This window comes from Zingiber officinale, chromosome 4B (assembly GCF_018446385.1).
Source record: "Zingiber officinale cultivar Zhangliang chromosome 4B, Zo_v1.1, whole genome shotgun sequence".
NCBI lineage: Eukaryota > Viridiplantae > Streptophyta > Magnoliopsida > Zingiberales > Zingiberaceae > Zingiber > Zingiber officinale.
Genome location: NC_055993.1, coordinates 110982156 through 111054244, shown reverse-complemented (window position 1 = coordinate 111054244; position 72089 = coordinate 110982156). Strand labels below are relative to the sequence as shown.

The following is a 72089-nucleotide window of genomic DNA, read 5'->3' as shown; positions in this document are numbered from 1 at the left end:
TTTCCGTACTCAATTTGAATTGGTAGAACTTACCCTTTTAAATAACGATTTTTTGTTCGATTTTTAACTTGAAGTTGGTGCAACACCACTTGAGTTCCTTGAAATTTTATTCTTCTTCTCAAACTCTGCTAATCCAAGACCAAGTCTTGGTACCTTTCTTCAGTTTTCTATCTGCAGCTCTAAATGGCCCAAAATGAAAGGTAAGGCACCGTTCGTCCCCTACTCTTCTACGGGGATAATTTCCCATGCTGGAAGAAGTGGATGGAGATGTACCTGAAAACTGACTTCAATCAATGGTTCAGCGTCACCAAAGGGTACAAGGTGCTAATTGACAATGTCAGAATTCCAATAGACCCAGTCAATTGGAATCCAAAAATGAAGAAGAAGACCCAGATTGATTTCAAGACCCTCAACACAATCCAGTACGGGTTAACAAAGGAGGAGCTGAACTGCGTCGGTCCACACGAAAACGCCAAGGGGCTATTGGACAAACTCATAGAACTACATAAGGGAACTAATGACGTAAAGGTAACGAAAAGAGATCTATATTTAAATTAATTATTTAATATAAAAATACAAGAATGTGAGACTGCTAGTCAGCTGCACGCGAGGATAAAAGATATCCTCAATGAACTTCACACAATCAACCACCAGATGAAGAATCGGGATCTTATAAGGTACGCTCTAAATGTATTTCCTCAAAATACACTATGAGCATCCATCATGGATACCTATAAGATTTCGAGGAACTTATCTAAGTTAAAGTTAGATACACTTTTTTGTGAATTGAAACTACATGAACAGACTAACGCCAAACTCGAGAAAGGCGTTGCTTTAATTGCAGGAACATCAAAAGAAAAGACCACAACCAAACCGGAACCTGAAGTTGAGTCCGACCAAAACTCAGACTTTGAATAATACCTGGTGAACCTGGTAAGGAAGATGTTCACCAGGAGAAAGATGAATTTCACAAAAAGGGACCTGCAGAAGATCAACTCATCCTCAAACTCTAGCAACAACAAGATGAATGTCACATGCTTTGGATGCAACAGAAAAAGGCACTACAAGAATGGCTACTTGAATCTAAAGAAAAAGAAAGCCCTCAAGCCGACTTGGGACAAATCATCCACGGAGGAATCAGATGGTGACAAACCGAAGCACATCAACTACCTCGCGCTGATGGCTTATAGACAAGAATCGGAAAGCGACTCAGAAGATGAGTCCGAACCCGAATCGAGCCACGAGTCCGCACTCGTTTCTGAAGGTTCTGATGAGGTGCAATTTAATTTAAGCAAAAAGTTTTAATAATAGCACGCTTAAATAAAAATTAACTATGTCTAAAAATAAAATAAACGAATTAAATCTACAAAATAGACTACTTAACGATCAACTGAACTCAAACTCAACAGTTAAGTCAATTCAACCTGAACCCCCGATTCAAGTTGCAAACTTGAGGAGGATAATTCCATATTGAAAGGCAAAATACTTAAACTAAAAGAACTACCAGAGAAATTCACAACTAGATCCAAGTACCTCGACGTGATACTTAGATCACAAAGAGTTGTATACAACAAGTCCGATCTCAGATACAAATCCAGCTCGACTAATAAAACCTTTATATCACTTATAGATCAAAATAAGAAACTAACTAAAGCCTGAGTTCCGAAAATGTGTCTAATGACGTAAGTAGGACTCAATCAATTTTATGTACCTAAAAATGAAATCCACTATCTAAAACCTAATTCAACTAAAACTATAAATTTAAAATTGAACCTAAAAAATAATTTAAAACCAAACTAAAATAAAAAGCTAAATTCCAAAATAAAATTAAATAAATCAAACCTAAATCTAAAAGGTAAATAAAGCCAAATCCAAACAGACAAAATAAATTCAAATCAAATAACTTAAATTACCATCAAGTCTACTATAATTATAAAAGTATCGACATAAACCCAAAACCTAAAAAGATCAATAATTTAGGGGGAGGCTCCAAATTAGTTGACACCTCCAAAATAATAGTTTACCCAGCTAGGTAATTAGGATTAGTCAAAAAATGACAAAAATTTAACTTGATCAATGGTACTGGTGAAGTTTTGGATGACAGTAAGTTAGGGAAATTCTGTCTATGCATATCTAGAAAAATATAGCTTTGACTTGGTACATTTGACTTAGTGGAACTAACTAAAGCTATCCCTTACGAATCCTAAGTAGTTAGACTAAAGTTTTATACTAAATTCAATGAATAGGATTATTTGAAAAATTTCGAAAGTATGGTTACTCTAATGATGTTCAAGTAACTCACCATAGCCCAGAAGTTTATCCGAAGAATGCCTATTTACTGAACCTAAAGCTAAACTTGAATCTAACACAAAGTTAAACTCAACCCTAAAAATTCCATCTAAACTCATCTCGCAAAATTATAGGATCCACTGATTGAAAATATAGATCGGGTGAGATGACTAAAGATTTAATTCAAAATTAAATTAAATTAACTTAAAATAAAATAAATTAAATAGAATAAAATAAAATAAAATTAAAATTAAATTAAATTAAATAGAATTAAATTAAATTAAAAATAACTTAAAATAAAATTAAATTAAAACTAACTTAAAATTAAATTAAAATAAAATAAAATAAAATAAAATTAACTTAAAATTAAATTAAATTAAATTAAAATAAATTAAATTAAATTTAAATTTAAATTAAATAAAAAATAAATTAAATTAAATTAAAATAAAATAAAATTAAAATTTAAATTAAACTTAAAATTTAAATTAAACTTAAAAATCAATTGAAAAATTAAATAGGCTTAAAATTTAATTTAAAACTTAAAATAAATTACAGTTAATAAATTGAATTGATAATAACATCCTATTTTTATAAGAAACTAAGTGGATATTAGATAGTGATTATTCCATACATATGACTGGGGATCACACCAAATTTATTCAACTCACGTACAAAAGCTTATGAACGATTACATTTGGAAACAACGACAAACTTATGGTAATTGGAATAGGTAATATCTAACTCAAAACTGACTTTATTATTTAAAAAGTATTACTAAGGTTAGGTTCTTATCTTCTGAATGTCGAATTAAGCACATAGATAACCCTAGCATAAACCTAAAAGGGTTTAGGAAGAACAATATCTATGCAATTAATCTAACCATCTCTTCACTTAAGTGTCACCTGACATAAAAAGAAGAAACCTGGTTATGACATAGAAGAATATCGCACACAAACTTTAGAAACTTAACAAAATTAAATGGATTAGTTAGAGGCTTACCAAAATTGCCCAATTTAGATTCAACAATCTGTAATGCTTATCAACAAGAAAAGCAAATCAAATCAACTAATCAAATTTAAACTAATTCAATACTAGAATTATTGCACTTGGACCTGTTTGACTCTCATGGAATCAAATCCATAAATGAGAGTCTTTATTGCCTAGTAATAATAGATGATAACTCGAGATTTACCTGGGTAAAATTCTTAAAAAATAAATATGAAACATTTGAAGTATTCAATAATTTTTGCAAACAAACTAAAAACGAAAAAGCCAAAAAAATCAAAGGAATCAGAAGTGATAATGGAGGTGAGTTTAAGAATCATAACTTTAATCTATTTTACCTTGAAAATGATTATTATCACGAATTTTCATGTCCTAAAACACTCCAACAAAATGTAGTAGAAAGAAAGAATAGAGCCCTACTTGAAGCCTCCAGGATAATGCTAAATGAGTATAAACTTCCAAAATATTTTTAGGCAGAGGCTGTTAGCATAGTCTACTATGTACAAAACAGAACTACAATAAATAAAACTTATAATAAGACCTCATTTGAATTTTATTATAATAAACAACCTAATATTAAATATTTTAAAGTATTCGGTGCTCAGTTTATATATTAAATACAAGAGAACACTTAGAAAAATTACCTCAAAAGTAGAAAATAGAATTTTTGTAGGTTATTCATTAAACAGTAGGGGGTATAGAGTATATAACAAGAATACACTAAGAATCGAAGAGACAACAAATGTAAAATTTGAATAATCTAATCTGAACCTAGAACAAACTCATATTCAATCAATTGACTTTATTAGAGGTAGCACTAATCTAGGGGGAGCAAGTGACGAGGAAGAACATCAACCTTAAGAACAACAAACTAGAACCATAAGGGTTAACCCAAACTATCCACTTGACTAAGTAATTGATGACCTAGACCTAAGAGTTCAAACTAGATCTGCCTTTAGAAACGTAAGTCAAATAGCTTTAATCTCAAACATCGAACCCAAAACAATAGAAAAATCATTAAGTGATTCAGATTGAATCTTAGCCATATAAGAGAAACTAGCCCAATTTTAAAGAAATGAAATATGAGACTTAGTTCCATTACCAGAAAATAAAAGGATAATCGAAACCAAATGGGTCTTTAGAAACAAATTAAATGAAAAAGGGGAAGTTGTTAGAAACAATGCCAGATTAGTAGCAAAAGGATTTAGCCAAATTGAGGGACTTGACTACGATGAAACCTATGCACCAATTGCTAGACTCGAATCAATTAGAATGTTACTGAGTTATGCAGCCCATAAGGGATTTAAATTATATCAAATGAATGTTAAGTCAGTCTTTCTAAATGGACTGATTAAGTAAGAGGTGCAAGTAGGTCAACCCCCCGGGTTTGAAGACTTAGAATACCCTGATCATGTGTTTAAATTAAAGAGAGTCTTGTATGGCCTAAAATAGGCCCCCAGAGCTTGGTATGAAAGATTGACCACATAATCTCAAAAAATTCAAACAAGGTCAAATAGACCCAACCCTTTTTGTCAAAGTAATTAGTCAAAATCTATTTATAGCTCAAGTCTATGTAGATGATATAATATTAGATCAACTAACTCAAAATTATTACAAGAATTCATAACGCTAATGGAACAGGAGTTGGAAATGAGTCTAGTAGGATAACTAACATTTTTCCTAGTTCTACAAATCAAATAAATAAATGAAGGTAACTATGTTTATCAACAAAAGTATATACTTGAATTACTTAAGAAATTTAGAATGGAAAACTCCAAAGACATTAAAACTTCAATGGCTACCAACCCTAGATAGTGACCCAAGTGGAAAACCTATATATCTCAAATATTATAGAAGTGTCATAGGAAGCCTACTGTATCTAACTATAAGTCGACCAAATATCTCATTTGTAGTTAGTATGTGTGCTAGGTACCAGACTTGTTCCAAGAAATCACACTTGGCCAGTGTTAAATTTTTTTTTAGATATTTAAAAGATACGTCTAACGTAGGAATATGGTCCCCTCGGGTAGGAAATTTTGAACTCTTAGGATACTCTGACTCCGATTATGTTGGTTGTAAACTCGATCGGAAAAGTACAAGTAGTGGTTGTCAACTACTTGGATCATCACTTGTCAGCTAGTTTAGTAGAAAGCAGCATTGTGTTGCTTTATCTACTACTAAGGCAGAGTATATTGCAATAGGAGAATACGTTGCACAACTATTATGGATGATACATACCCTAAAATACTACAATCAAAATTTTAAACACACAAAAGTGTTAATTGATAATATTAGTTCAATCAACTTAACAAAAAATCCAATGCATCATTCAAGAACTAAACACATTGAAATAAAACACCACTTTATCAGGGATTATGTCACTAAAGGAGATATTGAACTCAATTATATTGAGTCTAAGTCCAACTTAGTCAACATCTTCACCAAATCACTCCTTGAAAGTGAATTTAGCAACTCACGACGACAATTAGGAATGCATTTCATAGAATAGGACTGCTATTTTTTTTTATTTTCTTTAAAATAGTTTAAAAATTCTAAGGAAAAATCTTTTATTTTCTTAAAATTCCCATTTCCTTAAACTTTCAAATTTGATTTTAGCCTTAGTCTAAATAAGATCCATAAAAGCATGTTTAAATAGATTTATGACTTGAGCATCTCACAACACACTAGCCTTACCTTGATTATGTATTCACTAATTTAGAACGGTGTGAGATGTATAGGCAGATTGTCTGGACTTAAGATGCTTATATTTGTGCATCCACACAAGTCTGGGACATATCTTAGTTAACTATTAACTGGGCACATATACTTAATTTGACTAACCAAGTGAACACTGCTATATTCTGATAGTTAGTTATTAACTACTGGTTAGACATGGAAGGACACTTTCTAAGTGTTTAGATTATTTTTAATATTAGATTCAGGGGGAAGATATTTAAAACTAATTTTTAAAATAATTTTAAAATACAAAGTGTTTTTTGAAAACTACTTTAAATATACTTTGAAAAATGTTTTCGAAAACACATTCAAACTTTTTAAAAACTCTTTTTGAAAAATATTTTGACTACGAAAGTAGGTTGAGAAATACAATACAACTTATCTTAAGAAATTATGAAAATATTTTTAAATTCTTGTTTAAGATACTTTGAAATTCCTTATGCAAAAATTCTTCAAAACTTATTTCAAAATTATTTTTTAATACAGAAGTACTTTTTAAAACCACTATAATGCTATTTTTGAAAATTACCTTGAAAGATTCTTTAAAACTATTTGAACTTTAACCTTTACAGTTAGTTTTATAAAAGTTATCTTTCAAAACCTAGTATAAAAATTCTGATATTTTTTTACAAGTGTTTTGATGAAAGTTTTTTTTAAGGTTTATAAAACGCTTTTAACTCCTTTCCCAATAATCTTGAAAGTTTTTTTTTGTTGAAAAATTTTATTATTCTCACTGATTACTTTACTTATCACACATTTTTTTTTTCTGTTATCTACTTTCTTTTTTTTATGAATGTCAAAAGGGGAGGGTTAGAGATTAAGTTAGAAAATAAATGAAAATTAGAATAACTTAACTCAAAAATGATAAAGAGAAACGAAACTAACTCTCTTTTTTTTTTGTGTTGCTTCTCTTAAAATAAGTTTGTATGTATTTATTGTATATTTTTCTTAAGTTAACTCTGGTTGTCATTGCATCAAAAAGGAGGAGATTATTGGTGCAGTTGGTACTAACGGTCTAACTCAGGTTTTGATGAATGACAAATGAGTTAAGTTGTAACGACCCGGCCCTTTGGCCTCTTGGGCGGCCCTTGCGGCGGCCCAACTGGCGGTCCTTATGTCGTCATCCCATTTGACGACCTCTCATGTCGTCGACCGACGACCCTTTGGTGGATTTTTGCCTTTTCCAGGATTCGAACTCTAGACCTCCAGGCTTAAGTACTAGAGTTTATGAATCTGTAGCCAAGTGAGGCCTCACTTGGCTACCAGATTCATAAACTCTAGTACTTAAGCCTGGAGGTCTAGAGTTCGAAGAATGAAGCCAGGTGAAAAGTCCTAGTGAGTAATGGCCCGGGCAACGACATGAGAGGTCGCCAAACGGGCCGACGACATAAGGGTCGCCATTGAGTCGCCGCCGCCAAGAGGCCAAACGTCGTCAATAAAAGGCGCCTTTATTGTAACGACCGACCCTTTGGCCTCTTGGGCGCCCACTCGCGGCCCCTTATGTCGTCGGCCATTTGGCGATCTCTAATCTCGGCCGCGTCGTTACTCACTAGGTCTTTCCACCAGCTGGATTTTGCCTCCCAGACTCCTGACCTCAGCTTAGTACTAGGTTTATGATCTGCAGCCGCAAGCGCCTCACTGGCACCGTGATTCATAAACTCTAGTACTAAAACCTGAGGTCTAAAGTTCAAATCCGGAAAACCAACGCCAGTGGTGGAAAGTCCTAGTGAGTAACGGTCGGCCGTCGACGACCCAGGGTCGCCAAATGGGCCGCCAAACGAGCCGCCAAATGGGTCGGGTCGTTCAATAAAAGGCGCTTTATTAGAACGACCCGCCCTTGGCGGCTTGTGGCGGCCATCGGCGACCTCAATGTGCCGATCGACGACTCTTTTGGCCGTGCCGTTACTCACTAGGACTTTCCACCCCTGGCAGTGGATTTTTTGCCTCCCCCAGGATTCGAACTCTAAACCACCAGGCTTAAGTATTAGAGTTTATGAATCCTGGTAACCAAGTGAGATGACAGGGGTGGAAAGTCCTAGTGAGTAACGGCACGGCCAAAAGAGTCGTCGATCGACAACATTAGAGGTCGCCAAATGGGCCGACGACATAAGGGCCGCCAGTTGGGCCGCCACAAGGGCCGCCCAAGAGGCCAAAGGGCCGGGTCGTTACATAAGTTAGGTCTTTTGTGATCTAATTGCGTTACCAAGTGTGCAGGAATTGACAAGTCCAAAAGATCGGGCATCATGCTGAAATCTAGCTATGTCCGCAGGACTGGATAACTGGTTGGAAGTCCAGATAGGTTAACGGACCGACCGGATATCTAGCAGGAAGTTTGGTTGGGTCCGCGGGACTGGACAATAGGCAGAAGCCCAGTTGGGTCTGCGGACCGGACAACTGGCATGAAGACCTAGTGGGTCAGAAGACTAGTCAACAGGTTGCAAGATGGTAAGTAAAGGTAAGTCATTTGAGGAGAGTGACTTTGTGAGGATGTGTCCCGGTTGAGGGACAGTAGGCGTCGATCCAGGTTAGATGAGATTTTGACTAGTTCCTGGTTCTGGGAGGATAGGAGCTAATTACTACTTCTTATTTTTACTATGCTAACTTGTTTTGAAGGTTGATGTTTTAGTTTTGGACTAACACAACTTGCAGGGTAAAAGCACCAAAAAACCTTCAGATGAACAGTACCCGAGGTGCCTTTAAATAGTGGAAGGCGCTTACACACTGTTCATGGAAGACGCCCTCAATCCATTGAAGGCGCCTTCCAAGGGATAAAATTTGGACATCATCGCAGATAAGATACAATAACTTCGGGATCATATTTGACCCATTGGAGGCGCCCTCAAGGCCTCAACGCCTATGGAAGGCGTCTTCCATGACCTTTATAAGCCAGACTCGACTAAGATTCACACAACAACTAATATACGAGCTATTACGCATCAATTTGAGGTTCTGACTGCTCCGACTTCCTACTACAACTCTGCTGCGAAGTTGCTGCACCCAACAATTGCTCCGAGGATTTCCGATCATGACCAACAGACTGACACCGACACAAGAGTGCTCTCACATCGATCCCTACGTGTTGGTAACAAATTTTTTGTACTTAATTACTGAAAAAGGGAAGTGTAACGTGTTACATTTCGCCTAGATTCTTTGTATTCAATTCTCTCTTCTGGAAGTGCTGGAAGAGGTATTTTAGTGGATTACCCATCGATAGTCTGCGGGACTTGAGTCTTGAAGTAGGAGTTGTCGAAGGCTCCGAATCAAGTAAAATTGATCGTGTTTTTTTTGGTTTTTTTTACTTAATTTCTGCTGTGTACTTATCTTTTAAAATCCAAAAAGAACGAGGTTTTCAAAACCACGTGATTCACCCCCTCTCACGTATGACTCGATCTAACAGTTACAACTGAGCTACTACAATTTCGTAACTATACAACATGAATCTTAGATAATCGGAGGCTCCAAAGAATTTTAATCTTCTTTATTTTGATTTTTTTTTTCATATTATAATAGTTATAATTGTTATAGTTATAGTAGCTATAATTTCATAATCACTGTACCAATTTTTAACTTATAGTTGTAATTATCTATAAAATTGTAACTACTACCACGTCTCTCATCGGTTCTAGATTTAAACGGAAGATAGATTTAGACGGAATACTAATAACAATAATCTTACTATTTTATTAAAAATCTCCCTCCTTTATTAACTAACTTTGATGAAGCCTAAAATGAATTTACGTTACTATCCTTTTTTCTATTGACACTAAAAATAATTCCAAGATTTATTAGTAATTCGACAAGAGAAACAATTAGTGATCTAGAGTTCGAGACTCAGCTACGATATATTATTATGAATTTTTCTCATTATTAATTTTCTCTGGTTATTTTATATAAAAAAATATAATTTTCTTTAGTCCCACATCTTAGAATTGACAACACTATGATTAAAGAAGATTCTATAAATATTTTAGGCCGACGATGTTAAAAAATATATATTTTTTAGTTTCTTTTAGTAAGATAAGTATAATATTAAATTAAAATAATTTTTTACAAAGAGAAGCTTGTTATAGTAGTTTATAGTAATTTATATATTATTATATTACATATGCAAGACGTGCACGAGCAGTAAAAATAATAAAAGTGGGACGTTCACGATTTGGAAAATAAAAGCGCTGTTTAACTTTTGCCCTAATATATTTGTAAAAATAGAGACTATAAGCGCTCTTTTAGATAATGGCCACTAAAATGTTATAAATCCGATTTTAGGTCAAAGAGCTCTGCAAGTCTGCAACCACTACGGCGCTACCGCAGCAACTAGTGGTCAACTGCCGAGAGGGTTAGTAGAAACCGCGATCAAAGAGATGGCCGGCGACGAGACCGCACCGGTGGCGATAGGGCGGATGAAGCTGGGGTCGCAGGGGCTGGAAGTCTCCAGCCAGGGCCTCGGCTGCATGGGCATGTCGGCCTTCTACGGCCCGCCCAAGCCCGACGCCGACATGATCGCCCTCATCCACCACTCGGTCAACTCCGGTGTCACCTTCCTTGACACCTCTGACATCTACGGCCCTCACACCAACGAGGTCCTCATCGGCAAGGTAGCTACCTCCTGCAACGCCGCCGTGATTAGAGTTCCTGTTCAATTGGTTTTACCTAATTTGATGTTTTTTGGTTGATGCAGGCTCTGCTAGATGGGTTGAGGGAGAAAGTGGAGCTTGCCACGAAATTTGGGATCAGCATGGCGGACGGGAAGAGGGAGATCCGCGGGGATCCGGCGTACGTGAGGGCTGCTTGTGAAGGTAGCTTGGGGAGGCTGGGGATCGATTGCATCGATCTATATTATCAACACCGTATTGACACTCGGATTCCCATTGAGATCACGGTGAGGTGTTCACTTGTGCTTAATTTCATTGTTGGACCTCTCACGCATGTATGTTTGGTATAATTCTGCAGAATTACTCAAGTGCTTATTTTTCGTTGATTGATTCCTTAAAAATACATTCAAAGGGAGAATTGTGGTAACCTCCAGTGGAAAGGATTTTGCTATCTTTCTTTTTATGTAAAATGGAAAGACTCTTTAATGTTTCCATCTCCAAACTTGCTTTCCTATCAAGAACGAAAGGGTGAAAAGATTCTACAAATGCACTCCTCTTCCATTTGCACGCTCATCCTAATCCTGTGCTTGCCTATCCGACATTATAGCATTCCTGCCAACTCTTGGGCCTTGCTTGTTTTATTTGCTTAACAACTATATGCAATATGACAGGTTATCATTTGTCCCTAAAGTAAACCATGTCCTAATTCTAAAAAATAGGGAAATAAGATCAATGAATAAAAAAAACTATACTGATGCTGAAAATTATTCAAGTAAAAAAAGTGAACCTTATACATTTAATCAAATTAATCTTGCTTGCACTGCCTCACTTTGTTTTATTCTGTGAATGTTCTTACTATAGGGTTTCTATTTTGACGGTTTTATCAGCTCTCAAGCTTGCTACTTGTGCCCAGTAATTTGCACATAATTCTGTCTTTTCTTAACTAGATTGGAGAACTTAAGAAACTAGTCGAAGAGGGGAAAATAAAGTACATTGGGTTGTCTGAGGCATCTGCTTCAACAATTAGGCGGGCACATGCTGTTCACCCAATCACTGCAGTTCAGCTTGAATGGTCTTTGTGGTCAAGAGATGTTGAAGAGGATATAATCCCTACTTGCAGGTGAAGCTGTCGGATTAACTGATCTATTTGATGAGCACCTTACTCTGCTTTTCTTGCATACATTTTGAATTATTTATTCCACTTTTCAGAGAACTTGGAATAGGAATTGTTGCATATAGTCCGCTAGGAAGGGGTTTCTTTTCTTCTGGACCAAAGCTAGCTGAAAGTCTTTCTGAAGGGGATTTCCGCAAGGTGATCATTTGTTTGATAAGAGATTCATGTGTTTTTCAAGAAATAATGAAGTGATTCTTCTATGTTGTTAGTCGTGAATAATCTAGTGGATATAAAGGGAAACTAAAGTATTAAACAGGTATTAATAAAGTACCATTCATTTCAACCACTAAAACTAATCATCAAACTTGTTCAAGCTAGATTATTTTGTAATCATATGTCGATGAAATGGATTCACAACAACACTACATTTTGCATGATCATAGGTTTGACTAGTCCCACTTAGGGTAATGTAATCTATTGATATTGTTGATAGAAATGACAACATGTAAAGTACGTACAAAATTTGCACTGTCTTACTTATATCCATCCAAGACACTTGATACCTGTTCCTATCCCATATGGGTTGGGTACCTGAGGATACCACTGAAGTTCATGGGATGAAAATCATGCCAAGTGGCATGCACGAACAGAAATAATAATTTATCATAAATAGTCCGGTTCATCATGTGGGTTTTTTATATGGTTTCTGATGGGTTATATATATATATATATATATATATATATATATAATATCATAAATTAAATTGTTTTATTCACTTGACCTCGTTTTTAACCTACCATATTGCTGAATGATAAATTGTGTCTTCAGCTTCTCCCTAGATTGCAGCCTGAGAATCTTGCCCAAAATGCGATAATTTTTGAACGCGTAAATGAAATGGCTAAGAGAAAGAATTGCACCCCTGCACAACTTGCATTGGCTTGGGTCCATCACCAAGGATCAGATGTTTGCCCAATACCCGGTACTACCAAGATAGAAAACTTCAATCAAAATGTTGGAGCACTGGCAATAAAACTCACACCTGAAGAGATGGCTGAACTTGAATCATATGCTTCAGTAGATGTTAAAGGGGATCGATATCCTACTGCAATGGCTACATGGAGAATGTCTGACACTCCTCCTTTATCTTCCTGGAAAACTGAATGAAGCTTTTGTTATATCGTTGGGAAAATGGCATAATAAGTTGTTGTATGGAAACTGAAACCTTTCGAGGATTCTGATGGAATACATATCATTTGCATATTCCCTGGAGTTTCCACGTTAATATCGGATGACTTGATGTTTTTGTTGGTAAATTTTTCATAATTTTTTAAATGTATTTATATATCGAAAACATTCTTGTTTCTCTGCTTCTGGTCCTGAAGCAGTGACATACTCGTTTTACAGGGTCAGAACCTTATTTAACGTGTACATCATAGTTTCAAACACTTCTTCTAAATAATTATATCCTTATTTATAATTTTGATATATATAATATATAAGGTGTTTTGATGAAGATTGCTAGACTGAGAATCAGAATCCATGGAGGAAATAGGTCTCAAGCGCAAGCAGGGTCTTCTCCGGTAGGTCAATCCTGACGTCCCTTGATACGGGACGTTTCAAACAGATCTATGTATGATGTGACAGTCAAAGTCAATGTGAGATGACGGTCTAAGTCAAGGGGGCAATCAAAGTGTCACTCTCAAAAAAGTCTGGCTCCTTGCCCAACGCTAAGGCTCCCAATTCAAAGACGACCGACTTTAGAGACAGCTCAGACTAGGGGACCCCACATTTTTACTCTAATACTAACGCTTAATGTATATCTGACCGTCCATTATCCACTGGCATTTAAGAAAAGACTCGCTTGCCACAAAGACATCCGAGAATATATTCATCAGGGTCTTAGTGATCTAGCTTTTCACTCTCAAAGTACGAATTAATATACAACCGGTCAAGCATATGTGCCTTCATTTATTCATTCCCTTGCCCTCCTGCATATAGGCGGCTGGGTATAAAGTTGACCAACATCTTTAGCTCCAGAGAACAAATAGACAAGGTAAATCCCAGGAGAACTCCAACCAGATTTTTAAAGCTTTGGATATCACTTCAGGGACAGGTTTCCAAGTACAAGGAGGATCGACTAAAAGTATCGATCGAGCTTCTTGGGGCTCGGTTCTCCACTTTCGAGAAATAAATATCCCCGCATATAGCTAGTCAGTCATAAGAACCATCCGAACCTAGGGGGCATGACTTCCCATTATTTCATAATCAGACCTCCAACATCACACGACATATATCTGAGTAGCCTTAAGGGTTGAACGTCCTACCATACTTAGTACTTTGCCTGTACAATATATAGTCGATCGGTTAAATGTCCGACCAGAATATATTCAAGAGACAACATTGTTAGAGAATCACAACAACCTGTCAAAGAATATTCTGTAAATATTCCGTGATAGTTTTGATGTGGTCAACCAAGTTAAGTTAGGTTCTATGTATTTGATCCTTGTGTTCAAGTGTGTAGGAGCTTAAGAACACAAAAAGTCGAGCGGAAAACGCAGCTAGCAAGAAGGGTGGCACGGGAAGGGAGCCAACGAGCTCGGTGCATCCGAGGGGCGAGGTGTTATGGAAAAGTACACTGATGGACAAGAAGAACGTGCACGACATTCGAGGGATGAGAAGGCGGGAAAGAAGCTTGCTCGAGGAGAAGGTCGGAGTTGGGTTCGGGTGAACTCAACTCCGGTTAGCCAGAACATCACCTACGTGAAGAGATCAGCTAAAGAGCTGATCTGTCTCATGGAAGGTGCCTTTCATGGCTTGGAAGACACATTCGATGAACAGAGTCAAAGGCGTCTTCCAGCCTATAGAAGGTGTCTTCCAGTGACCGTCAGTCGAAGATAAAGTTTGATCTTTGGCAATAAAATATCTCTGATTGAAGGCGCCTTGGACCCTATTGAAGGGCCCTTCAAGGCCCTTCCAGCTTCAGATAGAGTTTTTCATGGGCCCTGGAGTTAGGAAATATTCAACAACTCTTGTATTCATTTTCTAACATATTTTTAAACATTCAAAGAGTTTAAGAGGCTTCTCCGCCTTCAACGAAAGAGATTTTATAATGCTTTCATTTGTCTTGGATTAAGAACTGTCTAAGTTGTAACCTAGTAATTCTCTCGTCTCTTTTATTTTTTAGTTGTTCAATTAACTTATTATAATTGTGCTACTAATCTGAGTTAAAAAATAGGGAAAGTTTTTTTTTTAATTTTTCAGAGCAATTCACCCTCCCCCTACCGGCCTAACTGCGCCAATAAGTGGTATCAGAGCCCAACCACTTTAGAATGACTAATCGTCGACTGAAGTACAAAAACGATGGTCGGACCCAGCATCTACTTACCTAAGTTCGAAGGAGCTGAAAAAGAGGAATATTAGTAGACCAAAAAAGAACAAGCTGACTTCGTAGCGACCGGACGAGCGTACTTCCACCCAGGAAGTCAGTCGAATAGGAGCTTTTGAATCAGTAAAAGATTTTTGGAAGAAGTTCCTAGAGTTACACGAAAGAATGTCAAGCAAAGCTCGCAAGACAGGACCTACTTCGAAACCAAATCAGCAACCTCTAGAGGGAAGAAGGCGAATCGGGTGCTCATCTACACGAAAGAATCAAGGAGCTAATCACCGGATTAACGAACCTCGGAGAAACAATAACTAATCAGAACTCGCAAAGGTATGCTTAAATGTGTCCCTAAGAACACCAGAATAAATATCTATAGTAGCCTCCTACTATATCTCCAAAGACCTCAAAGTAAGTACACTAGAAATTTTTTTTTTTACTTTTGAATTATACGAATCTCGATGTGCAGGACAAAGAAATGTTGGACACAAACAATCTGTAGCCGGAGATTTTATGGGGTATTAGCTGAATTTAAATACACCGAATTTAAATTCACTTATCTGTTAAAATGACCTGAGCTGATAATTTCAGGCTGCCAGCAGGGGCTGGTTTTCTGATCACGGAGTGGCTGAGTGAGCAGAGTGTCAAAGCAGCAAAGTCCGAGCGGACTGAAGGACGACCGGGCCGGGCAACAAGGCAGGCCGATCGGGCGAGTAGTGAGACCGACCGGGCGTACAGAGGGAGGACGACCGAGCGAGCGAAGATGCTGACTGGGCGAACGAAGGGGCCGACTGAGCAGCGAGGTCGGGTAGGCAGAATGGCCGGTTGAGCGAACAGCGAGACAGGTCGAACGGGCGAAGAGGCTAACCGAGGCCTGCGAATGACGCAGTTTCCTTGAAACAGATTCGCCCACCTCCGGCTGTGCTTCGAGGCTTACTCGGGTCATTTGTTTCCCAGGATACAACAGCTAAACCACAATCTCCACCTAGCACTGGTGGTTGTGGCGAACTGAGAAATACCCGAATGCTATCACCAGGGTTCTGTCGAGTGGAAGAAAAAAACGACAGGGAAGAAGAAGATGGATGGAAAGATTATTTAATCTTTCTTTTCCTTATGTCTTTTTATCTCGTGCTCAAGACCTTTTATAGGATGTCTTGTGTGAGGTTACTTTTCCATTTGCTAAAGAAACGTCATATGCATTATATTAATATGCGTTTCTTATTTAAGCGTTAATGAAAAAGAATAATCCAAGCGGCAAAATGTCGATTATTTTATTTAGGCGTGCATAGGTCGTGCTCGCACACTAGCAAATTTGGTTCAGTGCAATCCGGACCCTGGATTTACACCCTCCCTACGCAGCCACACACAAGAGCAAGCTTCTACTCATTTATTTGTTCACAACACACATTCTTGTGAAACAATATAAACCAACCATCAAGCCTTGAAACTTCCAATGTGGGACTAAAATCTTCTTCACAATGGCGCTTCTTTCTTCTTCCCTCTCTTCTCCATTCACTCATTTTCAACAATCCCCCACATGAATGGAGATAGAGTAAGTGATAACATCCAGCAGTTGAGTCAAGTATAGGATAGGTAGGTTTTACCCTTTGAACCCTCCCTTGTGAAGATTTGGTTGCTTACTGGCTGATAGTAGACACGATGTCCTTGAACTATACTGTCGTTTGTGTAAGCAGTGACAAATCTCACCCAAGACTCTCCCTGATACAACTCAGTTCTTATGAGTGTGTTCATTCTTGGCCATGAACACGCATGGTTCTGTGAGAAGCTCTAAGAATTGTGCCTCCAATTCTCTTCGAAGCGGTTTCACTTCTTTCTCACATAGGTAATCCCTCAAGAGTTGTCATCTACTCTTCTTGATCATTAAAAGTTCATTGGCTTACCCTGGTCTAGTCACTGTTTCATTGGGCTACCCCCCACAGTGTGTCTAGTCAGTGTAGATTAGTTATCCCTTTGAACCTAGTTTTTGGGATCTCCAATCAACATAGGTTGGGTGTCCTCTGCACTGATCGCTGACAACGGCATCAAGCCCATTCCTCGTGATGAGCTTGCAACTAACTCTCGATTTAACACTTTGGTTAGCGGATCTGCTAGGTTAACCTTTGACTTCACATAGTCAACAGTGATAACTCCCGTTGAGAGTAGTTGTCTAATGGCATTATGTCTACGACATATATGCCTAGACTTACCATTGTACAGATGACTCTATGCCCGGCCAATTGTTGATTGACTATCGCAATGTATGCAAATTGCCGGCACAGGTTTCGACTATCTCGGAATATCTTCTAAGAATTGTCGTAGTCATTCAGCCTCTTCACCACGTTTGTTAAGAGCTACAAACTCAGATTCCATCGTGGATCTGGTTATTACGGTTTGCTTAAAAGATTTTCAGGAAATGGCTGCATCTGTTAGAGTGAAGACATATCCACTCGTAGACTTAGAGTCTTTTATATCAGATATCCAACTTGCATCGCTGTATCCTTCGATCATAGCGGGATATCTCGAATAATGCAGTCCATATTTACGAGTATACCTCAAGTACCTCAATACTCTTTTTATCCCTTTCCAGTGCTCAACACCGAGATTACTCGTGTATCTACTCAGTTTGCTTACTGCGTAGGCTAAGTCTGGTCGTGTACAACTCATTAAGTATATCAGACTTCCATTCACTCGAGAATATTCTAGCTGAGAGATACTTTTATCTCATTTTTTTGATAGATGTTGGCTCGTCTCTATCGGTGTTCGTGCCAATGCAGTATCACCTTTGGTGAATTTCTCAAGAATTTTGTCCACGTAATGGGATTGACTAAGAACAAGTCCTTCTGTTGTTCTAAGAATTTTGATCCCTAGAATCACATCAGCTAGGCCCATGTATTTCATGTCGAATCTTGAGTTCAACATCCCTTTTGTGGATTTGATTATCTTATCATTACTCTCAATGATAAGTAAGTCGTCTACATAGAGGCACAAAATGACATAGTCACTCTCTGTGGCTTTTATGTAGACACATTTGTCACATTCATTGATCTTGAATCCACATTCGTTCATGGCATTATCAAATTTCTCATGCCACTGCTTTGGTGCTTGTTTCAAGCCATATAATGACTTCACCAATTTACAAACCTTGTTTTCTTGTCCTGGCATAGAAAACCCCTCAGGTTGGTCTATGTAGATTTTCTCTTCTAAATCCCCGTTTAGAATGACTGTCTTTATATCCATTTGATGTATTTCGAGATTTCATAGAGCGGTGATAGCCAACAATACTCTAATGGAAGTTATTCTCGACACCGGAGAATACGTATCAAAGTAATCAAGGTCTTATCGTTGTCGGTATCCTTTGATTACCAATCTGGCCTTGTACTTATCGATTGTGCCATCTGATTTCATTTTCTTCTTGAAGATCCACTTGCAGCCTAGTGGTTTACTTCCCGGAGGAAAATCCACAAGTTCCCAAGTGTGATTTTATAAGATAGATTATATCTCAGATGCAATTGTCTCTCTCCAGTGAGGTCCATCAGACGAGCTTACTGCGTTTGAGTAACTCTGAGGCTCACTTTCCAGCATGAAAGTGATAAAATCTGATCCGTAGGATTTTTCTACCCGAGCTCTTTTACTCCGTCTAAGCTCAACCTCAACTGGTTCATTATCTTCTTCGTCTTGTGTTTCATATGCTCAATTTGAGGAGCTAGCATTCTCTCAGGTTTTATATGCAAACACATGCTCGAAGAACGAGATATTTCTCGATTCGATTATCGAGTTCTTGTGTACCTCCGGTATATGTGACTCATACACATAAAATCAATACGCACTGCTGTTATGTGCATATCCAATAAATATGCAATCAACAGTTTTTGGTCCTATCTTAATTCTTTTCGGATCAGGTACCAAAACTTTGGCAAGACACCCCCACATTCGTAAATATTTGTAGGATGATTGTCTTCCATTCCACAACTCATAAGGGCTATTATCTATTTTCTTTTGAGGCACCTTATTTAAAAGGTAATTAGCTGTTAACACAGCTCCCCCCCCACATGAACTCTGGCAGTCTAGAGTTCAATAGAAGAGCATTCATCATCTCCTTTAGAGTTCGATTTTTCCGCTCAGCAACTCCATTTTGCTGAGGAGTATAAGGAGCGGTTGTTTCATGTCTGATCCCATGTTCAGCACATAACTCAGCGAACGGTGACATATATTCACCGCCTCGGTCACTTCGAACCACCTTAATCTTTCTATTAAGCTGGTTTTCAACCTCATTCTTATAGAGAGCAAATTTCTCTATAGCTTCATCCTTACTTTTGAGGAGATACACATAACAATATTTTGTATTATCATCTACAAAAGTGATAAAGTATTTATTACCACCACGTGTTGGCGTACCTTTTAGGTCGCACACATCAGTGTGGATTAGGTCAAGTGGTTCGTTACTTCTTTCAACATGTTGAAAGGATGACCTTGTCATTTTCGCTTCAACACAAATCTCACACTTGTGTTTCGGGTCAAGGTGGAATGTAGGTATGCTTTGCATGTTTATTAATCTACGCAACACATCGTAGTTAATATGTCCTAGTCTACCATGCCACAAACATGAACACTCAAGCATATAAGTGGAAGAGTTTTCATTTTTATTTATCTTAGGCTTAATCGTCATTACATTGAGCTTAAACAACCCATCAGATACATAGCCTCTCCCTACAAACACTCCATTTTTGGACAATACAACTCTGTCCGACTAAAAAATAATGCGAAAGCCGTGCTTGCTTAACAGTGATCCGGACACTAGATTCTTCTGAATCTTTAGAACATACAGCACATTGTTCAGAGTGAGGTCCTTGCCCGAGGTCATTTTCAGCACCACCTTTCCTTGGCCCATGATGTCCGAGGTTGCTGAGTTCCCCATGAACAGCTTGTCTCCAATGACTTCTTTAAAGTCGTGGAGCAGCTCCTTATTGCAGCAGACATGTCTGGTGGCTCCAGTATCGATCCACCATTATCGAGGGTTTGAACCGATCAAGTTTAGCTCGGAGACCACAGTGCAGAGGTCGTTCATTTCTGGTCCCTCGTTCAGGTTGGCCTCCTGATTCTTTGTTGGCTTCCTGTACTCCGAAGATTTATGACCTACTTTATCACAGTTGAAGCACTTCTCAGAGAACTTCTTCTTGTTGATGCCTCCTCTAGGTCCTAGCTTGGAAGACTTGGGATTCTTCCATTTCAAGCTTTGTCCATGCTCGACCACATTGGCTTTCATAGTAGCCTGAGAGAACAACTTCCTCTCTGAACTCTTGTTGTCTTCTTCGATGTGAAGTCTGACTATGAGTTCCTCCACATTCATCTCCTTCCGCTTGTGCTTTAGGTAGTTCTTGAACTCCTTCCAGCCGAGAGACAACTTCTCAATGATAGCTGCTACCTGGAAGGTTTCACTCAGAACCATCCCTTCCGAGTGGATCTCGTGCAAGATCACCTAAAGCTCCTGGACTTAGCTGATCACCGTCTTGGAGTCAACCATCTTGTAGTCCAGGAATCGATCAACGATGAACTTCTTGGCCCCTGCATCCTCCGTCTGGTATTTCTTATCCAGGGACTCCCACAGCTCCTTAGTCGTTCTCTTCATGCTATACACAGCGTACAGCGAGTCGACAAGGCAGTTGAGGATGTAGTTTCGGCAAAGGAACTCAGAATGAGTCCATGCCTCCACTGCACTAATGGTCTGAGCATCAGCATCCTCAGCATGCTTGGGAGGGTCCTTGGTCAATAACCGAGCCAAATTGAGCGTGGTCAGGTAGAAGAGCATCTTCTGCTACCACCTCTTGAAGTTCAGTCCACTGAACTTATCTGGCTTTTCCCCATGATTGATTGGTATAGTTCCAATCGGGGCGGAGGGGGCCTTTATTTGTTGAGTCTGTTGCACCTCAACATTATGTTCTGTGGTCATCTCAACAGAAACGAGTCTGTTTCAAGATTGTTGGATACAAACAATCTGTAGCCGGAGATTTTACGGGGTATTAGCTGAATTTAAATATACCGAATTTAAATTCACTTATCTATTAAAATGACCTGAGCTGATAATCTCAGGCTGCCGGCAGGGGCTGATTTTCTGACCACGGAGTGGCTGAGTGAGCAGAGTGTCAAAGCAGCAAAGTCCGAGCGGACTGAAGGTCGACCGAGCCGGGCAACAAGACAGGCCGATCGGGCGAGAAGTGAGACTGACCGGGCGTACAGAGGGAGGACGACCGAGCGAGCGAAGATGCTGACTGGGCGAACGAAGGGGCCGACCGAGTAGCGAGGTCGGGTAGGCAGAATGGTCGGTCGAGCGAATAGTGAGACAGGACGAACGGGCGAAGAGGCTGACCGAGGCCTGCGAATGACGCAGTTTTCTTGAAACAGATTCAGCCACCTGCGGCTGTGCTTCGAGGCTTACTCAGATCGTTTGTTTCCCAGGATACAACGGCGAAACCGCAATCTCCACCTAGAACTGATGGTTGCGGCGAACTGAGAAATACCCGAATGTTATCACCAAGGTTCTGTCGAGTGGAAGAAAGAAACGACAGAGAAGAAGAAGAGGGAAAAGAAGATGGATGGAAAGATTATTTAATCTTTCTTTTCCTTATGTCTTTTCCTCTCATGCTCAAGGCCTTTTATAGGATGACTTGCGTGAGGTTACTTTTCCATTTGTTAAAGAAACGGCATATACATTATATTAATATGCGTTTCTTATTTAAGCGTTAATGAAAAATAATAATCCAAGCGGCAAAATGTCGGTTAATTTATTTGGGCGTGCATAGGTCGTGCTCGCACACTAGCAAACTTGGTTCAGTGCAATTCGAGTCCTAGATTTGCACCCTCCCTATGCAGCCACACACAAGAGCAAGCTTCTACTCATTTATTTGTTCACAACACACATTCTTGTGAAACAATATAAACCAACTATCAAGCCTTGAAACTTCCAATGTGGGTCTAAAATCTTCTTTACAATGGCGCTTCTTTCTTCTTCCCTCTCTTCTCCATTCACTCATTTTCAACAAGAAAGGGGTCAAATCGGAACCTAGCACTATACGCCCAAAAGAGTAGACCAGATTCAGACTCATCGATTGACGAAGACGAAACAACCTTCATGATAAGAAAATTCTCTAAGTATTTTAAATCTAACAAATTTAACAAGTCGTAGGCCAAGAAATTTATTCTAGGAAAATGGAAAGTAAGATGTTATAACTGTCAAGAAGAAGGGCACATCAAGGATAATTGTCCTAAACTGAAAAAGGAGAAAACCAAAGGGTCAAGCAAACCAAAGCACAAAAATCTAAAGGCAATGTGGGGCGATTCATCATCGGAGTTCGAACTAGAGGAGTATGTTGGACTAGCACTCATAACGAGTCACTAAGAGAAGAACATCGATAAAGGAGAAGCTACATCCGAGGAAAGCAACAACGAAAAGGGAGCATCCAACTTTGCACATGATATAGTAAATGAGGAATGCCTTCTACCTCATGATCAAGTTTATTCTAGAATAACATTAATGTCTAACTCCTTATATAAGCTAAAATTTAAAAATAATAAATTTAAAAAAAATGTTGATTTGAAAAGAAAATTAGTTAATGGATGTCCACTAAAATTATTTGATAAAATCAAATTTAAAAATGATAAATTAAAAGAACAAATAGAATCTTTGAAAAATGACTATGCATGTTCAACTCCAAAAGATTTACGAAATTCAAATTTGAAAAATTACAGATGACTCAATTGAAATGTCAGAAACAATAGGGGTTAAATTAGAAAATCCTTAGAAATTATGTTCTACTAAAATTCTTGATTAATCTAATAGGAAATAATTTATATTGGATTTTGAAATCATGCTTAGAATAGTTTAAGTTAATCTTATGTATGTTTTAAAATTTAATGTGTTTTATCTTCCATATTATTTAAACAAATTATTTAAATACCTACTCTCCGTATTTCAAGTTCGAAAATTTTACAATGCTATTTAATAATTTAATCTACAAATAGAAAATTTTTAAAAAATTTTTTACTGTTAAGTTATTTTCTATGAATTTATTAACGAAAATGGTATTTTGAAATTTAAAAATATTCTGTAGACTTATTTTTAAAAACTTTTATTTTTTTTGATAAAATGTGATGTTTTCTATCATAATAATAATTTTTAAATTTTTTTTTATTATAATTTGAATTATTACAAATTATTTTCTAAAAAATTAAATTTTAACATTAAAAATTTAGGGAAAATAGAAATTCGGAAACCTTGATTTTTCTACAATCTATTTTTCATATCTAGAAAAATTAGTAGAATTTTCAAAGTTGAGAAATATATTATTTAAAATTTAGCTTCAAAAATTTGGTTGTTCTGATAAGATAAATTAATTCTATTTGATAAATTATTATTTTTTTAATAAAAATTCTACTATGTAGATTATTCGGATTAAATTTGACAAAAAAATTTAGTATTTTTTGAAACCAAAAAGTAATTTTATTTATTTATATCAAAAATAGAAGATTAATTAGTAAAAATATAATATTTTTGATAATTATTTTTAAAAAAATATTAACCAACTAGTAATTTTTGTAAGTTACCCCTATAAAATTATTGCATAATTTTTTAGTTATTTATTTTTTTTATTTGATCAAAGAAAGATAAATAGGTATACGCTTAAGAGTAGTTCGGAATAATATTTTAAAATTTTAGAATTTTTATCCTGTATTGCAACTTTTTGTTATAATTGCATTACTTTATATAATTATGTTAATACATTTTGTTTAGCCTTAACTTTAACTTGAATTGATGTACATCATAAAGGGAAAGATTGTAAGTATCCCGTGGTAGTTTTAATGTGATCAACCAAGTTAAATTAAATCCTGTGTATTTGATCCTTGTGTCTAAGTGTGTAGAAGATTAGGAATACAAGAAGTCGAACGGAATACACAACTAGCGAGAAAGATGGCACGGGAAGGGAGCCGACTGACTCGGTACATCTGAGGGACGATGTGCTGCGGAAGAGTACTCCAAGTGGACGAGAAGGATGTGCGTGACGTTTGAGGAACGAGAAGCCGAGAATGAAGTCTGCTCGAGGAGAAGGTCAGAGTTGGATTCAGGTAAGCTCAACTCTGGTTAGTCGGAGCATCACCCACACGAAGAGATCAACTAAGGAGCTGATCTGCCTCATGAAAGGCGTCTTCCATGGCTTGGAAGATGCCTTCGATGAGCAGTGTCGAAGGTGCCTTCTAACTTATAGAAGGCGTCTTCGAGTGACCATTAGTCAAAGATAAAGTTTTATCTTCGACAACAAAATTTCTCTGATTGAAGGCACCTTGGACCAGTGGCGGATCCATGAATTCAAACATGGAGGAGCGATTTTTATACGGAACAAGGGACGGTATCCTTTATCTCTGCCGATGGAATCCTATAATACTAGGAGTTCCACTGTCGACAAGGGGGGGAGGGGCGACCGTCGATACCGCCTCCCCCTGCCTTGGACCCTATTAAAGATGTCTTCCAACTTTAGATAGAGTTTTTCAAGGACTATACAAAGACCCCTGGAGATAGAAAATATTCAACAACTATTGTATTAATTTCCTAGCATATTTCTGATCATTCAACGAGTGTAAGAGGCTTCTCCGCCTTCAACAAAGGAAACTTTATAGTACTTTCATTTGCCTTGGATTAACAACCACCTATGTTGTAATCAACTAATATCAACCTCTTTTATTTTTTAGTTGTTCAATTAACTTATTATAATTGTGCTACTAATCTGAGTTGAAAGATCGGAAAAGATTTATTTTTATTTTCCAGGGCAATTCACCTCGTCTCTTGCCGGCTACCTGCGCTAACATATTCTTCTGTTATTACATGAGTATTCAATGGAACCTTCCTCGAACGTGACTCTACACTTTCCATCAGCCATTACATTATAACAGTATATTCTTTCAACCGCCTCATTAATGACATCAGTTATAAAAAGAGTGCACACAGATAACGGAAGATTTCTCGGACGGCAACTATACGTCTCCCAAGCTAGCTATACATATTCCCTTACTCGACACCTTCTGACACCCAATATTTTCTGTCATCTCATGATTACGGAGATTATAGAAGTGATATATAAAGGGGGTCTCTCCGATGGCAATGTACGTTTAGGGGAACACGCTTAACGCTTTTAATACACATGTTTTTACTGTTCTTTCACTATCTTCCTCTCGGCCACTACACTAATTTGAGCATCAAAGAACCTTCGCCAGGGATCCCTTTCCTAATTTTTGGTGCTGACGTTGTTTGCTCTTTCACGTGCGTACAGAGAAGATTTCTTGCTCTAGTTCATGGTCCCTTCTTCAATCCGAAGTCTTCGCTCAACCAACTTCACAGTCACATACCCAGCGCGTAATCTCTTAGCTTTCAGACATGATCATCCATCCTCCCGGTCTCGTCGGGGTTCTACATGAAGTACGTTGCCGCAGCATCGGCATGGCCAGGCGCCACCTCGCCGACGCCGAAGTCGACTCAGTGGTACGGTGTCTTCGTCCAATCGGAGACCATTGTCAACTCTGGCAGTGGCGGAAGCAATGTCCAGGCGCCTCACCCAGAGCAGCGATGTAGTAGGCGACGTAGGAGTGGGTGACTACGCACTTGGTGGCCTGGATGCGGAGGACGAGGCTGCAGTGCAGAGGAGGGAGGAGAGGACGAAGTCATTGCCTGCGAAGGAGGGCAGCAGCGGCTGGTGCATGCGGTTGGGATATTGTCATGTGGTTGGGATGTTGAGGGCTTTGGTCCGTGCCTGAGATGGTAAATAATTGTAATTTTTAGGAACAAAATACAATATATAGAATAAAACCAGAATGTGTTTACATTGAGAACCTCATGGTTATTTTATTTTGTTTTTGACCTATTATTAAGAATAAATAATTTGTTTTTTACTTATCAAAATTTATACGCTATATAAGATATTCTAAAAGTTCAATAACTTGGATTGTTGATGAGATTGCAAGAGATGTAGCTGACTCAAGAAGCTGAGTGCAATGCATTGCATTCTTACTAACTAGTGATAGGATGAGATAGAAATATCTACGTGTTTACTAAGTTGTGACAACATTTCTTGCCAACACACATTCTCAACAAAACGCCCTCAAATTGAAACAAATCTTATATGAGATACAAATAATTAAGAAGCTTTTTTTTTTTTTTTTTAACTTGGTGTCACATCCCACCCAATTTTAAGCCTGAGAGATCGAGAGAGGTTCTTAATTTACCGTCTTGGCATTTTTTTTAATAATTTAGATATCTATTTTTTATGACCGATCTACTCCAGAGAAATTTTCTATCTACCACTAGTACCTAGGTAAACTCTCTTATCCATGATTTTGAAGACCCATATTTTTTAATCCTTCATTGACATCATTCTAGATGCTTTTTTGGAATCTCCTCATCATGATAATATTTAGACATTTTCTATGATCTTTTGTGGTGTTTATATTCATTAAAAAATATGATATTTTAAAACTAAACATGCGAGGAAGGCTAAAAACCTATAAGTCATTTGTATTAACATCCAAGCATAATACGCATATTATATAAAGTTTTTGTACAAAAAAAAAAAAAACCTTTCAAAACAATATTAATGGCTAGTGTGGAAGAATATTAAAGCAACAACCCATAACGATAAACATGTAATCAACATTAAAAGATCTTAATAGAGCCAGTGATCATTTTCTTCAAAATAATATGTGCAAAATTGATATGTTGCACGAATCCTACACGATTGTGAGTGAAATCCGACGTTACCTATCTGACACGGTTAAAATATAATTTTTTTAATTAATCTCTTATTTACCTGCAACAACTTTTCTTTCTTTCTTTTTAAATTAAAATAAACAACTTTTCTCTCTTTCTTCTTAACTTAAAATAAAATTCTCATTTGTCACTCCTATGATTGCATGCAACAATCACTATGGTGTTGATTTTTAAAGGTGTGTAGTTGCTACAACGTTGTAGCAGTTACTACACAATAACTGCTACAACGACGTATAACAATTATTGTACAGTTATAAATCGTAGCAGTTACTACACCGTTTTAGCAGTTATTGCATAATTGTAACAACTACTGCACTGTTGTGACAGCTATTGTACCGTTGTAACAGTTATTACATCGTTATAACAACTACTGCACCATTATAGTAGCTACTATATAATAGTTGCTACAACGTTGTAGCATAAGTACTGATTGTTACATGTAATAGCAAGAGAGAGAAGACATAATTTTATTTTAATTAGGGAAGAAAGAGAGAAAAATTATTACATCATGGACAGTTTATGGTTTATAAATTGATTATAAACGAGACAAATTTAAACATTCAAGAGTTCGACTCAACTTGACTTAATTACACCCCTATATAAAGGTAATAAAAAAGAATTAATACAAGACATATAAAAATGTCGTCTTTATATCCTTAAATTGAGACATCTATCAAGCTACCATTAATATTTTATAAAATGTTAGAAATGTAAATCAGCGGATAATGTCACTTAAACTTTTTCACCATCTAAGCATTATGTATGGCAAATTGCTTCTCTCCCTCCCCTCTGACGGCACCCGATCATTATTCCAATTTAAATGACTTTTATACCTTTTTTCCAATTTTATTTTATTTTTATTATTTTTTTATTTTTTCTTCAATTTTTATTTTTTATTATATAATTTATCTATCCTTTTCTTTAAATTACATTCTAATTTGATATTTTATTTATATATATATATATTTTCATGTATCTGTTTTTTCAGTTGTTTTTTTTTTAATTTTTATTAGTTTTATTTGTTATTTTTTCATCAATTTTTTATTTTATTTAATTTTTGACCCATGTGAAAAATCTTCCATTCTTTTTAAATTACTTCTCCTCAAACCATTGACAACTCCTGACATATATAATTTCCTTTTCTCTTTAAATTACCCCTTAACCTCCCCCCTTTAAATTACCCATTCAACTCTTGACACATGTCAAAATTTTTCTTTTTTGTAAATTACCCACCCTCCAACCCTTGATACATAATACAAGTCAGAACCTCTTACTTTTTTTTAAAATTATCTTTTCTCCAATTCTCGAGACATGTCAAAATACCTCTCTCCCTTTAAATTATCACTATCAAACTTTTGACACATGTCAGAATCTTCTCTCTCTTGAAATTACTTCCCTCTAACCCTTAACACATGACACATGTCAGAACCTTCTCTCTCTTGAAATTACTTCCCTCTAACCCTTAACATATGACACATGTCAGAACCTCACATTTTCTTTAAATTACCCACCCTCTAAACCCTTGGCACCTATCAAAACACGCTCTCCCTGTAAATTACTCTTCAAACTCTTGACATATGTCAGAATGTCCCCTCCCTTTAAATTACTAACCCACACATGTCAAAATATTCCTCTCCCTTTAAACTACCCCTCAAACTCTTGACACATGTCAAAACCTCTTATCCTTTTAAATTACATTTCTTTCAATTCTTAACCGATGTCAAAACTTCTCACTCTCTTTAAATTACTCACTCTTCAATCTTGACATATGTTAAAATATCATTCTCTTTTTAAATTATCCCTCTACACATGTCAGAAAGAATAAAACTGATAAAAAAATAAAAAAACTGATTAAAAAAATAAAACCAATAAAAAGAAAAGAAACAAAACTTAAAAAAAAAACAATGTGGACGAGGGAATAAGTTAAAGGGTATAAGGGTAAAAAAAACGTAGGGTGCAGGGGGGTGCGAAAGTACCTCCCTTTCGCACCCCTTGTATGTATGTCATTCATTACACTTTCGCACCCCTTGTATGTATGCCATTCTTGTAATAAAGATAGACCTGACCGACAACTAGAGGTGTGTCTTCGAGGGAGGCATCCATACAAGAGAAATAATGCTAAGGAAGCTAACCTCAACGATGTTTCCAACTAGGTAAGGCAACTGCTTGTTGAGCTTAGGGTTTGAGACCTTGAGGATGTCGATCTCGTTATCGAGGAGGCGTGAGACCCTGATGATGTCTTCGGTGGTCATGGAAGACATCTGATCGTCCTCGAACACCACATCCTCCAGTCCTCCACCGTTGTCGTTGCCATGGGTTGGGAGCAGAGGGGTTTCCCTGAAATGACTGAGTTGATTCCTCTGCAAGCAAGCTTGTCGACGGATTCCTTGCGCTTAACGGTCATGGAGAATCACATCGGGTCATAATCTTATTTCAATCTTGATCCTGTTCGGAATCTGAGTTAGACAGACCGCCGAGTGAGGTGGATAGAATGTTGACCGAATCGTGACGTCCCGGAGGGGGTATGCTGAGATGGCTTCGGTGTTGACCAACTCGTCAAAAGTCCTCTGGTTAACGCTACTTGCAGCCAGCGACCAGGTCACCCCGGTCCCCGGTACCCCGAGGCTCGAGCCAGATCCAACGAATATATGAGTAACAAGCTAATAATATAATAATGAGATAAATGAGGGGCGAGTACGGAAAACGTACCCTGACCCTGGGGGCGCCCTCGGATGGGACGCTAGTCCAGTTGTCATGACCCGGAAGCGTAGATGGATCAGCCAGATGAAGAGCTGAATTTGATGAAGCGAAGCCAAACGCGTCATGGAGTCAGAAGCGGCGGCATGAAACTAGATGTGACCTCGGCACATAAGCCAGGATAAGACATCGGCACGCAGGCCAAGATTGGACAATAACACGAAGGTTAGATACAAAGCACACAGTCCGAAATACAACCATGACTCGCAGGCCGGAACATAATAAGCCGTAGGGAGCGAGATCGGCAGCAAGATACCGTAGGATGACGACAATTGGCTGTGGCAAGAAATCGACAACCCAGAATGCAAAGGCAGCACCTCGGGCGTTGGATAAAGTTGAGATTGGCCGGTAGCGTGGTTGCTCGCGCGACGTCTATGTCGAGAAGACCATAGGAAGAAAGGGGGGCAACGAAGTGGAGGCGTGTGTGAGGTTGCCGACATGGAAAATGAAGGAGGGAGAGGGAAAGAGAGAGCCACCGGCGTCGGATGTGATCGGCGCCGGAGGTGGAGGAAGTAGCCTCCTCTCTCTGGTAGTGGCGGCGACCCAAAACGCAGAGGAGAGGTAGCGGCGTTGGCCTACACGAGATGATGGCGAGGAGAGGAGAAAGGGGAGGAGGGGAAGTCGTCATGCTCGCGTGAAGCCTTGTGTGTAAGAGCAAGGAGTTGCCAGCATCGGATGTCGCCGGCATCGGAGGCAGCGAAGGTAGCTTCCCCTGCGTCGTCTCCCTGGCGGTGGCTCCCAAACGAAGAAGAAAGCCCCCCCTTGTGAACAGTGTCCTCTTTCCCCTTTAATGCCCTACACAGTGAAAAGACCCAAATGCCCTTCCTCCCCCCTAATTACTATTATGCCCTTACTTGGACTTCTCCGTGCCAAGTCTCCATACTTGGACTTTTCCAGTGCCAAGTCTCCATACTTGGACTTTTCGCGTGCCAAGTCTCCATACTTGGACTTTTCCAGTGCCAAGTTCCCTGCTTGGACTTTTCTGTTGCCAAGTCTCCATACTTGGACTCTTTCCCGACTCAGGTCAACCATGTCAACCTCCCTGCTTGGACTTTTCCAGTGCCAAGTTCCCTGCTTGGACTTTTCTGTTGCCAAGTCTTCATACTTGGACTCTTTCCCGACTCAGGTCAACCATGTCAACCTTGACCTACGGTTGCACCAATAATCTCCCAAACATCTATTCTTGTCCCATATCAAGAATACAACTCTTCCACGAGTGTCAAACATCAAAATACAACTCAACTAGGTCAACCTTGACCTAAGGTTGCACCAACAATCTTCCTAAGTCAAACATCAAAATACAACTCGAGTCAGGTCAACTCGAGTAAGGTCAACCAGGTCAACCTTGACCTAAGGTTGCACCAACAATCTCCCTCTTTTTGATGTTTGACAAAACCATAATCAAGTTAGGTTAATCCGATAACCTAACTTAGGTTTCCCAATGTTCTTCAATGTTCTTCCTTGAACATTATCTAGAACATTCTCCCATTTTCCAACACTCTCCCCCTTTTTGACACACATCAAAAAGGGAGAATCAAGGTCAAGAGTTTCCTCCTAATGAAAGTCCCATACCTTTCATTGAAACTCTTAATTTCCCCCTTGATACTAAACTCAACAATCAACTTAGTGACAATCCTATGTCACTAATCCTCAAAAGTCTTAAGGAGTAAAAACTTCCCCTAAGAGTCAACTCCCCTTGACAATTAGGTAAAAACTCCCCCTAAAGGTCAACTCCCCCTTGACCATTGCACCAACAATGTCTTGGAGAGTTTCAAACCTTTAGAAACCCGAAACTCAACTCCCAAAAACTGAAATTTCAGACACCGCTGAAAATCAAAACGCACGCACCGATCGGTCCTAAGACCGATCAAAACCCCGGATCGGTCCCCAAACCGATCCATGCTTCATCGATCGATCGATCGCCACCGACGTCCAGACCGATCAGCCTTCACCAGATCGCACCAAGCTCTCGATCTTACTCACCGGATCGGTCCGCACCGATCAGACTTCGGATCGGTCCCCGTGATCCGACTCCATCGACAGAGATTTCTGAAATTTCCTTCCCGAAATTCAGGAACTCCTAGAAAATTTCAGAAAATTCGAAAAATTGTGAAATTTTGAGGATACATTCCTCATAACATATACTATCATGGAAAAATAGTTTTCAATGAAAATAACTTCCATTTTCCAATCTTGATACAAAGTTCAAAAACTTTGAAATAGTTCAAGTTTAACTCAACTTTGTATCACAATGTTCAATGATGAATGTAATCACTAAGATGACTTCATCAAGGTTTTCCAAATCAATTTCAAAATGATTTTAAACCTTTTAATTTAGGACCATAATCTTAGGGCTAAATGTACATGACTTGTACACAAGCTTTCCCTATGATCCTCCATTTCTTGAATTAGGCTCATCTAGGTACAAGAACTATGCACCTTGATCCTAATTCATGATCCTAATATCTCACACACATCTAAAGTGTATCAAACACATCCATGGCAATTTTGATGTGAGATATGAGTTTAGGTATCTTAGACTAAGATCTCATACATTTTCTAAACACAAATTTGATCTCAATATCAAACTGTGTTTTTCATCCTTAAATCAATTCAATTGATTATTAATGCAAGAGATTATTGTTGGTGCAACATCCCTCAGGTCAAGGTTGACCTGGTTAACCAAGCTGAGTCTTGGTTTGAGTTTAGATGTTTGACAATAAGATACTGATTGAAGAAGAGTCAAGTAGGTCAAGGGAGTGACCAGATACTTGACTGGGAAGTCCTAGTGAGTGAAGCTAGGCAGATGGAAAGTCCTAGTGAGTGAAGCTAGGCAGATGGGAAGTCCTAGTGAGTGAAGCTAGGCAGATGGAAAGTCCTAGTGAGTGAAGCTAGGCAGATGGAAAACCCTAGTGAGTGAAGCTAGGTGAAAGTCCTGGTGAGTGAAGCCAGGCAAGGAAGGAAATCCAGATGGATCAAGGATGATCGGACATCTGGTGTTGGGAAGTCCAAGTAGGTCAAAGGATTGACTGGATACTTGGCAAGGAAGGAAGTCCAGATGGGTCAAGGTTGACCAGACATCTGGTGGAAGTCCAAGTAGGTCAATGGAGTGACCGGATACTTGGCACGACGAGTAAAAGTCCAAGTGGGTCAAAGGGAGTGACCGGACACTTGGTGGGGAGTCCTAGCAGGTCAAGGGAGTGACCAGATGCGAGGCATGATGTACCAACAGGTCAAGGTTGACCGGATGTTGGTTAGGGAGGTTTGGGACTTGGTTTTGGGCAAAAACCAAGTGCTGGATCGATCCGTGGATCGATCCAGATTCTTCCCAGCGAACAGAAAGCTTCTGGATCGATCCGTGGATCGATCCAGAGGTCCCGATCGATCAGCCGATCGATCGGGACGATACTGCTTCGCGCGATAAGCGATGGATTGATCCGTGGATCGATCCAGGCGCGTTTCCTGAGCACAGAGGCGCTCTGGATCGATCCGTGGATCGATCCAAAGCCTCCCCGATCGATTCGGAACATTCGAATCGATCGGGATCCGACCGTTGCGTCGGGTTTAAAGCCGCAGGCGAGCGTGGTCTTCGGCATCGCTTTACGAGCTCTTCTCAGATTCATTCCAGCTCCTCCACAGCTCTCTACAAGCACGTGATCGCCAGTTCTTGAAGGTTCTTGGAGGCTTTCCAAGTCAAGAGGCGGATCTATTGCAAGAGGAAGAAGTTAGGGTTAGGGTTTTTACTGCACATCTTGTAAGCTTTTGCTTAACTTGTATTTCCCTTTCTTCTTCTTGTACTGAGAGTCTTGTAGGGCTTCTCCGCCCTCGGTAGTTACCGAAAAGGAGTGTTTCATAGTGGAGGGTGCGTGTGTGGTGTGGATCCTTGGATTAGTCACCTCCTTTGGAGGTGGATACCAAGTAAAATCCTAGTGTTAGCATGATTGTATTTGTTTCTGTATTTTCCGCTGCATATCCTTGAAGAAACAAGCAACGCCAAGCGACGAGCACGCGACGAGCTATTCACCCCCCCTCTAGCTACTTTTGGTCCTAACAATTATGACATGGCATAAAATGGTATCATAAATGAAAACATGTGCCAATGTCATGATGTCATGGCATAAAGTTTGAAACTTAAATAAACATGACATAAAAACTAGCCTGAGCATTATCATGACATTTCAAATGATAATAAAACTAAACATGATGTCATGACATGTGAGGGCAAACAATCATGGCAAGATTTAGCATAAATAAATATACCTAGATTACCTATCTAAGTATCCTTAACCACTTGGCTAACTTCAAATTTAATCCTAGATTGCCCCAAAATGCCAAAATCCTAATTTTGACACTTCTTGAACTCTAGATTAATTCATGCCACTTAAAGATCAAATTTATCCTCAAAACTTGGCATGTTTCATTTTTTTCTTCGAGAGTTCTCTAGATTTTCCCAAATTGTGCCAATTGAGATTAAAAATGAAATTTCCAATCTTTAGGCACATTTAACTCTTCAAAGGAGTAAATGATAATTCCATTTCATTTTCAAAAGTTCTCAAAACCTTGAAAATACTCCTTGAGTATCAATTTCCTCAAAGTTGGGTTAACTACCCTTCTAATCGGAGTTGACACTCTCTAACCCATCTATGGGGTAGAGAAGATGCTCATAGGAACCCAATACCTATTAGAGCTCATTGGGTTCACTAAATATTCACTAGGGATAACTTCCCTAGCAACCCTCCTAATGACCCTCTTAGGCTTTAAAGCCTTGGTCATTTGGGTCTCATCAAGGTCAACTATAGGGGTGACTCCCCTTGTGACCTTGGTAATAGTCTTCCTAGCCCTAGGTTTTGTTCCATAATCGAATGAAACATTATGATAAGTGGGCTTGACCAATTGGGACTTAGGTTTGTGACCCAAACCTTTCTTGTCCTTGGACTTGGGTTTTTGACCCCTAGACCCTAGAGTCAAATCCTTAAGAGCCTTTTCTAGAGAGTCAAGTCTTGACCTCAAGACTTGATTTTCTTTCTCTAATACCTCAAGTTTTGATTTATCATTTTTCTTTGAGGTATTCCTAGGCATGTGTCTAGATGATTTGAGATTTCTATCTAGATTTTCCTTAGCCTTAGATGAGTTAATTCTAGGGTTAGCATTTCTAGAATTGTTCTTATCTAGGCTAACATGCTTGGCTCCTAAGCACATGTATCGATTTCTAGTGTTAACATGCTTATCATTATTGACAATGGCAATAAGACTACTAGCATGCATCCTACTAGGATTGCAAGAATGAGCTTTAAATGTTACCTTAGGGTTTGCCTTAGCTCCCCCTTTACACGTGTTTGGCCTCTTGTCCTTGTGAGGTTGCCTCCCCCTTGGACATTGACTCCTATAGTGTCCCCGTTGCTTGCATTGGAAGCACACCACGTGCTTCTTGCTCTTTCATGTCGGGACTCCGGCTTCCTTGACCTTTGGTGCCGATGGAGTCTTTCTAACCCTCTTTGGACACTTACTCTTGTAGTGCCCAAACTTCCTACACTCAAAACACATTATGTGTAATTTGCTTGAAATTACAGTGTTTGAGTTACCTAGGTTTGTGGATGTAGATGAGCTTTCTTCTTCATCCCTTCCGGAGGTAGATGCCTCTTCTTGCTCCGATCTTGAACAAGAGCTCTCCTCCTCTTCTTCCTTGGATGTTGAGTAACCCTCAACTCCCAATTCGCTTCCTCCATGATGTGAGCTACTTGGCTCACTAGGCTCCTCTTCATGAAATTTTGCCAAATTGTTCCACAATTCCTTGGCGTTGTTGTACCTATCTATCTTGCACAAAACATTATTAGGTAAAGCAAATTCAATAATTTTTGTTACCTCGTCATTGATTTCGGATTGTCGGATTTGCTCTTTCGTCCACTCCTTCTTCTTGATAGGTTTTCCTTCCTCATCCATCGGAGGGGAAAACCCTTCTTGTACACAAAACTAATTTAACATATTAGTCCTAAGAAAATACATCATCCTTACCTTCCAATATGTGAAGTTGTCGTGAGACTCGTAGAAGGGTTGAATCGTGACATCTTCTCCAAAGAGATCCATCTCTAGCCCGTGCTCCCCCGGGTGTTGATCCGTCGAAGAGCGGCCTCGCTCGATACCACTTGTTAGGATCTTTGTATGGCTAGAGAGGGTGTGAATAGCCCCAAATTCTCGCGTTCTTCCTACAGTTAGGGTTAGTCGCAGCGGAAATACAAGGAAGAAACTAAGGAGAAGAAAACAAACCGATGTAACGAGGTTCGAGATGAACTCCTACTCCTCGGCGTGTCCGTAAGGTGGACAAGCCTACCAATCCGTCGGTGGATGAGTCCCTGAGAACCGGCTAAATATGAGCTCCTTATGGGTGGAGAAACCTCACACAACTACTTCTTGCAACAGCAAGATAAGGAGTACAAATACAAGAGAAGCAAGAAGTAAATACACAGCAAATGTAAGCAACCCTTGCCTTCTTGTCGATCGTTGAAGAAGCAACAGCTTCTCGACGCCAACCACAGCAGCAGCTCAGTCGGAGTCCCAGCTGGAAGAAGAGCTCAACAAAGCTCAAGCACCAGAACAGCAGCTCTGTAGCAGAAGAGAAGAGGAAGAAGCGTGGTACAGAAGATGCCCTCGCCTCCTTTATACCGCGAAGAAGAAACATGAAGAAACTAGCCGCTGCGTTGTAACGTTAGAACCCCGATCGGCGTGGACCGATCAGCTCGCTACCGATCGGTCCCCGCATCGATCGGTACGTAAACATTCTGCGCTCGATCGGCCGTGGACCGATCAAAGACACCGGATCGGTCCACGCACCGATCCCAACTCTTGGCTTTGAAGCTCTTCCTTCCGCGACATCGTCTCCGATCGGCCGCCACGACCGATCGGAAGCTCCCGATCGGTCCACGCCGATCAGCGTTTTTCGTGGCTATCGATCACCTTCGATCGGTCTCGCACCGATCGATACCGATCGATAGCACACCGATCGGTCACCGCCGATCAGATAACCAGTGACTTGGTTTTGCCCAAACCAAGTCCCAAGCCTTCCAAACCAACATTCGGTCAACCTCGACTGTTGGTACTTCATTCCTAGCATCCGTCACTCCCTTGCCGGGACTTTTTCGCCAAGTGTCCGGTCAATCCTTTGACCTACTTGGACTTTCCTCAACACCGGATGTCCGATCATCCCGATCCATCCGGATTTTCCTCGGCTTCACTCACCCGACTTTCACCGGCTAACATCCCGCTTAGGACTTTCCTCGTGCCAAGCTCCCCGCTTGGACTTCTCCGCCAAGTCTCCATACTTGGACTTTTCCAGTGCCAAGTCTCCATACTTGGACTTTTCCCGTGCCAAGTCTCCATACTTGGACTTTTCGCGTGCCAAGCTCCCTGCTTGGACTTTTCCAGTGCCAAGTTCCCTGCTTGGACTTTTCTGTTGCCAAGTCTCCATACTTGGACTCTTTCCCGACTCAGGTCAACCAGGTCAACTTTGACCTACGGTTGCACCAATAATCTCCCAAACATCTATTCTTGTCCAATATCAAGAATACAACTCTTCCACGAGTGTCAAACATCAAAATACAACTCAACTAGGTCAACCTTGACCTAAGGTTGCACCAACAATCTTCCTAAGTCAAACATCAAAATACAACTCGAGTCAGGTCAACTCGAGTCAGGTCAACCAGGTCAACCTTGACCTAAGGTTGCACCAACATAAGTGACTAAAATAATACCGAGCGAGCAACGAAAAATAGTGCCGAGCATTTGTCGAGCAAGCGATCGATCGGATGTCGAGTGGGAGATCGAGCGATATCGAGAAAACGATCATGCGATGCTAAGCCGAGCGATAGAATGATGAGCGGGTGGTAGGGGGCATGCCAAACAGGTGGAAAGACGATAGGCGGGCAATGTTGAGCGTGTGACCGAGGAAATGTCGATCGAGCGACAACAAACCGCGGTCGGGCAACTAAAAAATGTCGACCGGGTGACCGTAAAACGCGATCAGGAAATCAAAAAATACTGACCAACCAATAGAGAAAATGTAGAGCGGGTGGAAAGATGATAGGCGAGCGGTGCCAAACGCGCGACCGAGAAAATATCGACCGAGAAACAGAGATAATGTCGTTCGGACGGAATGAGAACAGACGAGCGATGTCGAGCGCGCGATCGAGAAAATGTCGATCAGGCAATAAAGATAATGTTGTTCGGACGGAATGAGAACGGGCGGGCGAAGCTGAGTGCACAATCGAGAAAATGCCGACCAAGTGACAATAAATCACGACCGGGCCATAGAGAGAATGAGGGGCGAACAAAGCTGTGAGCGTGACCAAGAAAAATACCGACCGAGCAATAGTAAATTACAACCAGGCAATAGAGAGAATGATGGACGAGCAGAGCCATGAGTGCGACCAAGAAAAATGTCGACCGAGCGATAGTAAATCTTGATCGGACAATAGAGAGAATGATGGACGAGCAAAGTCGTGAGCGTGACTGAGAAAAATGTCGACCGAACGACTGTAAATCGCGACCGGTCAATAGAGAGAATGATGGATGAGTAAAGTCGTGAGCGTGACCGAGAAAAATGCCGACTGAGCGATAGTAAATCACGACCGACAATAGAGAGAATGATGGACGAGCAAAGCCATGAGCGTGACTGAGAAAAATGGCGATCGAGCGACAGTACATTGCGACCGGGCAATAGAGAGAATGATTGACGAGCAAAGCCGTGAGTGTGATCGAGAAAAATGTCGACCGGGTGATAGTAAATCGCGACCGAGCAGTAGAGAGGATAATGGACGAGCAAAGCCATGAGTGTGGCCGAGAAACATGACGACCAATACAAAGTGAACAACCAAGCAGATATCCAAGCGATACTGATCGGTTGACTAAGAGAAGGCCAACCGAGTGATCGAAAGAATGCTAAGTGGGCGCGAAGCCTGTGCGCTAGATAGACACGAAACCTGAGACTAAATGAGAATGGGAGCAGAGCATGTGGATTGAGCACGAATGGGAGCAAAGGCTTTGTGAGCCGAGTTGCGGATCCCGAGAGACTGAAAGTGGCCGAGAGCAAAGCCTGTGGATCAGGCGTGAACGCGATCAGAGCCTGTACATGGAGCGCGAATGGGAGCAGAACAATCGAGCGGTTATGCGAATGTCAATCTGGGAGGAAAGCGGGTATCGACCGAGCAGCAAATGCGGGGTAAAGCGATGAGTGAGATGTGAGGGGCGAGTTCCGGGCAAAGCGGCAAGGGAGGCAAGAGCGGTGAGTGTTGGGCATAGCGGTGATTGAGATGCGAATGGTGGGCGTCGGGCAGAGCGGCAAGTAAGTCGCGAACAATGAGTGCCGGACAGAGTGACGAATGGAGCGAGTGTGATGAGTGTCAGGTAAAGTGGCAAGTGAGGCGAGTATGGTGAGTGACGGACAGAGCGGTGAGTGAAGCAAGTGTGATGAGGGACGGGCAAAGTGGCGAGTGAGGCGAGTATGGTGAGTGACGGGCAGAGCAGCGAGTGAGCAATGAGTACCGACCAAGCAACAGTGGTGAGCAAAACGCGAATGGAGAGTGCCAGGCAGAGTGGCGAGTGAAGCAAGTGTGATGAGTGTCGGGCAAAGCGGCGAGTGAGGCGAGCCCCTGACTAGGGAGTAACCCGACTGACTAGTAGGTGAGCGTGAGAGCCTGACCGGGAGGTCATTGGCCGCGAGAGAATACTCGGTTATAACTTGCACTAGGGCGAGAGTCTGGAGGCGTGAGAGCACACTTATAACTCGTACTGGGGCGAGAGTCTAGAGCATGCTCACTTATAACTCGCGCGGGGGCGAGAGTCTGAATGCGTGAGAGCATGCTCACTTATAACTTGCGCTGGGGCGAGAGTCTGGAGCCCGACCGAGAGGTCGTTGGTCGTGAGTGCATGCTCACTTATAACTCACGCTGGGGCGTGTTAGCTAGAGCCCTAGAGCCAATCATTTGATGATTGTATTTTGAACTTGTTGTATCATATTCTATATAAATAAAGACATTTGGTTTTTGGTTATTATACTTACTTGTATTGGTGCCAAATAAACTAAGTATAATAACGTCCTTGAGTAGAAGATTCTTACCTATATCAATCGATTGGTTGAATCGATAGTGAGATGATATAGGGAACACTACTCTTAATCATTCCTAGTCGAGTATTAACATTCAGGGACAATGTTAATGCAATAAGACTAGCATGTAGGTCAACTCGATGACTTGATCTCACAAGACATGGATATAGAGATATCAAGTTGACACATGGGTATGCATTGGAGAATGTATACTGAATGACCCGCCATGAGAAAGTATTATGGATCGTTATATGAGTGTCATATACTTTCTCATGTGGCTATTAGTATGACTACTAGTCCTTAGACCTGAAGTCACCATGGATCCCTACATAAGGAGTTATGTACTTTGGTTTCGTCAAACGTCACCCGTAACTGGGTGGACTATAAAGGCGATTACTGGGTATGTAACGAATTATGCAGAAGGATGTGAGTGATGTAGATGGGATCTATCCCTCCTATATGACGGGAGCGACATCGATATTCTTGATAGAGTGAGACCACGAAGTGCATGGCCATGCCCAAATGAGTCAATATAGGATATTGAGCTCATTTGATTGAGTGAGTCTACTTGGAGTTCAAGATTTAGATTGATTAGAGGATGACACGGTCTATGCCTCACATTGATCAATCTAGATGTCTAGGATAGAAGGACACTTGTCATATTTTGTGAGGAGTCACAATTAGTAGTCACAAGGTGATGTTGGATCTCAACATTCTTGTAACTTGGGTAGTAATGATGTGTTGCTAGATACCGCTCATTACTTATACTCCTAAATGAATTTAAGGGCATTGCCAACGTTACAAGAACCTATAGGGTCATACACTAAGGGCAATTAGATGGAGATTAGGTTCATTAGATGAACCTAAATGATTACGTTCATATGATGAACCAAATTGGATTAAGAGTAATCCAAAGTAGGCTAATTGAGTTGGACTCAATTTGGTTCATGTGTTAAGTGAGTCTAATTTGGACTTAGACTCATTTAATTAATTTAATTCAATGAATAGAGATTCATTAAATTAAAATTGACTTGAACCAATGGTTAGATTAGATCAACCAAGGGAGAGAAGTGGTCAAGTTTGACTTGACTTAAGTAGGAAGATGAAGAGTCAAGTTTTGACTTGACTTTGACTTGACCAATGCCACATCATCAAGGCTTCTTCATTTGGTCAAGTTTGACTTGACCAAATGCCACCTCATGGAGGAGATCAAGAGACTTGACTCTTGATATTCCATGGGGGTTACATGCCTTGAAGTGGCCGGCCACTTTTAGGTGGAATGAAAATTGATTTTTTCATTCAAGTTGTTGTAACTCCATCTTCTTCTTACTCTTGAGTTTTCTTCTTGCTCTCCCTCTCCTCCCTACTGATCTCTAAGGTTGCTAGCACATCCTTAGAGATTTTTCTCCATCTCTTGCTTGTGTGGATACACAGAGAGAAGTGTCTACTTTGACACTTTCGAGATCCGGCGAACCGAGGACAAGCGGGATTGCGAAGGGCTTCGCATCGAAGGTATAAATCTTTCTTCATGTAGATCTAGGAGTAGATCTAAGTTGTAAACTCGTACTCGTAAATTTTGTTCTATACTCTTCGCACGAGATCCAGTGGCATGGGTGATTCGGGGTTTTCGCGACGCGAAAATGCGGTTTTCGCGGCCCGATAACCCAACAGGGCGAGAGTCTGGAGGCGTGAGAGCATGCTCACTTATAACTCGCACTGGGGCGAGAGTCTAGAGGCGTGAGAGCATGCTCACTTATAACTCACGTTGGGGCGAGAGTCTAGAGCCTGACCGAGAAGTCGTTGGTCATGAGAACATGCTCACTTTTAACTCACGTTGGGGTGTGACCGAGAAGTGATTTGGAGGCTTGACCAAGAAGCAATTCGGAGGCTTGACCAGGATTTGACCTGGAGACCTGACTAGGAATGGATCTGGAGTTCTGACCAGGATTTGATCTGGAAGTCTGACCAAGAGTTGACCTGGAGGTCTGAATAAGACTTGATATGGAGACCTGACCAGGAATTGATCTGGAGGTCTGACCAGGACTTGATTTGGAGGTCTGACTAGGACTTGATCTGGAGGTCTGATCTGACTATGATTTGATCTGGAAGTCTAATCAGGACTTGATCTGGGGGTCTGACCAGGACTTGACCTGGAGACCTGACCAGGAATTGATTTGGAGATCTGACTAGGATTTGATCTGGAAGTCTAGCCAAGAGTTGATCTTGAGGTCTAACCAGGACTTGATCTGGTGGTCTGACCAGGACTTGATTTGGAGACCTGACCAAGAATTGGTCTGGAAGCCCGACCGAGAGATTGTTAGCGATACTCCAATCCGAGACCGGTAGTGATACTTTGGTCTGAGACCGGTGGCGATAGCTCAACCCCGAATTGGGGAGATAAGAGATCAGATAAACTGGTCCGAGACCAATGAAGACCGCTCGACCCCAAACGAGGGAGATAAGGGATCCGATAGGTTGGTCTGAGACCAGTGAAAACCGCTCGACCCTGAATGGGGGAGATAAGGGATCCGATAGGCTGGTCTAAGACCAGTGAAGACCGTTCGACCCCAAACAGGGAAGGTTAAGCCCTGAAGTCCATAGATGCGGAGCCCGTGGCAATATGAGGGAGGAGAACTTTTATCATACCTGACCGTGGAGTGGTGTCGACCGACTGAGGATCTATCTCGGTCCCTCAACTCCTGAATACCCGTGGAGCGAGGGGAGAAGACAATAATCTGAGCCTTGATCGTCAAAGGGAGCGAAATCCATGGTAATATAAGGGAGCAAAGTCCATAGCAATAGAAGGAAGCAGAGCACCGTGGGTGAAAGGAGCAGAGTCTGTCGGTCAGTTGAAGCTCCAACTCAATCCCTCGACTCCCGAATATCCGTGGAGCAAGGGTAGAAGATAATATGTTCGTCAGGATCCTCCGGGGCTGTGATAATGGCAGAGAACCTCCTGACGTCACCCATCTTCACATTCCAGAACAAGTGGAGAAGATTCCCACAGACGCCGCTAAATTGATCCTGTCCGGAATCGGAGTCATACGGACTGCCGGGTGAAGTGGATAGAATGTTGACCGAATCGCGACGTCACGGGGTGCGGTATGCTGAGATAAGTTCGGTGTTGACCAAGTCGTCAAAATTCCTCTGGTCAACACTACCTGCAGCCAGGGATCGGGTTGCCTCAGTCCTTGGTACACCGAGGCTCGAGGCAGATCCAACGAATATATGAGTAACAGGCTAATAATATAATAATGAGATAAATGAGGGGCGAGTACGGAAAACGTACTCTGGCCCAGGGCGGCGCCCTCGGATGGGACGCTGGTCGAGTTGTCGTGACCCAGAAGAGTAGATGAATAAGCCGGATGAAGAGCTGGATCTGATGAAGCAGAGTTGGATGCGTCAGGGAGCCGGAAGCGGCGGCACGAAACCAGATGCGACCTCGGCACACAGGCTGAGATAAGACATCAGCACGTAGGCCGAGATAGGACAACAACATGAAGGCTAGACACAAAGCACACAGTTCGGAATACAACCGCGACTCGCAGGTCGGAACATAATAAATCGCAGGGGGCGAGATCGGCAGCAAGATACTGTAGGATGACGACAATCGGCTGTAACAAGAAATCGACGACCCAGAATGCGAAGGCAACACCTTGGGCGCTGGATAAAGTCGAGATTGGCCGGCAGCGTGGCTGCCCGGCGACGTCCGTGTCGAGAAGACCAGAGGAAGAAAGGGGGGCAGCGAAGTGGAGGCGTGCGTGAGGTTGCCGGTGTGGAAAAGGAAGGAGGGAGAGGGAAAGAAAGAGCCGCCGGCGTCGGATGTGACCGGTGCCAGAGGTGGAGGAAGTAGCCTCCTCTCCCTCGTAGTGGCGGCGGCCCAAAACGCAGAGGAGAGGTAGCGGCGTTCAGGGAGAGGAGAAATGGGAGGAGGGGAAGTTGTCGTGCTCGCGTGAGGCCTCGTGCGTAAGAGCAGGGAGTTGCCGGCATCGGACGTCGTCGGTGTCGGAGGCAGCGAAGGTAGCTTCCCCTGCGTCGTCTCCCTGGCGGCGGCTCCCAAACGAAGAAGAAAAAATCCTCCTTGTGAACAGTGCACTCTTTCCCCTTTAACCCTTTATACAGTGAAAAGACTCAAATACCCTTCCTCCTATATGTGGTACCGTAAGCCCCACGTCATTAAAAGAAAGTCGACAAGAATCCAAATTTACAAATTACAATTGCTTTGTAGATTTTAAGAATAATTTTAACGAAGTAATGGTAGGTATTAAATTTTCATGTAAACATAGTGTATATAATACGTACTAGTGTTCGGATGTTATAAGATATTCCACTATATAATAATTTAATTTTTACTTTACTAGGGGATTAAGAATTTTATAAAATAAATTGTATTAACATTAAATAATATTATTTAATTATTTAACAATAAATATTTATTTTAATAATTTAAATATATTCATGCATTATATTACATCCACAAAATTTGCGTACTATAAGAAAAAAGCTGTAGTAAAATTAGAAAGGGAAAGAGGAGGAGAGGACTATGAAGAATTGATGAAGATTGAAGTAGCGAGAATAAGTATTGTAGATAATAAAAATTAGGTTATGCATTTATTATTTGAGAAGGATAAGAAGTTGAAATTACTAACAAGTCTTGAAATTTATTTTAATATAAAAAGAAAAAAAGAATATTAACGTAACTTAATTTTGAGTTTCACTAATCAATTAAGTGTGAGTTATTAAACGTTTCATATTCTTAATTAAATAGTAAGATTTATAATAATATTGAGAAAATATAAAATGGTTATATTGCATTGAGCAAAATGTAGGCTACTGATTTTTAGAATCATTAAGATGACACCCTACCAATTTTATTATAAGTATAATTACTCAACTATCCTTCTTTACATTATTCCTATTATTAAATTTCACCTATATTTTCTCACCTAAATCTTGAACACGAGGCGCATTATAGTAATTAGGGATGTAAATGAATCTAAGTCGCTCATGAGTTATTTGAAGCTCGATTCGATAAAAGCTCGTTTGAGCTCGTTTAATGAGACTCGTTAAGATAAACAAACCAAGCTCAAGTTTCACAGTATTCAGCTCGTTAGCTCGTAAACATATTCGTTAAGCTCATGAATCAACTTTTAATAAAATAAAATAATAATTTTGATATTGAATTTATAGATTTTACACTCTACTTATGAAACATATAGATAAATTTATTAAATTTATTTATTAGAATAAAATTATAAATTTTAATAAGAATATTATAATTTTTCTAAATATATAATTTAGTTTTTAATGAATATTTAAATTTATAATTTATATTTATTAAGATCGTTTAGGCTCGATAAAAGCTCGAAGAAGCTCGTGAACCATAAATATATTCGTTAAATAAAGTTCGAGTTTGGCTCGATTATAAACGAACCAAACTCAAACATTCAAGAGTTCGGTTCGGCTCGACTCGATTATACCCCTAATAGTAATTTTGAATTTGTAACTGCTACAACTGAATTACTACATTTTTGTAATTGCTATCACATAAATCTTAGATAATCGGAGGCTCTAAAGAATTTTAATCTTCTTTATTTTGATTTTTTTTCATAATGTAGCAACTACAATTATTATAATTTTAATAGTTATAATTTCATAATTAGCTACATTAATTTTTTACTTGTAGCTGTACCACTTATAAAATTATAATTGTTACAATATTTTGATCGATTCTGGATTTAAATGGGAGATAGATATAGACGAAATACTAATAAGAATGCCACTGGAGAATAATTGTACCATTTAAAGTGCGGTGGGGTGTGATTTTGATAAAAAAAAAAATAGGGACGTCGACGATTAGGAAAATAAAAACGCTGTTAGAGACTATTTATGTGAAAAAAATAAAACAAGGACCCTTTTAGATAATGGCCACTCAAATGCAATAAATCCGACTTTAGGTCAAAGAGCCACTGCAACCGCTACGGCGCTACCGCAATCACTAGTGGTTAACTGCCGAGAAGGTTAGTAGAAACCGCGACCAAAGAGATGGCCGGCGAGGAGACTGCACCGGTGGCGATAGGACGGATGAAGCTGGGGTCGCAGGGGCTGGAGGTCTCCAGCCAGGGCCTCGGCTGCATGGGCATGTCGGCCTTCTTCGGCCCGCCCAAGCCCGACGCCGACATGATCGCCCTCATCCACCACTCGGTCAACTCCGGCGTCACCTTCCTTGACACCTCTGACATCTACGGCCCTCACACCAACGAGATCCTCATCGGCAAGGTAGCTACCTCCTTCAACGCCGCCGTGATTAGAGTTCCTGTTCGATCGGTTTTTGCTTAATTTGTTTTTTTTTTTTGGTTAATGCAGGCGCTGCGAGATGGGTTGAGGGAGAAAGTGGAGCTTGCCACGAAATTTGGGATCAGCATGGCGGACGGGAAGAGGGAGATCCGCGGGGATCCGGCGTACGTGAGGGCTGCTTGTGAAGGTAGCTTGAGGAGGCTGGGGATCGATTGCATCGATCTCTATTATCAACACCGTATTGACACTCGGATTCCCATTGAGATCACGGTGACGAATTACTCGAGTGCTTATTTTTCGTTGATTGATTCCTTAAAAATTCATTCAAAGGGAGAATTGTAGTGACCGCCGGTGGAAAAGATTTTGCTATCTTTCTTTTTATTTAAAATGGAAAGACTCTTTAATGTTTCCATCTACAAACTTGGATTCCTATCAAGAACGAAAGGGTGAAAAGATTCTACAAATGCACTCCTCTTTCATTTGCACGCTCATCCTGTGCTTGCCTATCCGACATTATAGCATTCCTGCCTACTCTTGGCTCTTGCTTGTTTATTTGCTTAACAACGATATGCAATATGATAGGTTATCATTTATCCCTAAAGTAAACCATGTCCTAATTCTAATAAATTGGGAAATAAGCTCAATGAATAAAAAAAAATTATACTGATGCTGAAAATTATTCAAGTAAAAAAAGTGAACCTTAGACATTTAATCAAATTAATCTTGCTTGCACTACTTCACTTTGTTTTATTCTGTGAATGTTCTTTTAAGGGTTTCTATTTTGACAGTTTTATCAGCTCTCAAGCTTGCTACTTGTGCCCAGTAATTTGCACATAATTCTGTCTTTTCTTAACTAGATTGGAGAACTTAAGAAACTAGTGGAAGAGGGGAAAATAAAGTACATTGGGTTGTCTGAGGCCTGTGCTTCAACAATTAGGCGGGCACATGCTGTCCACCCAATCACTGCAGTTCAGCTTGAATGGTCTTTGTGGTCAAGAGATGTTGAAGAGGATATAATCCCTACTTGCAGGTGAAGCTGTCTGAGTAGCTGATCTATTTGATGAGCACCTTACTCTGTTTTTCTTGCATATATTTTGAATTATTTATTCCACTTTTCAGAGAACTTGGAATAGGAATTGTTGCATATAGTCCGCTAGGAAAGGGCTTCTTTTCTTATGGACCGAAGCTAGCTGAAAGTCTTTCTGAAGGGGATTTCCGCAAGGTGATCATTTGGTAGATAGGAGATTCATGTGTTTTTCAAGAAATAATGAAGTGATTCTTCTATGTTAGTCATGAATAATCTAGTGGATATAAAGGGAAACTAAAGTATTAAACAGGTATTAATAAAGTACCATTCATTTCAACCACTAAAACTAATAATCAAACTTGTTCAAGCTAGATTATTTTTTAATCATATGTCCATGAAATGAATTCACAACAACACTACATTTTGCATGATTATAGGTTTGACTAGTCCCACATAGGGTAATGTAATCTATTGATATTGTTGATAGAAATGACATGTAAAGTACCTACAAAATTTGCACTATCTTACTAATATCCATCCAAGACACTTGATACATGTTCCCATCCCATATGGGTTGGGTACCTGAGGATACCACTTGATACATGTTCCCATCCCATCATGCCAAGTGGCATGCACCAACGTAAACAAAAATAGTACGGTACATGTGGGTTTTTTATATGGTTTCTGATATATATATATATATAAAATAGTTTTATTCACTTGACCTCGTTTTTAACCTACAATATTGCTGGATGATAAATTGTGTCTTCAGCTTCTCCCTAGATGGCAGCCTGAGAATCTTGCCCAAAATGCAATAATTTTTGAACGTGTAAATGAAATGGCTAAGAGGAAGAATTGCACCCCTGCACAACTTGCATTGGCTTGGGTCCATCACCAAGGATCAGATGTTTGCCCAATACCCGGTACTACCAAGATAGAAAACTTCAATCAAAATGTTGGAGCACTGGCAATAAAACTCACACCCGAAGAGATGGCTGAACTTGAATCATTTGCTTCAGTAGATGTTAAAGGGGATCAATATCCTACTGGAATGCCTACATGGAGAGTGTCTGATACTCCTCCTTTATCTTCCTGGAAAACTGAATGAAGCTTTTGCTATATTGTTGGGAAAATGCCATAATAAGTTGTTGTATGGAAACTGAAACCTTTCTAGGATGCTGATGGAATAAATATCATTTGCATATTCCCTGGAGTTTCCACGTTAATATCTGATGACTTATGTTTTTGTTGGTTAATTTTTCATAATTTTTTTAAATGTATTTATATAGGGAAAACATTCTTGTTTCTCTGCTTCTGGTCCTGAAGCAGTGACCTGACTCGTTTTACAGGGTCAGAACCTTATTTAAGGTGTACATCATAGTTTCATACACTTCTTCTAAATTATTATATCCTTATTTATAATTTAGATATATATATAATATATACGGTGTTTGATGAAGATTGCTAGACTGAGAATCAGAATCCATGGAGGAAATAGGTCTCGAAGGCACTCAGGGTCTTCTCCGGCAGGCCAATCCTGACGTCCACACTCCCGGCCTCGCCGGGGCTCTGCATGAAGTACGCTGCCTGCGGCATCGGCGTGGCCAGCGGCGCCACGTAGGCCGCTTCGCCGGCGCCGAAGTCGACTCGGTGGTACGGCGTCTTGGTCCAGTCGGAGACCATGGTCAGCTCCGGCAGTGGCGGAAGTGACGTCCGTGGCGCCTCGCCAAGAGCAGCGATGTAGCGGGCGACGTAGGCGTGGGTGACTGCGCGCTTGGCGGCCTGGATGCGGAGGACGAGAGCGGCGAGGGGGAGGCGGTCGAGTTCGGCAGCAGTGCAGAGGAGGGAGGAGAGGACGAAGGCGTTGCCTGCGAAGGAGGGCGGCAGCGGCGGGTGCATGCGGCCGCGGGCGTCGACGGTGAACTGGAGGCATACTGTCCTGTGGTTAGGGATGTTGAGGGCTTTGGTCCGTGCCTGAGATTGTAAATAATTGTAATTTTTAGGAACAAAAGAACTAAAACAATATGTAGAATCAATCCAGAATCTGTTTACATTGAGAACCTCATAGTTATTTTATTTTGTTTTGTCCTATTATTAAGAATAAATAATTTAATTTGTTCTCCACTTATCAAAGTCTATACACTTGGATTGTTGATCAGATTATAGGAAAAAAAAATAAAATGAAGCACTTAAAAATAACTAAGGATTTATTGTTCGTGTATTGAGTGGGAGGTGAAGTCATCACTAAGATTCTCAAACATGAGCTTGACAACTATGAGTTTTTGAAAATGAGCAATATGTTCAAGTAAAAAAATTTAGGAAAAATTCAAGGATAGATATATAAAATCATGATCCATCATTTCATTTTTTGTGGACCCCATCTGTCTATCCTTAAATATTTTCTTGAGTTTTTTTCTTTGAGCATATCATTTTTCTTTGAAAATATATTTTCTCTATATCTTAATGAGGGTTCAATGAGATAGAAGAGTTCTAAGCAAGAGATGTAGCCAACTCGAGAAGTTGAGTGCAGTGCAGTGCATTGCAGTCTTACTAACTAGCCAGCGATACAATGAGATAGAAATATCTAAGCGCTTACTAACTTATGATAGCATTTCTTAGCAACACGTTCTCAACAAAACGCCCTCAAATTTTGTGAAACAAATCTTACATGAGATACAAATAATTAAGAACCTTATTATTATTTTTTTAACTTAGTGTCACAACCCACCCAATTTTAAACATAGAGAGATATATTCTTAATTTACCGTCTTGGCAAATTCTTTTTTTTTAATAATCCAAGTATTTAATTTTTACGATCTAATTAATCCTTAAAATTACTAATCAGGTCCCACTAATGTTTTCCATCGGAGATCATGATAAATTCTTATCCATGATTTTAAAGACCCATAGTCTTTTTTTTAAGATCCTTCTTTGAGATCCTTCTAGATTTTTTTGGAATCTTCTCATCGTGATAATATTTAGATATTTTATATGATCTGTTGTGGTGTTTATATTCATTACAAATATGATATTTTAAAAGTAAACAAGTTTTTGTCAAAAAAAAAAAACTTTCAATACAATAATGGCTAGGAAGAAAATTAAAGCAACAAGCCAACACGATAAACATGTAATAAACATTAAAAGAACTTAATAGAGCTAGTGATGACTTTCTTCAATCAAATGAACCTATATATTTATCTACGTGAATCCACATAAAGCAAAAATGAGATAGATGATCTTCCTTTTGTCATATTATAGAGGAGTAAAGTGCAAGGAGTCAAATAAAGATTCTACTCATACCCTATTGTTGTCCAAGTTGTTCTTCCACTAATCATAGTAGAATAAATTTTACATCGCTAAAAGTAGAGGTGATCATGGTAATTAATTTTTTTTTAATTCATAGTTTAGTTATTTGTTGTATTAAATATGTGTTAACTAGATTTTTTTTCTTTACAGAATAGATAGATTATACTTGGTGGATGTTTGAATGATACAAAGTTATGCTCCTAGTATACAGCTTCAAATATTTGCTATATTCTTTTTGCATTAATCACGCATGTCAATTGATGAGAGTAGAAATAATTCGAAGCTTGAATTGGTGATAGGAATATTAGAAACTAAGATTATAAGATAAATATTATTAAAATGATGGTATGATATGTTTATTAATAAGAAAAAAAACAAAGAAATAGTTAAGATGAACATACATATGAATTTTTGCAAGAATTTTCGCTATCATATATATTAAAAGAATATTTTAAAGATATCATTAATAGGATATAAATAGATAATTAAAATTTATAAAAAAAATTCCCCCAGTAAAAATTAAAAACAATGTATATATTCATCAAAATTTATACATTAATTTAAGTGTTTAAAATTTTGAAAATATATATGTGGACAAATTTAATGTATTAAATACAAAAAAAAATGTATAACAATATAATGTAGTGTGTAAAATATTTAAAGGTGATCAATGGTAGCAAATGATTAGCTACCAAACAATTATCATATAAAGAAAATTCAAATATATTATGCTTTATTTACTCTTAATACAATTTTGAATCATTTAACAACAGCCCATTTAAAAATAATAAGAAAGTAAAGATTATAATTATATATATATGCACACATCCGTGACTTACTCAGACTTTTGGTCATTCAGATCACTTTCAGATGTTCCGCACACTCAGTCAAACACGGGAGTAGACATGAAATCGGACAACATAACAAATCCGTATATATAATTGAAAGAAACATTAATTATTAAAATATAAAACAAAAATGTTAAATTAATTAATTACCTTCCACATGTGAGCTGCCACCACCTCAAATGAAGAGCAATTAGCAGTGCCACCACTCATGGCCTTGCTCTTGAGCCTGCTCACCATGGCACACTCCACAGAGAAGGTCCTCAGCACAAGCTTCTCTTCACCATTTCTTAATATAATTGGATCCTGTTTCTGTTTGATGAGCTGGTGAAGATGATCAATGGCCATAAACTCAGCTGGATCATCATCATGGCCATGCTGGTGACCATGCAGTTCCAAGAGCCTCCCTCTATCATGCACTGGCTCAGCCTGCCCCGGCGGCATCGCCTGCAGCCTCCTCCCCGCCGCCCTGCCTGCCCATGCATTCAAGAAGTTATAGTTCGCCACCCCGTCGAACAAGGCATGGTTTGTCCCCACGCCGATAGCGTACCCTCCGCACCCAAACTTTGTCACCTTAATTCGCAAAACAAAGTGATCATATATAAAGGTAATAAAAAAGAATTAATGCAAGGCATGTAAAATATCAGAAGAGCTATTTTATTTTACAGGGCGTTTATAGATAGTGTCATTAAAAATATACAATAAAAATATTTTATATTTATGTATAGACTTTAATTAAGGAGTATTATTCTTGTAGTTAAGACTTAAGATAGACCTGACCGACAACTAGAGGTGTGTCTTCGAGGGAGGCATTCAGGGGCGGCCTGAAGACGAGACGGTCGACGAAGTTGTTTGGCTGGGAGAGGTCCCCCAGGTCAGAAATCCTTGCGGTGGTGGAAGCCTGGAGGAGGAGTGCACCAGTGCCGTTTCTGCAGGCGAGGGTGAACTTCCCCGAGTGGGAGGAAAGGCGGAGGCGGCCGGCAGCAGGGTACCAGGAAGCCAAGGCCTCCTCGAGGCCCCTTTTTAAGGAAGAGAAAAGGGAGGAGGAAGAAGAAGAAGAAGCCGGAACGGGTTCCCTGTAGAAGAAGACCAAGTACATGAGAGCTGGACACTGCGAGTCGAGGTTGGAGAGGGGGAGAAAGGTAGGGGAGGCCACGAGGGGAGGAGGTTGGATTGTCACCGTCTTCGTGATGAAAACCTCATGGTAATGCTGCTCTTGATCTCTCTTGCAGCTAGCCATCGAGGAGAGCTAGCTATAAGGGTACTGCAATTTGAAAGCTTAGAGGACATGGAGATCAATGGTCATATATATATATATACTCTTATCTTCTAGGGTTCTTGAGGTGGATGGTGTCAACTGTGGATTGTAGTCATGCTACATACTTTTACTGCTAGATTTCTTTTCCCTAGCTGCTTACTGTGACGGAAAAGTAGATGCTCTATTGAAGGGCATTAATTAACCATCCAATCTCACGCACGGAAGCTAAAGTAAATACTTTAATTTACTGAGAAACCCCTAATTAGGTTAGGAAGACTAGCTAGTAAAGTACATTTGAAGAAGTACTTACCTTAATTAATAGAGATTAAGAGGAGGAGATCGGTCGCTTAATTAAGGAGTATGAGAGTGTTCATAATGTCTCCTCGGATGGGTTTAGTGGTTAGCGTATGAGGTGTTGTCACAATAAGATCTGGGGTTTGAATCTCGACAAAAGCCGAGGTAAATACCTCCCTTATGTGCTAGTCACTATTCCAAAGACTAATAGCCGTCCGTGATTTATCTCCTCCGTGTTGGTCCTGGGACGGATTGACGGAGGCACTGGGAGCGAGCATATTCACCTTTTGTCACAATGAGAGTGTTCATTAATCCTCCAAATTAAATTGAGTGATGGTCACTGCAATGTTCTGTACTCCTTTACGATTTGCTTTGCTTTTAGTTCCACTATCCATTAATGGAGCTAGTCCTCAGAGGAAAGAAAAAGGGTAGTGTTGAGAAACAAAGAGGCATGGCTTTTCTTGCGTTTCCACATCATTCGAGGAATTAGGTGTTCCCAATTGCAGCCTTCATTCTGAAGCGCCACTTTCCCTGTGTTCTGGGTCATGGATCCGTAGTGCGCTTGGGACAGTTGCTAGCATATAAGATGCTGTCAGATTTAGGGTTTAAATTTCGTCATAGCCAAGATAAATATCTTCCTCAGGCACCAGTTATCACTCTAAGAGCTAATAGCTATTCATGATTTACTTCCTTCGTGTTGATCCTGAGACAAGTTGGCGGGGGCGCTAAAGGCGAGCACAGTCACCTTTTGCCAATTGATCATCGATCGATAGGCCAGGCTGATACTGTTGGGCACTATATGATGAACTATAAATATATTGACAATGTGATCGAACACTAGCTAGCTAGCTCAAACCCATTTAATGATCGTGATCAAAATGACTTAATATAACTAATCATGCCAAAGAGGATTTGTGTAGCATAGAATATAGCTTTGTGTTTGGAGTGTGTGCTTCATTGCATCCGGCTAATTTTTGCATAAATTGTTATAATGTGTTTAGTTCACATGATACGTTGGTTTCAGTTTGTATATAAAGTTATTCAGAAATCTCGACCTACATATTCTTGATTTGCTTGATTTTTGTTTTATTTGTTGCTCTATCCGTAACATTTTCCTTGTATAGAAAGAAAATAATATAAATAAATAAAGCGGATGAAATTCTTGGTTATTCTGTTTTTATAGTTTATAGGTCTCTTTTATTAAACTGTCAGGGAAACCTCTTGATGTGCGAGAATTACACCTCCCACATGAATATTAACTATTATATTATCATTGGAGCAACTATTTTATTCTCATGAATTCACATGGAATAACTATTCAAATACATAATTTGAGAATAATTATTTTCTGGATTAACTGTTTCAAAGGTTACCTTAAATATCTATTTGCATAGATTTGTTATTATAAATTCATAAAAAATAATTATTCATAGGGACAAAATGATGGGGCTAGGCAAGCAAATTGAAGCAATGGAGTTAGGCAGTTTGGGCGGTCCAACCTAACCAAACTACGTATAGAGGCAGTTTGGTAGGTTGAACCGGATATACCTGTCAAGAATATCGTTCAAGTATAAAATTTCTATCGACTAAACAAAAGAATAGCTATTGTATATATACTCTAATCTATGAGCTATACTAAGGAATACCTTATTAGTTCATTTTCCATTCGATGGTCAAGAAACATTTAACATTACTCTTTCTGCTAATACGTATTTGCACAATTTGTCAACAACACTAGAAAGACAGGCTTTAATTTGGACCCTACTCGAATTCAATTTCTTAAAAATGTTGATCTCTATTTAACACTTTATAATTAATCTTCTCTACTCTATAATGGATATTGAGACACCAATGAAGCCAAAATACTACATTAATTAAGTTTCTTCACCTAAAACAAACCAAGTTCTAACAATTGATAGGGTTAAAAGTCTATAATTATTAGTCAATATAGATAATGTGTCAGATCTTCAAAGCGACAATAATGGTAGAAAGTACTCCAAATCATGCATGCACACTGGAGCTAGCAGCCTAGCAATGCTCGTGTGAAGGAGAAGACTTCTTTCTTCAACTTCTTTTACTCAATATGGGAATGCGAGTCGAGTCCCTAACAGGTAACCAACCAAACTTTTATTCACTCTTTTCTCCTTTTTCTTTTAAGAAAAGGAACAAGCTCCCAACTACATATATTCTCTCTCGCTTGTTTCTCTCATCTTTTGCTTGTTTTTCATACTTTCGCTGTAAAAAAAAAAAAAAAAAAAAAAAAAAAGGCGGGTTCCGTTGCCCAGCGGCCCCCCTACGCCTGTCTCATGGTATTGTAGGAAGAAGGTAAATCAGGGTGAATGCTGGGTTGACAAGTTGATGGTTGTTCGAGGCTTTAAGCCAGCAGACGGGGATATTATCCCACATTGCAACTGGCGACACTCGAACCGTCGCTCAATGCTGTAAACATACCACCAACTTACCAACTGATCCAGCCCCTGGGGCTAACTTTCGTAATCATATCATGTTGTCAAAAAGGAGCTAACTTTGTAGCATTGAACTCATTTATATTCCTTTTGTATACCTTTACACGCAATGGGTTTTGTGTTTAGTAGTGTGTTACTAATGCAGGGGAATCTGAAAGGTCATAATTTTTATGGAATTTTAAAACTATTTAAATATTTGTTTAGTTGATATTAGGAATTATCTAAGAGAAGAATTCTCTAAGTTTAACGATTTTGTGTATCTTCTATGAAAATTATAAGCACTCGTCTACAAAATAATCATTATTCTATCCGACATCATATTACTGATTAAGAATTCCTCCACGTTTCTTGGCCAATTAGCTTCCATATTATATCTTGCAAGCGTGAAACGGAAGAAGCATCATGTCCTCCTCCTGTTCCCTACCTTCCTGACACTGCCCCTAATCAATTAATCAACGTGGCTCTCAACCCCACAGCTTTTCCTCCTTCCACTTCACTAACCATCAACATGACGCAAACTACCTATTATTCCCTTTTACTTTGTCCCCTACAGTGTTTATCTCTCATGTTCTATGTCGATGAGTTGATTTATTAATATAGAAAAACTACGTGTTCACGTCTCATGCATGCACGTCCATCGATGAACTGCAGATTAACTTAGTGAGTTCAAGAGCTATGGTCCTTAACTAAATATATGGTTCTAATTAAGAGTTAGTGTAAGTTTCCTGGTGGGGGCTAAAGCTTTGACAGCCAGACAGGTGTTATAGAATCGATTGCGCAGTGAATTAAAGGAGTGTGGAAAGGAAGAGTGATGAGTGGGGTGTGTCTCTGTTTGCGAAGGCAACAAAGTGGCCTGGTCCTGTATGCCCGACTTTGCTAGTGAGGGTGCTATTGGAAGACAGAAGCCACTCAGAGTATTTAATTGTGAAGTAAATCTGCAAACAGTGGATCATGCATGATCGATCGATGCCCATTTTCTTTTGATGTTTGTGCTTGTTTCTGTAACCGACCGACCGACTGACTAATTCTGACGATGGTTTCTGTGATCGCCTGGTTTTGATGCGTTCGAGTTGCATGTCTAGATAGGACTTGGAATAAAACGAAAGCGAGCATGGAATGTGCTTCTTGCATGGCGCATTGGATTCTTCAAATTGATTATGCACTTAAGATCTCTTCGGCCTATCGTTATCCAAATGGCCAAAAAGTTTAATAGGTAATCCAGCCAAATCAAGCCCGGCCAAACCCTATAAAAAAATATTAATTTAGTGACTCAACTATTCATCGTAAATTTGTAATAAAATTAACGACAAAATAAGAAATCGTCGCAAATCATCAACGAAATTTGCAATGAAAACTTTTCGTCGCAGATTGGTAACAAAATTTATTTCACCGTATAATACGTTACCAATTGGCGATGAACATGAATATTCATCACTGATTTACGATGAAAAACAAATTCATCACAAAGATCTGCAAGAATCTAGCATTCAGTGTAATATTTTGAAGGAATTTAAGTTTTTTGCGACAAATTTATAATTTATCGCAAATTATGGATTCGTCACAACATTCTAGGATTTTCTTTAAAAAAAATACTAATTTTTTTCTCTAAATATTGGTGGAAAGAATTGATGTTTACAAAGATAGTTGTATGCTATATCGGGGAGATGATGAAGATACAAATGTTTGTAAATTTTGTAATCAAGCTAGGTATAAGAGCACCAGAAGAAGTCAACAATGACGTAAATCATGCACTCAGTTGTTTTATTTGTCTTTAACTCTTAGATTTACAAAGATAGCTATATGCTCTATTGGGGAGATGATGAAGATACAAATGTTTATAAATTTTGTAATCAAGCTAGGTATACGAGCACCAGAAGGAGTCAACAATGACATAAATCATGCACTCAGTTGTTTTATTTGTCTTTAACTCCTAGGTTACAAAGACTTTATGTATCAAAGACAACTGTTAAACACATGACTTGACATTCAAATAATCAAACAGAAGAGAGATTAATATATTATCTATCAGATGTAGAGGCGTAGAAAATTTTTGATAGAACATATCCAAAATTTGCCAAGGAGACTCAAAACATTAGGTTAAGTCTCTATGTTGATGGATTTGCTCCATTTGACAAATCAGAAAGAAATTATTCTTATTAGATAGTTATCTTAACTCCGTGAAACAACCATGGGATGAAGGTTTTCCAACATATAATGTTCATACTAATCAGATGTTTGTAATAAAGGTTGCTCTTCTTTGGACCATAAATGACTTTCCAACTTATGGTGTGCTATCGGATAGGAGTATTACTGGGATCTTAGGATGCCCAATATGTATGGAGAGATCAAAGTCAATCAAATTGAAATATGAGAAGAAATCGAGTTATTTTAATTGTCATAGATAATATTTACCACCAAATCATAATTTCAGAAAGAATAAAGATGAATTTACTAAAAATAGAATTGAAAGAACACCTCCGCCATTGAAAATAATAAGTGAACAGATTTGGTTTAGAGTGTTTAACTTTTCATCTGTTATTGAAGAGCCACATAGTACAATATATGAATATGAAAGTACACATAATTTGACTAAACAGAGAATATTTTAGTATTTACCTTATTGGTTTAATTAGTTGATTCATCATAATCTCGATGTAATACATATTGAGAAGAATATTTTTGATAATCTAATAAATACATTGATGGATATCACAGGAAAAAACCAAAGACAGTCTGAATGTAAGAAAAAATATATGACTTATTTGTAAAAGACTCACTCTTGATGCAATGAAAGTAGTAGGAGACCAAAACAAAGAAAGTTTATACATTGAATAAGGATCAAAGATCTATTGTTTGTGAATGGTTGAAATTATTGAAATTTCCAAATGATTATGTCTCTAACTTGGAAGATGTGTTGATATGAAGGAATACAAATTGATTAGTTTGAAAAGTCATGATTGTCATATATTTATGGATAGGCTCATTTCTATTTCTTTTAATAAACTCTTACCAAATTTTGTATGGGATGTCATTACAAAGTTAAGCATTTTCCTTCATGATATTTGCTTAACAATTTTCAAACATTCGCACATTGAGACATTAGAGAGAGACATTTCAATCATTTTGTATAATTTGGAAAGGATTTTTCCACCCTCATTTTTTGACTCCATGGGACATCTTTTGGTTCACTTGTCATACGAAGTCAAAGTTGGAGGACTTGCCCATTTTCAATAGATTATCCATTTGAAAGGTAAATTTTTCATCTTCTATACTGTTAGGACCGAAATGTAGCTAGAGGGGGGGGGGGGTGAATAGCTCGTCGCGTGCTCGTGGTCGGCGTTGCCTGTTTCTTCAGAGATGCGCAGCGGAAATACAAGAAACAACACACACAACGCTAACAAGTAGATTTACTTGGTATCCACCTCACAAGAGGTGACTAATCCAAGGATCCACGCACTCACACACCCTCCACTATGAATAGCACTCCTTTATGATAACTACCAAAGGCGGAGAAGCCCTACAAGTTTACACAACAAGAAGAAAGGGAAAGGATACACAAATACAAGCAAAAGCTTACAATGAGTACAGAAAACCCTAACCCTAGCTTTCTTCCTCTTGCTGTAGATCCGCCTCTTGACTTGGAAAAACCTCCAAGAGCTTCAAGAACTGGCGGTGAGAACCCTGTGGAGAAGAGCTAAAAGCGCAGCAAAGGATCGGAGATGAATCGTGTGAGTTCTGCCGAAGAAGACGCTCGCCAGCAACCTAAATACGACACAACGGTCGAATCCCGATCGATTGGATTGCTCCCAATCGATCGGGGAGGCTTTGGATCGATCGGTCGATCGATCCAGAGCGCCTCTGTGCTCTCAGGAATTGCTTGGATCGATCGGCTGATCGATCCAAGGCTTATCGTGCGAAATCGCACTCCCCAATCGATCCACTGATCGATTGGGGGCTCTGGATCGATCCACTGATCGATCCAGCCCTGTTCTGTGCGCGCGACATTTCTTCCCAATCGATCGCCTGATCGATTGGGAGGAGCTCTGTCGCAGGGACTCACCCGATCGATCGGTCGATCAATTGGGAATCATCCAATCGATCGGCTGATCGATCCAGATGCTGGTTTTTGTCCAAAACCAAGTCTCAAGTCCCCCAAACTAACATCTGGTCAATCCATGACCTGTTGGTACATCATGCCTAGCAGCTGGTCACCCTTGACCTGCTAGGACTCCCTCACCAAGTGTCCGGTCAATCCCTTTGACCCACTTGGACTTTTCTCCTTGTGTCAAGTATCCGGTCAATCCCTTGACCTACTTAGACTTTCCTCCTCGTGCTAAGTATCCGGTCAATCCCTTTGACCTACTTGGACTTTCCAACACCAGATGTCCGATCAGCCTTGATCCATCTGGATTTTCTTGTGCCTGGCTTCACTCACCAGGATTTCCTTCTGCCTAGCTTCACTCACTAGGACTTCTCTTCTGCCTGACTTCACTCACCAGATCTTTCACCTAGCTTCACTCACTAGGATTTCCTTCTGCCTAGCTTCACTCACTAGGACTTTCACTTCTGCCTGGCTTCACTCACCAGGTCTTTCACCTAGCTTTACTCACTAGGATTTCCTTCTGCGTAGCTTCACTCACTAGGACTTTCACTTCTACCTGGCTTCACTCACTAGGTCTTTCACCTAGCTTCACTCACTAGGATTTCCTTCTGCCTGGCTTCACTCACCAGGACTTTCCATACTGCCTAGCTTCACTCACTAGGACTTCCCTCTGCCTGGCTTCACTCGCTAGGACTTTCCATACTGCCTAGCTTCACTCACTAGGACTTCCCATCTGCCTGACTTCACTCACCAGGACTTTCCAGTCCGCCTAACCTCCATGTTAGGACTTTCACCTGACTTCACTCACCAGGATTTTCCAGTCAAGTATCCGGTCAACCTTGACCTACTTGACTCTCCATCACAATCTCCACACATGAACAATTGCACATGCAATCTCCATGTGTTGTCTACATGTATTGTCAACATGTATTGTCAAACCATCAAAACATAAACATTAAGACTCGAGCTTGACCCAATTCAAGCTCAGTCAAACTAGGTCAACCTTGACCTGGGGAATATTGCACCAACACTCTCCCAACAATCTCTCCCTTTTTGATGTTTGACAATACCTTCTTTAAGTTAGGCTAATTCCATAGCCTCAACCTTCTTCACGCCACTAGGTAATGAAGACGTAAGTTAAACCCTACATTCTCCCCCTAAGAGGGCAAACTCCCTCTTAGATAATGAAGGCCTAACTTAAACCCTTCATTCTCCCCCTATTGGCACACATCACAACCATACCCCATCTTTGGGCACACATCAACAAATTCACTTGTTGAAAACTCTCCCCTCTGAGACTCTCCCCCTGAAGAGTTGCTCATCGTTGTTCATAATTTCACTCGTTGTGATCAACACGATAATGAAGGTCTCATACCCTTCATTATCATCAATGCTCGCCCTTGAGCATTAACAAGGTCCAATAACTCAAATGAAGGTCCCATACCCTTCATTTGTATCAAATGTTCATCCATGAGCAAACACAACTTAAACAATGAGGATATCCACTCCCCACTAATCTCAAATGCTCAACCTTGAGCATTTTCTCTCGAAAGAAGGTTAACCACCTTCCAAGGTTTATGAAAAATAATTTTCATGTCCTTAAAGAATACCTCCCCCTAAAGACATGGTCGTACCTTCTGTCATTGCACCAACAATGACTTTGAATCCCTAAACCTTTAGGAAACCCAATTTAGAAGTTTTGAGGTTCAAATGTTCAAAATTTGAAGCAAACCTCACTTAAATTCTACCTAGTCTACCTTAACCAATTCATCCTTGTTTTCATCATGAAAACACCCTTTTTATGTATACAAATGTATTTTTAGGGGTTAGGAATGGTGACCTAGACTAAAGATGGTCCAAAATGCTGAAATCAAGCTTTACCATCCAAAATCAGCATTCCCAATCGATTGGAGTTGGGTCCCAATCGATTGAACCTGCTTGAATCGATCCACTGATCGATTCAGACAGTCTGGATCGATCAACTGATCGATCCAGCGAGCTTCTGCTCGCGAGAATGACCTTCTCAATCGATCGGCTGATCGATTGAGGCACTCCAATCGATCGGGTGATCGATCGGAGACCTGAAATTGCTGAAAGTCAATTTCAACCAATTTCAGAAACCTCTAGAAAATTCTACAAAATTTCAAAAATCATGAAAATCGTTTTAGACATTATTTAGGGCATATATTATCATGGAAAAATAGTTTTATAAGAAAATACTTCATATTTTCTAAGATTGACACAAACTTGAAAACTTACAAAAACCTTAGTGTTCTCTTCCAAGTTTGTGCTTAACTTTTCAATGGTGATTACTATCAAAAGATAGCCTTCACCAAGGTTTTCCAAAAGTATTTTAAGATGATTTTTAAAACCAATATCTCACTATGTTCCTTGGGCTTAATCCACATCACTTGTACATTAGCTTTCCCAATGATGGGAAAACACATAACTATGTGTTTTAATGAACTTAAAATTCAAAAGAATGCACTAAATCAATATCTTGAGTTTTGTTCATCATCCTAACATTTCACTTGTATCTAATGTGCACTAAAACACATACAAGTCACCTTATGAGACTTTGTGAGATGTAAAGTTTGGTTTTACCCTAATTTAGGGATCATGCATATCTATCTAGGCATTTTTGAATTATAAACATCTACCAAGGATGTTACTTGTTAATTAATGCCATTAGTCCTTAATAAACAAGGAATTAAAATGATGCATGATGATGTTATGACATACATAAAAAAAAATAATTTTCAAAAGAAAATTTCCTATAACTATATGATGTATGTATTACATGACATGATGTTTTTTTTTATATTTTTCATAATAAGGCATGAGTGCAAACACAACTAAATAAATATGATGTCATGGCATATTATGGGCAAACAAAGCATGAAAAAATAGCATAAATAAAATACCTAGGTTGTCTACCTAAATATCCTTAACCTTTAGCTAACTTAAAAATTTAAACCCTAGATTGCCCACTATTTCCCAAGAGAATGTCAAAAACCAAATTTGACATTTCTTTTGCTTTTCCTAATTTGTGCCAATTTAAATTAAGCATATTCCTCAAATTTTGGCACAATTTACTCTTTTAAAGAGTAATCAATTGAGTTAAGGCTTAAATTTACCCTTAACTTCCTAAGAACATACCAAAATCTCAACTTGGCAGTTCTTATGATTTTCTCAAATTGTGTCATTTAAAATTTCATCCAATTTCTCAAAATATGACACATTTTACTCTTTCCAAGAGTAAACCCTTTATCCTTTTCCTTTTCATTTTCAAAGGTTAATAATAACCTTGAAAATGCTCATTGAGTGTCAACTTCATCATGATTGGGTTAACTACCCTTCCACTTAGAGTTGACACTCTCTAATCCATCTATGGGGTAGAGAAGATGCTCCTAGGAACCCAAAACCTATTGGTGCTCCTTGGATGCTCTAGGTACTCACTAAGGATAACTTCCCTAGATACCTTCCTAGTGACCTTGTTAGGCTTCTTAGAAGCCTTGGTCACTTTTTCTAGGTCAATTCTAGGGATTTCTTCCCTTGTGACATTCTTAGTAACTTTCTTAGACCTCTTAGAAGTCTTAGTTACATTTGTTACAAAAATACTCTTAGGGATGACTTCCCTAGTATTTTTGGCTTGCCCACTAGGCCTAGGGTTGGTTCCATAGCTATATGGAACCCTATGGTAAGAAATTATATCCTTCTTGGTTTTAGGTTTGTATCCCAAACCCTTATGACCATTGGATGACTTTGATACTTCTAGACCTAGGTTTTGACTCTTGGACCCTTGTGTCATATTTGTGATTTTTCTAATAGTCCTCTCTAATTTGTCAAGTCTTGACTTCAAGGCTTGATTTTTCTTCCATAGTTCTTCAACCTTAGGTTTTTCACTAAAACCTTGATTTTTCTTCTTCTTAGGCAAATACCTAGAATCCTTAGGGTTCTTGCCTAAATTCCTATCTACCTTTCTAAACCTAGGTTGAGAGGTTTTAGCATGATAAGCTACATGATTTTCCTTAACTTTATCATGCCTCCTATTTTCATGGTAAATAGCATTGAAATGATATAAATTAGAACTATCATGCTTTTTACCACTATTTAAGGGGATAGGCTAAATGAATGATACCTTCCTTTTTACTTGGAGGCTCCCCCTTTGAGTTGAGCTTCCTCCTTGAGCCTTGACCGCCTTCTTCCCCTTAGGGCATTGACTTCGATAATGCCCCTTTTGATTGCAAGAGAAGCACACAATGTGCTCTTTGCTCTTCTTTGTTCCGGGAGCGGTCTCCTTGGGCTTCTCCTTGCCCTTTTGTGCCACTTGGCCCTTCTTCTTGGCCAATTTAGAGCATTTACTCTTGTAATGTCCATATTCCCTACATTCAAAGCATATGATATGATTTTTATTTTTAAATGAACTATTTATACCTTCTTGTGTATGGGTGGCACTTGCTCCTCCATTTGACTTGCAAGTAGAGGCTTCCTCTTGATCCGAAGATGATACTCCTCCATTTGATTTTGCTTGACTTGTGGAGGTGGAAGCTACTTCATCCTCTTCTTCTCTTTTTGACCCGGATGTAGAAACTTCTTCTTGCTCCGGGATCAATGATCTACACTCCCCATCAATCCTAGAGGTGGAGGCTTCATCATCTTGTACATGGAACAAGGAGTATGCTCTCTCATTGTTCCCTTCATTGCATTTCCTCGAAGATGAAGCTTCTTCTTGGACTTCTTCTTCGGAAGTTGAGCATCTCTCAACTTCGGAGTTCTCCTCTTGGTCTTGCTCCAATGAGTCGCCCTCTTTGGATTCTTCTTGATTCGGTACAGTGGAGGGTTCTTCATGGAGCTTAACCAACTTGCTCCAAAGCTCTTTGGCATCTTCTTATTGTCCAATTTTGCATAGAATTATGCTAGGCAATAAATTAACCAATAATTTGGTTACCTTGTCATTTGCTTCGCACCTTTGGACTTGCTCCGGGCTCCATTTGCTCCTTTTGAGAACTTTGCCCTTTGAATTCATTGGAGCTTCGAAGCCTTCCATAAGAGCAAACCATTGCTCTATCTCCACCATTAAGAAGTTTTCGATCCTTGATTTCCAAAGATCGAAGCTTGTAGATGTGTACGGTGGAGCCACCCTTGTGTCAAATCCAAGTCCATCTTGGAATTGCATCTTGAAGTTGAGCTGCTTGAATTCTTTGACTTTGATAATTTTGCTCCAACTTCTTCACCCTCTAGCTCTTCTTGTTATGTTTGCCCCTTCCGGCGATGACTCCGGTGAAGAGCGACCTCGCTCTGATACCACTTGTTAGGACCGAAATGTAGCTAGAGAGGGGGGGGGTGAATAGCTAGTCGCGTGCTCGTGGTCGGCGTTGCCTGTTTCTTCAGAGATGTGCAGCGGAAATACAAGAAATAATACACACAACGCTAACAAGTAGATTTACTTGGTATCCACCTCACAAGAGGTGACTAATCCAAGGATCCACGCACTTACACACCCTCCACTATGAATAACACTCTTTTATGGTAACTACCAAAGGTGAGAAGCCCTACAAGTTCACACTACAAGAAGAAAGGGAAAGGATACACAAATACAAGCAAAAGCTTACAATGAGTACAGAAAACCCTAACCCTAGCTTTCTTCCTCTTGCTGTAGATCCGCCTCTTGACTTGGAAAAACCTCCAAGAGCTTCAAGAACTGGCGGTGAGAACCCTGTGGAGAAGAGCTGAAAGCGCGGCAAAGGATCGGAGATGAATCGTGTGAGTTCTGCCGAAGAAGACGCTCGCCAGCAACCTAAATACGACACAACGGTCGAATCCCGATCGATTGGATTGCTCCCAATCGATCGGGGAGGCTTTGGATCGATCGGTCGATCGATCCAGAGCGCCTCTGTGCTCTCAGGAATTGCTTAGATCGATCGGCTGATCGATCCAAGGCTTATCGTGCGAAATCGCACTCCCCAATCGATCCACTGATCGATTGGGGGCTCTGGATCGATCCACTGATCGATCCAGCCCTGTTCTGTGTGCGCGACATTTCTTCCCAATCGATCGCCTGATCCATTGGGAGGAGCTCTGTCGCAGGGACTCACCCGATCGATCGGCCGATCGATTGGGAATCATCCAATCGATCGGCTGATCGATCCAAATGCTGGTTTTTGTCCAAAACCAAGTCTTAAGTCCCCCAAAACTAACATCCGGTCAATCCATGACCTGTTGGTACATCATGCCTAGCATCTGGTCACCCTTGATCTGCTAGGACTCCCTCACCAAGTGTCCGGTCAATCCCTTTGACCCACTTGGACTTTTCTCCTTGTGCCAAGTATCCGGTCAATCCCTTGACCTACTTGGACTTTCCTCCTCGTGCCAAGTATCCGGTCAATCCCTTTGACCTACTTGGACTTTCTAACACCAGATGTCCGATCAGCCTTGATCCATCTGGATTTCCTTGTGCCTGGCTTCACTCACCAGGACTTCCTTCTGCCTAGCTTCACTCACTAGGTCTTTCACCTGGCTTCACTCACCAGGATTTCCTTCTGCCTAGCTTCACTCACTAGGACTTCTCTTCTGCCTGGCTTCACTCACCAGGTCTTTCACTTAGCTTCACTCACTAGGATTTTCTTCTGCCTAGCTTCACTCACTAGGACTTTCACTTCTGCTTGGCTTCACTCACCAGGTCTTTCACTTAGCTTCACTCACTAGGATTTCCTTCTGCCTAGCTTCACTCACTAGGACTTTCACTTCTACCTGATTCACTCACCCGGTCTTTCACCTAGCTTCACTCACTAGGATTTCCTTCTGCCTGGCTTCACTCACCAGAACTTTCCATACTGCCTAGCTTCACTCACTAGGACTTCCCTCTGCCTGGCTTCACTCACCAGGACTTTCCATACTGCCTAGCTTCACTCACTAGGACTTCCCATCTGCCTGGCTTCACTCACCAGGACTTTCCAGTCCGCCTAACCTCCATGTTAGGACTTTCACCTGGCTTCACTCACTAGGATTTTCCAGTCAAGTATCCGGTCAACCTTGACCTACTTGACTCTCCATCACAATCTCCACACATGAACAATTGCACCTGCAATCTCCATGTGTTGTCTACATGTATTGTCAAACATGTATTGTCAACATGTATTGTCAAACCATCAAAACATAAACATTAAGACTCGAGCTTGACCCAATTCAAGCTCAGTCAAACTAGGTCAACCTTGACCTGGGGAATATTGCACCAACACTCTCCCAACATATACTTCGACAATATGAATGCATAAAAATTGCTAATATTACTATTCATTAATATCTAATATAATTTGTATATTACGATTAAATTTCTATATCATTTGAAGAAAAAAGTTAAAAATAAAGCACGTGTTGAAACCTTTATTGTTAATGGATACATTGTGGAGGAAGTAACAACTTTTGCATCATATTATTTTGAGCCTCATATTCAGAGCAAAAGATGAGGTCAGGAAGAAATGATGAGGGTTCTATTGATCTCAATTTAAATTCATTCTCAATTTTTAACTATTTTGGCCGATCAAGTGGACCATGTAAGTAGAGATACTAACTAATCAAGAATGACGGACAAACCACACATATATTTTGACTTAGTATATTTTTACTATTTTTTTATTTCTTATGTTGTAAATTTTTTGTGTTATAATTTTTATGGTAGAGTTTTTTTAAACTTAGATTTTGAAATGTTGACACAAGAGTTTAATCGCTTATCCAATGAAGAATTTGCACCATGATTCAAATCATATGTAAGTTGATAATCTATATTTGGTTTACACATATCTTACCTTTTAAACATATTTATTTGACTTTAGGTTCATGATAAACAAACTCATGTTGAGCAAGAATTGCTAATCAATATGTCATTGGGTCTAAAAGTAATGTTAAACACTTGGCTAGAATATTTCATAAATGGATATAATTTTTAAACTCAAGAAAATGGAATGGGAAATACTACAATGAATAGTGGGGTTTGTGTTCAATCATCCAATGAACTTGTAGATGTAAGCAATGATTTTATAGTTTGCTGGATGAAATTATAGAGGTAGAATACCCTGTCCCAGAAATATGAGTTATTTTATTTATGTGTTATTGGTTTGGCCCTATCAGAGGAATGAAGGTGCATTCATAATATAAATTAGTTGAAATTAATCATAAGAGATTGTATAAGAGATATGCACCATTTGTGTTGATACAATAATCGATTCAAGTATTCTATGCTTTATATCCTAGTTTTAAATATAACAAAATTGATTGATCGACTGTTTGTAAAACTAAAGTAGGGAAATTTTTTTTGAAGAATCACTATAAAAAAAATAGGTCTATAGGTGCGGTTTTAACAAACTATAAAAGTGGTTTTCAACCAATCCTAAAGCTTTTGAATCAGTTACTTCACTGATCCAACAACCTGTGCTCCTAGAATCAATGGTATTGGCTATAGCAACCAGTGGTGAAAATAGAACAACCGTTGTTGATGTTTTTGTAGAAGCGATTATCAACCGCCTTGGTGGGTTGTAATATCAGCGGTCCTTAACTGATCCAAATGTAGTTTGATGCAGCTGCTAACCATACTTGTTAAACTATAAACGCGGTTAATGGCCACTTCTATTGGTAGGTAGTATAAGAGGATATTTAACCGATTCAGAAGTTAAATGGTGGAGTGGTTTGTAACTGCTCCGGAAGTAATTCACTAGTGGTTTGTAACCTCCCCTACGTATCATGTTTAGGAGCGGTTATTAAGTTGGTTCTAAATTCGTTTGCCTGGGTCAGTTATTTACCTCTTCTGATAAGTGTATCAGCAACATTTTATAACCATTCTTGTTTCAAATGATGGACCTCAATGAAGCTCCTATAATCATTCCATTTTTCAAATATTTTTTTATAAAATTTTTTGAATTCCTAATTTTTAATAATCAATACAAAACATTCAACAATAAAATTAAAATGCCAATAGATTAACCAACAAAACATTCATATTAAATCTTTCAATTCATAAAACCAATACAAAATTCATTTACAGAAATCTGCATACCCCAAAACACCACCATATCAGTTACAACTATGAAATTCTTTTACAAAAATGTGCATACCCCAAAACAACACAACACAATAGCACTAACAAGTGGTAACATAATTTAAAGGAACTTTTCTCTAAATTTTTTTCTAATTATTAGATGGATCTGTTTGTGGTGGCGGTGTAGGATCATTTCCTTTTACATTTGGTGAAGCATCTACATTTCATTGCATAGTCTATGCCATTATAGCTGGCATCTATTAAAAAAAAAGATATTAGTTAAAACGATGCATTTATTCATATATTTTTGAATGGTTCAATTGTTACTATAAATATTAGATATTTTTATTACCTGTGCCGGTAATAATTTTGGGATACAAGATCCCCCACAGCTTCAGATATCATACTCTGCATAATATGTGTAAAATTTTGAAGTTGTTGTTCATGCATTTGCCTTATCATTTGCTCTGTTTCTATCCGCCTCTATACTTCCCGTGCCTCCATTTCTTTTATTTTTTTCTTGCATCTCCTTGAATTCAGTTGTTATATTTGAATTAGAGTGATAACTTGGCATATAGATTGAGCACTTATATAGCTCACGGACAACTTGGCTAGGAAGTGTACCGACACCTAAACATTGAGCTCGACCAGAATATTCGGGTCAAAAAACATTACTACACAAAAAATATAATTAATGTTGTATAATTGTAATAACTTTAACCACCATAAATAAATAAAAAATTGTTAATAAATTATAATTGAAATACGCCCTCATGCATTTCTATAGGTTGAGTTCCCTCAGGCTTGTCTTAAAGTTGACGTTGCACAACTTCATCTAGTAAAGTCTAACAAAAAAATGTTTAATAAAATGTGAAGAATTCTGAGAAATAAACTTGAAAAGTTAAAATAAATTACTATTTCAACCCAGATCACTTCATCAGCAGGAGCATCTCCTCTCTTTTTTACTTTGATGACTTATTTTTATTATGTCCATGCAAGTAGGCTTTCTTCTCTTTTCTTGAAACCACTTATGAAAAAATCATTTCAGATCAAGTGTCAAATAACATTAACAAATATTATAGATTTTTATCAGTGAACAAATATTCAAAGAGATGAATTATGAAAGAAATTGGAAGGATTTTAATGAGAAAACCTTCTAACTAAATATGCATAAAGACCACACAAAGATTACTTTATTTATGCTACTTTAAGGCCTTCACATATCTATAATTGGAATAAATTTTGACTCTTACTTTATTTACATCATATTAGTAATATTTACTATTTCACCTAGTCAGTACAAAAAACACAAAACATACATCAAATCATATTCCTTATCAATTAAATAAGTAACTAATCATGAAAAAGAAAATTATAGTATTGGGTAGGAAAGCAATCATAATCCATCACTATTATGACATATTAAGTAAAATCATAGAACTTCAATAGTTTAGGACTATCATGATCTACACAATAAATGAATTATATGAATCTAGTTGTAAATACAAAACACAATTTGATACTTACAAATTTATGCTCCAAGGATGGAATATTTGTGCGACCTACCACATGACTCCCTCTTTTTTTCTTCGCATTCTCTTGATTAATTTTTGAAATTTTCTAAAAAAAATTTACATTTAACTTGACACTAGTCATATATATAAAAAATCAATATATATACTACCTCATTAGTGTTCCAGTAATGACACATTGCTTCTCAAACTTCAGGAGACAACTTTTGAGGAACTAGACAAATGGAAACAAGTTCATCCAATGGAGTATTTGGATCATAAGACTTAGCTTTGATTTTAGTCCTCCATCACCTCCATGCTATTCCCCCCGCCCCCCAATCATTTGCATACTAATATCTCGATGGCAATCGGGAATATCAAAACGTGCCTATAAATATTAATAAATAATATGAAGGTGTTAAATTCAAATTTGGAATTAAACACTTAACAACTTACAATTACTTTTCTCCATGCATCATTCAAGCATTTTTTGGGCATCTTTCTGCAATCAAGAAAAGTAAGGGGCAACAAGTTCACATTTCTAGCAATAGTTCCTACAAACTTGGCAAGAATTGGTTGTATGTCTCCATAAGGCTGTCATCTTTCATTAAATTACACTCCTTTATTAAATTGCACTGCAAGCACGTCATCAGGATTTAATGCATGCACATCCCTCTTCATTGTCCTCCCATGTCTATTTTGTTGCCTTTGAGACATAAGCATGTCCTCATCATAATCTAAAAAAAATAAACGTAAACTATAATTAAGTTTCATTTCATGTTGTAAACATAAGTTACGTTTTATACCAAAAAAAATCTTCTTAACCTTCCTCATTAAATTCATTTTGATCTAATTCCAGTGTACCATTTTGTGTTTTCAATTGTGAATTTGATGTTGTATTATGTGATTCATGTTCTTCTTGAAGATCCCTATCTTTCGATTCTTATCCCTTAGATTGTCCTTTGATATTTTGAATTAATTTTTGCATTCTTTTATTCACCATTGTCAGTAATAACCTAAAAATAATGTTAAAAAATTATATGAAGTTATTGTTAAAGATGTAGAACAAAAGCCAATACTTAATAGTCAATAAATATGTAAAAGGACAATTAAAAGTATTATTAAGACAACAATGTTGGCAGATACAAACATTAAGTAATAGATAAATCATCAATTTACATTAATATTCCATATCTCAATGTAATTCGATGGTGATTGATAAGGTATAATTTAAAATCCAGGAGTAACTCATCACTAGTAAACAATTAAGAGTCATATATACAACAAATTTTTAGCTAATTCTTAAATATAAAAAAATTAGTTAAGCAAAAAAACATATTCCAATGATTTCTTATATTTCTAGTTCCTAGACAGTAACTAAATTATTTCATTGCACAATGAATGATAAGTAGCTTAAGAAAGAACATATTTCATATTTCTATTAACTTCATTATCATACAAATAAATGACAATCAAATTTCCTACACCATAAATAATCAAAGTGTATAAAATTACCCAAAAAAGAAAATGTAAAAATTTCCTACACCACATAATGTACAAAAAAAATAAAAGAAAACGTATCATCTTCCTTCATTAAGTAGCAAAAACATATCTTATACCCAATTCAAAACTAACTAAAATTAAAATAGAACATAGTGTTTTGATTACATTGATTGATAGTAGCCAAATTACATCCCAAATAGCCAACCAAAACAGCATAATATGAATAAAATATTTTCAGAAATTAGATCTTAAATCCTAAAACATCAAAGCCCACATTACTTTTTCCATATTTTTTTTTTGACAAACATATCATCCTCAAATCTAAGAACCTGATTAACTAAAAATAATTTACCAGTTTAAGAAATTACCCACAGAACCAGAAACGATTGCAACGTACGACAAGGAAGGGGCGGCACAAGTGGGGCGTTTGCAACGCACAAGTGTAAAATAAGGAAAATAGTTGAGGAGAATAAGAGATGGATTTATTAGAAGATTGATGAGGACTGAAAATTAAGGAAAATAAGGAGCGGGAGAGGAGAAAATAAGGAGCGGGAGAGGAGGAATAGTGAAAATTACTGATTTTTTCTCGTGGCTGATGCGTGTGAATGAAAAAGAGTGAGAGGTTTTTTTTTTTTTAAAAAAAAATTCAATAATAGTATAAACAAAATAATA

At 39.0% G+C, this 72089-nt stretch overlaps 3 protein-coding genes and 1 long non-coding RNA gene across 4 annotated transcripts; 2 read left to right on the top strand and 2 right to left on the bottom strand.

Annotated features, from left to right (window-relative positions):
- Nucleotides 1–10287: 10287 nt before the first annotated feature.
- LOC121976051 (probable aldo-keto reductase 2) lies at nucleotides 10288–12997 on the top strand. The gene is made up of 5 exons (XM_042528038.1): nucleotides 10288–10625; nucleotides 10709–10909; nucleotides 11570–11742; nucleotides 11832–11934; nucleotides 12566–12997. The coding sequence occupies exons 1-5, from the start codon at nucleotides 10392–10394 to the stop codon at nucleotides 12899–12901; spliced, it is 1047 nt and encodes a 348-aa protein (XP_042383972.1). The 5' UTR covers nucleotides 10288–10391; the 3' UTR covers nucleotides 12902–12997.
- On the bottom strand, nucleotides 11115–29093 carry LOC121976053. Its single transcript, XR_006110501.1, has 3 exons — nucleotides 29055–29093; nucleotides 27591–27592; nucleotides 11115–11124 (listed from the first exon to the last, which is right to left on the bottom strand). It is a non-coding gene; the product is annotated as an uncharacterized LOC121976053 (long non-coding RNA).
- Nucleotides 29094–45754: 16661 nt separating this feature from the next.
- Nucleotides 45755–48283, top strand: LOC121976052 (probable aldo-keto reductase 2). Its single transcript, XM_042528040.1, has 5 exons — nucleotides 45755–46054; nucleotides 46142–46342; nucleotides 46930–47102; nucleotides 47192–47294; nucleotides 47872–48283. The coding sequence occupies exons 1-5, from the start codon at nucleotides 45821–45823 to the stop codon at nucleotides 48205–48207; spliced, it is 1047 nt and encodes a 348-aa protein (XP_042383974.1). The 5' UTR covers nucleotides 45755–45820; the 3' UTR covers nucleotides 48208–48283.
- A 285-nt stretch (nucleotides 48284–48568) lies between these two features.
- Nucleotides 48569–52496, bottom strand: LOC121976050 (brassinosteroid-related acyltransferase 1-like). The gene is made up of 3 exons (XM_042528037.1): nucleotides 52026–52496; nucleotides 51404–51823; nucleotides 48569–49073 (listed from the first exon to the last, which is right to left on the bottom strand). The coding sequence occupies exons 1-3, from the start codon at nucleotides 52488–52490 to the stop codon at nucleotides 48576–48578; spliced, it is 1383 nt and encodes a 460-aa protein (XP_042383971.1). The 5' UTR covers nucleotides 52491–52496; the 3' UTR covers nucleotides 48569–48575.
- Between the last annotated feature and the right edge of the window lie 19593 nt (nucleotides 52497–72089).

Excerpts from the sequence above, each read along its gene's own strand:
- LOC121976051 (XM_042528038.1), top strand. The coding sequence starts at position 10,392 with ATGGCCGGCGACGAGACCGCACCGGTGGCGATAGGGCGGATGAAGCTG. Across the intron at positions 10,626-10,708 it reads ACGAGGTCCTCATCGGCAAG|GCTCTGCTAGATGGGTTGAG; the intron begins GTAGCTACCTCC and ends TGGTTGATGCAG. Across the intron at positions 10,910-11,569 it reads GGATTCCCATTGAGATCACG|ATTGGAGAACTTAAGAAACT; the intron begins GTGAGGTGTTCA and ends TTTCTTAACTAG.
- LOC121976052 (XM_042528040.1), top strand. The coding sequence starts at position 45,821 with ATGGCCGGCGAGGAGACTGCACCGGTGGCGATAGGACGGATGAAGCTG. Across the intron at positions 47,103-47,191 it reads GATATAATCCCTACTTGCAG|AGAACTTGGAATAGGAATTG; the intron begins GTGAAGCTGTCT and ends TCCACTTTTCAG. Across the intron at positions 47,295-47,871 it reads CTGAAGGGGATTTCCGCAAG|CTTCTCCCTAGATGGCAGCC; the intron begins GTGATCATTTGG and ends TTGTGTCTTCAG.
- LOC121976050 (XM_042528037.1), bottom strand. The coding sequence starts at position 52,490 with ATGGCTAGCTGCAAGAGAGATCAAGAGCAGCATTACCATGAGGTTTTC. Across the intron at positions 51,824-52,025 it reads CACCTCTAGTTGTCGGTCAG|GTGACAAAGTTTGGGTGCGG; the intron begins GTCTATCTTAAG and ends TTGCGAATTAAG. Across the intron at positions 49,074-51,403 it reads TGGCAGCTCACATGTGGAAG|GCACGGACCAAAGCCCTCAA; the intron begins GTAATTAATTAA and ends TTACAATCTCAG.